This window comes from Apodemus sylvaticus, chromosome 12 (genome assembly GCF_947179515.1).
Source record: "Apodemus sylvaticus chromosome 12, mApoSyl1.1, whole genome shotgun sequence".
NCBI lineage: Eukaryota > Metazoa > Chordata > Mammalia > Rodentia > Muridae > Apodemus > Apodemus sylvaticus.
This window is the reverse complement of record NC_067483.1, coordinates 78,436,386-78,492,973: the sequence shown is the minus strand read 5'-3', so window position 1 is coordinate 78,492,973 and position 56,588 is coordinate 78,436,386. Positions and strand designations below refer to the sequence as shown.

General features: G+C 44.9%; 3 protein-coding genes across 3 annotated transcripts; 1 reads left to right on the top strand and 2 right to left on the bottom strand.

The window, feature by feature from the left end:
* Window positions 1–2,374: 2,374 nt before the first annotated feature.
* Mpz (myelin protein zero) lies at window positions 2,375–8,034 on the bottom strand. The gene is made up of 6 exons (XM_052200961.1): window positions 7,912–8,034; window positions 5,071–5,237; window positions 4,602–4,815; window positions 3,899–4,034; window positions 3,688–3,748; window positions 2,375–3,581 (listed from the first exon to the last, which is right to left on the bottom strand). The coding sequence occupies exons 1-6, from the start codon at window positions 7,976–7,978 to the stop codon at window positions 3,480–3,482; spliced, it is 747 nt and encodes a 248-aa protein (XP_052056921.1). The 5' UTR covers window positions 7,979–8,034; the 3' UTR covers window positions 2,375–3,479.
* A 5,153-nt stretch (window positions 8,035–13,187) lies between these two features.
* Sdhc (succinate dehydrogenase complex subunit C) lies at window positions 13,188–35,925 on the top strand. The gene is made up of 6 exons (XM_052200374.1): window positions 13,188–13,268; window positions 19,286–19,342; window positions 21,163–21,264; window positions 26,136–26,197; window positions 29,221–29,384; window positions 35,222–35,925. The coding sequence occupies exons 1-6, from the start codon at window positions 13,249–13,251 to the stop codon at window positions 35,324–35,326; spliced, it is 510 nt and encodes a 169-aa protein (XP_052056334.1). The 5' UTR covers window positions 13,188–13,248; the 3' UTR covers window positions 35,327–35,925.
* A 1,691-nt stretch (window positions 35,926–37,616) lies between these two features.
* On the bottom strand, window positions 37,617–41,706 carry Cfap126 (cilia and flagella associated protein 126). The gene is made up of 6 exons (XM_052200986.1): window positions 41,491–41,706; window positions 41,264–41,413; window positions 39,595–39,657; window positions 39,128–39,208; window positions 38,310–38,486; window positions 37,617–37,995 (listed from the first exon to the last, which is right to left on the bottom strand). The coding sequence occupies exons 2-6, from the start codon at window positions 41,288–41,290 to the stop codon at window positions 37,762–37,764; spliced, it is 582 nt and encodes a 193-aa protein (XP_052056946.1). The 5' UTR covers window positions 41,291–41,413; window positions 41,491–41,706; the 3' UTR covers window positions 37,617–37,761.
* Between the last annotated feature and the right edge of the window lie 14,882 nt (window positions 41,707–56,588).

Genomic DNA, 56,588 nt, shown 5'->3' with positions numbered 1-56,588 from the left:
TAAACCAAAGAGAATATTGCAGTCTCTGCTATAAAGTTAATTCATGCATTTCTCAAATTGATAAAAACAACAAAAAGCAGAGGAATCTATCTTGAGGAAGCCGAGTGGTAAACCAAAGAGAGAAAAAGGCAGAATATGCTGAACGCTGCTGAGAGGTGGCGCAGACTCAAACGTGACCGTTGACTTTTGACAACAGGGGTTAGTGCTGTGGCTCAGTGGTAGAGGGCTTGGCTCAAGTGCACAAGGCCCTAGGTTCAATCACCAATGATACACCCCACATACACTCAGTAGACACACACACAGTAGACACACACTCACAGTAAACACACACACACATACTCTATGCTATTCTACAAGCATATTTAGCATGGGCATCGCTGAGGCCTTTTGAGGAAGACAGTTTTAGTGGGGTGATGCACATGATTGTGGTGAGGCTGGAGGGAGACCGTGGCACATAGTGCAGATACTCTGTCAGACCAGACATGTTCAAATGGCTTTATCAGACAGGGAAACAGATAAACGAGGCTGTACATAGAGGTGGAAGTATGGGAGCTCTTAAAATGCATTATGATTTCTCCATCACTACCAATTAACTTTGGGATTTTGTTTATAGTATTTATTATAGTGTATTATAGTGTATTCTGCCAATAAAGAGGTTAAAATCGGAAGTATTTCCTGTGTGAGTTTTAGATTTCCTGTGTTGTTTAAAGGTCTTCTCCTTGTGGAGTTTAAGCAAATATTCCTTGTGCCCTCGCTTTCGGCTCCCAGACTGGCCTTGAGTTTAAGGCAATCCTCCTTCTTCATTCTCTGAAAAGTGATAAAATTGCGGACATCTGGAAACTTGCCAGACTTTTCATGATGACCTTTTCCTTAATTATTGGAGTGTGTGTGTGTGTGTGTGTGCATGTGTGTGCTCTTTCATGAATGTGTTGGTGTGTGATGTATAAACACAGCTGGCTGATTCCATTCAGTTCTACTCATGCGCACTGTTTAGGGCCGACTGCTTGGGACTGTAATTCTGTCTTGGGTTTAAACAGGGTCTTGCCCTGTAACCCGAACTAGCCTTGAACTCCTAGCAACCCCTTTACCTTCCAGCTTTCTGAAGGCCAGCATTATAGTAATGTGCCAACGCACCTTTTTACACTTTATTTCTTATATAGTGTGAAATAAAATCTTAGTTTTCCTCTAGACATCGTGCCTATGTCTTTTATTAAGAATCCTTTCGGGGAAGATGGAGAGATAGTCGGAAGTTTGTCTGTGTACTGCTCTCAAAAGTTCAGGTGCCAACACTCACATCAGGCAGTTTACAATGGCTAGTAATTACAGCTCCAGGAAATCTAATGCTCCCCTTCCCCCCAGGAGAAGCTGTTACATTTTCCCACAATCATCTAAAGATTTCAGGATACATCTAAATTGACATTATCAACAAACTGGCTAATCAGGTATTAATAATGTATCTAAAATAGAGAACAAAAGGAAGTTATTGTTTTTGAAACCCTGTCTCTTGTATCCCGGGCTGGCCTTAAACTTTAATTTGCTATTTAGTCAGAACTGCTCTTGAACTTCTGATCTTCCTGACTGTGTGTTCTAGGTGCTGGCATTACAGGTATGTACTGCCATGCTTGTGTATTTGTAAGTGTGAATGAGATTTGTACTAGTTTATAAAGTGCACTCTTTTTTTTTTTAACCTTAATTTTATTCGTATGAGTGATTCTCCTACACAGAAGTCTGTGTACCACATGTGTGTCTGTTGCCCACAGATGCCAGAAGAGGACATCAGATCCCCTGAAACTGAGTTACTGATAGTTGTGAGTCTCCATATGGCTGCTCTGACCCATCGCTCCATCCCCTAAAGTATACCCCCATAGGCAAGAAAAGCGATGCTTTTAAGGTTCTGATCCTTAATAAGTCAGTAGTATGTTATAATATGCCCAGCTAAGCTTATAGCGTATAAAGGTCTCCATGCACTGTCTCTTACTTGATTCTCACAGGTCAGGGTAGCTAAAATGGCTCCTTGTATTTATGAAGTGCAAACCAAGCTTACCAAAGGTAAGTAAGCATTCTGGAGCACAGAACCAAGTGGCTGGCATGCTTTAGAATCCAGGTCTCGGTAAAGAAAGCTATTGTGTTTCCACACATGTAAAAGCAGGGCCTGGCACCGATTAGGACCTAGTACAAGCTCACTGGATAGTTTTTAATACATAAATGTGTCTGTGCGCCTATTTCAGAGTTCTCCCTATGATGCTACAGGGGCCAATACTATAAAATCAAACCTGACAATGAAAAGCAGCTAATGAGGAAGAAGTGTGGACTGGGAATGAGAAGAGGAAGGGATTCCTATGAGGATTTGAAAATGCAAAACAGAGGCGGCAGCTTCTGGAAATGTCAGTGTTTATTAAACATTTAAGGACATTTGGAGATGGTAGAAGAAATATACAGAAAGTAGAAAAGTCCTAAGAGTCCCCTGTGCCTGGGGGGTGCAACAACTTCTGCTCCTTCCTATTCTCGTTGGCTTTTCCTGTTCCGATTATTTATTTTGAAGACATTTCTTAAAGCCCCCTACTGCACCCCTGATCTGTGAGAATCCATTTTTTTCTCTCTCTCCTTCCCCAAATCTCAGAGTCCCAACACTGTGCTCCCAAGTGTTCAGAGGGCATCGAGTCCGCTCTGCTTGCCTGGCTGTCTCTCCAGTAAAGACTTAATAGGAGTAGGGAACTGCAAAAACCACATGACGTCATTGGTCCTCGGTCATGGGGGGGTGGGCTCAGGTAAACAAACAAAAGAGTGGATGAACAAATAAAAAATACTCAGCAACCTAAATAAACCCTGATGGAGAGTCTGAACTGCCTGATGTGGATTTGAGCCCAAGGGTAGAGTGTGGGGCTGGGCCACCAGAAGGTAGGGACGGAGAGAGCAGAAAGGAGCCAGGGGTCAGCTGGGGGGCAGGGCGGGAGGGAATGGGGCTAGGCCAAGTGGCCTGGAGTTGGGCAGAGGCTATCAAGGTCCCTTTCTTCTCGGTGCCTGAGGGACAGGCACCAAACACACAGCCCTTGGGGGCAGGCGAGGAGTAGGTAAGGTTAGTCCCTGGGATCCCGGGAAAGCCGAGGGGGAGGGGTAAAGGCGAAGAAGTACAAGACTTGGAAAGGAAGGTTGGAATGAAACTTTACATCTCATTGGGAGGTAAAGGCAGGGCAGGGCGGGGCTGAGAAGCAAGAGCAAAGCACCTAGACTTGGGGAAAAGAGGAGCCTAGGTCCCCTGCTCTGGCAGGGCCTGGATGTGACGGTCACTTATCCGAGTCCAGGCCCATCATGTTCTTGAGGGCGTTCTTGAGGCTGGTTCTACTGGGGGACTTGACTGCAGGCCGGAGCTCCGAGCTCTGCTCATCTTTGCGAAGCTCCATCTCGATGACCACCACCTGAGAGCCTTTGGAGGGCTCCGCCGCCGCAGACCCCCGACCCCCCGCCCGGCCCGCTAACCGCTATTTCTTATCCTTGCGAGACTCCCCCAGCCCTTTAGATTTCTTCTCACTGGCAGCTTTGGTGCTTCGGCTGTGGTCCAGCATGGCATACAGCACTGGCGTCTGCGGGGATTGCACATGTCAGCCTTGGGTTTGATCAGGCCCACCCATCCCTCACTGCTCTCCCGGACCTCCCAGCGTTCTCCTCCCAGCCTCAAGTCCGGCTAACCTGCCGCCCGCGCTTCGAGGAGTCCTTCGAAGACTTATGAAATCTCCCCTTCTCCATGGCACTGCGGGAAGAGAGTTTGCAGCAGGGTTGGCCTCACTGGAACCCAGTACCCTCAACTTCCTCTTGCCTTTGGCCCTCCCACCACTGAAGCCGTCTAGGGGTGGGGGCGGGGATCCAGGATTAAGGTGGGGAGTCAGGCTCCGCCCCTTACCTGAGCCTTCTCTGCAGGGCAGCCTGCCTGCGCAGCCAGCAGTACCGAATCAGGTAGAAGAGCAACAGCAGCAGCAGCACCACCCCGAGGATGCCCCCGATCACGGCTCCCAACACCACCCCATACCTAGTGGGCACTAGGAGAGGAGGGAGAAGAGACACGCAGGTCGCGGGGCGAGGAAGAAACCTGGATCCATGCTGCTTCTCACTACACCTATTTCCAGTCATTGTGTCATTGGAAAAGTGAGAATTTTAGCCAGGATGCTTTCTCTTCTCGGCATCTTTGGTTATTACTATTGTTTTATGTTTGTTTGTTTGTTTCTTGGGGGTGGGGTGGTAGGAGTGGTCGTCTCATGTAGGCCAGGTTGGACTTTAAGTAGTCTTTGGCTACTTGGTATATAGCCAAATATGACCTTGAACTTCGGATCAATTTGCTTCCACCTTTGGAATATTGGGATTACAGCCAGACCTATCATGGTTATCCTCCTGTCTCTGTCAAATCCAGGTTTTACCATATATCCCAGGCTGGTCTTGAGTTCATTATTTGACCGAAGCAGTCACTTCCTTAGCCTCCCCAGCGCTGGCGTTAAAGGTTTGCACCGCCTGTTAGCTGAGGCTATTTGCCTATCTCACAGTGTGTTAGCCCTCCCTGACACCCTCCTTGAAGTGGCTCCCAGAACCCTGTCCCTTGTCCCTTCTCAAACCTTTTTCAAAGACATAGAGCGTGACCTGAGACGTCTTGCCCACTATGTCCGGTGGGTTTTTGACATCACATGTGAAAGTGCCGTTGTCACTGTAGTCTAGGTTGTGTATGACAATGGAGCCATCCTTCCAGCGAGGGTCCCCTACCCACTGGATGCGCTCTTTGAAGGTCCCCACCTCATCGATGTAAGGTTGTCCCTTGGCATAGTGGAAAATCTGTGAGGAAAGAATCCTAGTGTAAAAAGCCAAAACTTGGCTTCAGACTCAAGGTCCCAGATCCTGGCCTGTGAGAAGGAAGACAGGGCAGACGGGTCCTAGGCAAGGTAACAAAGACTGCTGCTTACCTTTCTACAGCTGAGTTTATGGCCCATAAAACATTTTCCCTTCTGTAGCCCAGGTTCTCTCTTCTGTTGTTTGAAGTACCTATCTGTTGTCTAAACCCAAGACATCCCCCACCACCAGGGAACTCACCGAAATGGCATCTCGGCCTCCTTCGGGCTGGTAGCGCCAGGTAAAAGAGATGTCATCTGAGACCCATTCACTGGACCAGAAGGAGCAGTGCAGAGTCACCTGGGAGCCCACAGCACCATAGACTTCCCTGTCCGTGTAAACCACAATGGCCAGGGCTGGAGACAGCACTGTTAAGCAAGAGGGGAATGAGAAGCACACAGGTGGCCCAGTCAGTTATAAAGAGGACAGGAGAACAACCAGCAGTCAGGGGCTAAGGCACAAAGGCCTACTCTGTCTGGACTAACTCAGTTGGTAAATGCAAATGCTCTATCTGCTCAAGGTCTCAGCATAAAGGTCTCAATTTCATAGCTTTACCACACTGGATATATCCAACCTTTTTATAACTCTTAAAGCTAAGCAGGGTCAACTCTGGTCAGTACTCGGATGGGAAATCTTCACTGTAGAGGAAATGAAATCTGCGCTTTTCTTTAGGATTCTAAAAGGTGAGTTACATCCAATCTCATTTTCTGCTTTAGTCTCTTTTTCTCTTTCTTTCTTTCTTTCTTTCTTTCTTTCTTTCTTTCTTTCTTTCTTTCTTTCTTTCTTTCTTTCTTTCTGTCCTTCTTTCTTTTGAGACAGTCTTCCATTGTAGCCCAAACTCTCCTAGAATTTATGGTCCTCCTGCCTCTGCCTTCTGAATGTTGGAATAACCACATGCACCAACAACTGATATCTAACGCTTAAGCAATTAATTACACGTAGAGTTTTGAATATTTTAAATAAATTTAGATATACTGATTTTGTTTGTCTGTCTGTTTGTTTGTTTTAAGACAGGGTCTTATTATGTAGTCCTCACTATCCTGGAACTCAATATGTAGACCAGGGTGGCCTGGGACTCGCAGAGATCCACCCGCTGCTTCTCTTGAGTGCTGGGATTAAAAACATGCTCCATCATCCCATGCATACATTCTCATAAAAAGTTCAAGTAGTGCAGACAAAGCTAACTTTGATCCTCACTCTAACAACCAATTTCTTTCCTAAAGTCTCTACCCTGATAGAACTACCATTACCAGTTTTCTCTATGTATCAAACTCACTATAAATGCAATAAACTCAAAATGTACCTGTTCTTACAACAAATGGCTAAATTTGTTTTGTGGAGCTCTTTAAAATATAATGTATATACAATATATTATATTAAATTCTCATTTTTTGGTTTTGGATTAAGAACATATGTATCTGAGATTGCTTTCCATGCTGACTCATAGATATCAATCATACTGTTAGCGGCTGTACAGTAACTTCAAATTCTTGCAAAAAAAGAAAAGAGGAAGAGGAGAAAGGAAGAGGAGGAGAAGGAGGAAGAAGAGGAAGAAGAAGAAGAAGAAGAAGAAGAAGAAGAAGAAGAAGAAGAAGAAGAAGAAGAAGAAGACAACTAGAGAATGAAGAATGAAAGTCCTTGTGCTGGACACATTTGTCAAGCCTGCTGTACCCCAGGTTACCATTCTTGGCTGGAGATCCAGGGGAGGAAGGACTTCATATCACTGTGAAGGAGAAGCTAGATATAGAAGAAAACCCCGAGTCCAGCACTCAGGTGACTCTGCATGTGGACCTCTGTGGTCCAACCATCCATCCTCACCCTCTTCTGGGTCATCTTGGCCTAGTGCCACCCCTATAAGCCACCCACGCAGGGAGAGTCATCCCAGGCAGTCTATGTGTGTGGGCTGGCTCTGGGTAGGAACAATTATAGACTTTTCTGTTCTTTAGGAGGAGGCAACCAAACAAAGTCTCATTGTCTAGCCAGTGCTGGGGGCTCATACCACACCCACTCTCCCTCATTGTCCTGAATCTCCCCTCTTAGCATGCAATATCTTTTACTTACCTCCTGGGAATTCTGTCTTAGAGCCTTCTTGGGAATCCCCAGTGTAACAAAGAGGGTTATTTATTTGTTCAGACTTCTATTCCTCCTATTATATTGTTAATCTTTGCTCTTCTCAACTCTGCTCAGTGCTTCTAGGATTGGGACAGAGTCCTTTTGCTCCCTAGACTCCCCAGCTACTTGGTTCCTTTACCAAGGCTTTCTCCAATCTCCTATCTTCAACATTGCTTTGGGACATCACAGAATAGTGCAATACAAACAAGAAACGTCTAAGTTTTGGGTTTACAACCCAAGGAGTTGAACCTGAGCAAGGAAAGAACCTTGGACTTCCTAACTTCCTCTCTCCTGCTGCTCACCCTCACCCTTACCCCACCATGCCTGCTGCTTACACAGGATGCAAGGCACTTCAGACCGCTCTACTTAACTAGCCTTGCTTTGATGTTCTCTTGCTCACTCAACATCCACCAAAGGTAAGGGAAAAGGCTGGCCACTTTAAAAGGATGCCTTGACTGGGACAAGACCCTAGGATTCACTCACAGTATAGATGCGAGGTCACAGAAATTTCATCTAAGAAGCTGAGACCACAGAGTGGAGTCATTCATTAATTCTATACTCGCTGACTTTTCCCTTGTGGGTAATCAAGGTTGGGTGCCTCTTGTGCCACCAGGGGATGAAAGGAGACCAGGGTTTGATCCTGCTCTTTCCATACTCCTTGCTTCCCGACTGGCTGTCAGCACGGATCTGAGAGTCACTGGGTTTCACCTTGGGCACTCAGGGAGCTCTCTGTGATCTCTTTTACTTTGTCTCTTTGGGAAATACCTTTCCCGCTTCCCTTGAATGATCTACACCTTCCCTCCCCACACCTCAACAGAGCATCATCTTCTTGTTCTCCCTTGCTGGCTCTTACTGAAGGGTATGAGGATGGGGGAAGTTGCCGAGAGACCACTGAATCTCAGGTTTCTGGGACTCGGTGGCTCCACTTACCCAAAGAAGAGAAGAGCAGGGTGGCCAGGAAAGGGCTGGGGCTGGAGGAGGGAGCCCCTGCAGCCATAGCTGGGGTAGGGGCAAAGGCCCAGAGTGTCTGTGAGGTGGAGAGAGCGGGGGACAAGGAACTGAGCGGTGTTTTCTGGAACCTGCTTAAAATCCCCTGGATCCCCGGCATGAGGGGGCTGTCCTGAGTCAGTGACCAATTACAGCCTGGCATGTGCAGTTGAGAGGTGGTGGAGAGGGTGGCAGGGGGCATGGAGCAGAAGGGGCATTGTATACTCTGGGTGGAGGGGTGGGGGGGACACATACCACCCCTTACACAGAGGGCTTTGTGTATACTGACCTCCCCCTACCCCAGGTTGGAATGTTGGGGTGGGGTGAGGCAGAGGGACAGAAAAGGAACATAGACATAGACAAGCTGAGAAACCTAAATCCAAAAGGCCATGGCAAAGGATTCCTTCTTGGTCTCCTTGTTTGAGAGCCCTGGGACCTAGAGGCCAGTTTCTTTCAGAGCATTCCCAAATTAGGGTTTCTGTTGTTGTTCCGATTGCTACGGTAACACTGTAGCCTATAAAGCCCTCTGGGAACAACTTTTTCCATCTCACTGCGTCTGGGAGATTCTACCCAGATAGAAGAATTTCTCTACCAGGAAACTTCCAGGAAGAAGCCCAGATTTCCACCCTTCTGTTAAGAAATCCTTTCATGCCTTATGCAATACGGTTTAAAAGACCAAGACTGCTTATTGTCCTTCAGGGTGGCTGCTTGGAACCTTTGTGAACGCTCGCTCGAATGCTCTTATTAGAATGGTAATTCAGTTTCTTTATACAAGCTCAAGATCTAGTTTGAGGGGGCAGAGGAGAGAAACAGAGGGCAAAGTCATCAAGTTTGCACAGAACGCTGGGAGTGCCATTTAATACAGGAAGTTCAGAGGAAAGAGGAATCAGGTCTAGGAAGCAATGTTCTCTAGAGACCTAGAAGGAGCGGCCATTTTGAAAAAGGGAATGGGAGGGATGATGGCTAGATGGACCAGGAAAGGTAAGAGTAGAGGTGAAACTGTGTGTGTGTGTGTGTGTGTGTGTGTGTGTGAGAGAGAGAGAGAGAGAGAGAGAGAGAGAGAGAGAGAGAGAGAGAGAGATTTGTGATGCTCCATGTTTGATTTGATGTGGGGACTCTTGAAAGGGCACAGTAGGAAAGAAGTCTAAACAGGAAGCCTGAAAGTCTCAAATGACAGACTAAATAGGGTGAAGTTAATCTAGTACGCCTTAAGCATCTCTTGAAGAAGTGTGGGGTAGAATTAGAGATGGGAAAGCCAACTGTGGCTTATACCTCTCTTCCTAGTGCTTGGGAGGTAGAAGCAAGACGCAGGAAGGTCAGGAGTTCAAAGTCAGCAGGAAAGTCAGGAGTTCAGAGACCATCTCAACCAACAAGAGGAGATGTTTGGAATGTCCAAATGACCAGAGTTGAGGTTTTTATTTTTTAATGGTTTATTTATTTTTATGTGTAATAAATGCTTGCTTGCATGTATATGTGTTTCATGTGTGTGCCTGGGAACTATAGAAGCCTGAAGAGGGGATCAGATCCCCTGGGACTGGAATGGTTGTGGACCCCCGCGAGTTTTAGGAGTGAGCCCAGAAGAACTGCAAGTGCTCTTACCTTCTGAGCCATCTTTCTAGGCCCCAGTTTTCTGTTTTTTCCCCTCCTCACACAAATTATGCAGATGAGCTGAGTTTTAAGATGAATCTAGCAAACAAAATCTCTTGGAAGAATCCAGTTTCCTGTCTCCTTTTCTTGCCTCCTTGGGATCATCTGAAATGACTGTGCTTTTCACTGAAAGTGCCACTCTGTCATCTCTGCTCCCTTGTTTCTTACTTTGGATCATAGACCTTGCTTTGTACTGCTTATTTTAAAAGAAACTGTTGATAAAGAGTTTAGCTCTCTGCGTATGGCAGTGCATGCCTTTAATCCCAGGACTCAGGAGAGAGAGAGAGAGAGAGAGAGAGAGAGAGAGAGAGAGGCTTACCCTAGGAGTTTGTGGCCAGCCTGGTCTACAGAGTGAGCTCCAGGACAGCCAGGGCTACACAGAGAGAGAGAGACCAGTCTCAAACAATAACATAAAAGAGTACAACTTAATGTTTGAAATCTGAATTTCTGTTTTCTTTCTATAGAGTTATTTATTTTGCTTTATTTGTTCTACTGTTTTACATGTATGTATGCATGTATGTATGTATTATGTATGTGTGTGTATGTATGCATGTGTATTTGATTCCCTCTGGTGCTGGAGTTATCTATAGTTATAAGTCACCATATGCATACTGGAAACTGGACCTGGGTCCTCTGCAAGAACAGCAAGTACTAAGCCACTGAGTCATCTCTCCAGCCCCCATGGTCTGAACTTCAATGTGATATATTTTCATCAACTATACTGTAGGTTATAGAAGTCCAGTGCAGTGACCATTGTTTGCTTAGGACAGGCTATCTCTCTCTTTCTCTCTCTCTCTCTCTCATGTATCTATCTATCTTTGTACACACACACACACACACACACACACACACACACACACAGTTTTCATGTTTGATCGGACTGGCCTGGAGCTTGAGGTTATCATTTTTTCTGCCTTCCGGGTGCTTGGATTTCATAGCATCAACTACCATGCCCAGCTCAGTCTTTCTTACGAGATGTTAACAGGCACATCTGTGTGAAGCTAACAGTCTCTCTCTCTCTCTCTTTCTCTCTCTCTCTCTCTCTCTCTCTCTCTCTCTCTTTCTCTCGTTTTTTTGTTTTTTGTTTTTGTTTTTGTTCTTTTTTTGTTTTTTCAAGACAGGGTTTCTCTGTGTAGCCCTGGCTGTCCTGGAACTCACTCTGTAGACCAGGCTGGCCTCAAACTCAGAAATCTGCCTGCCTCCACCTCCCAAGTGCTGGGATTACAGGCGTGCGCCACCACACCCGGCTCAACAGTCTCTACCTTCCATGCATCTCAGATCATAGTTCTTCTGAGTTTCATGGTTAACGCAGGCTCCACCTCCTTCCACTTCCTCTCTGTCCAGCCACTACTCTTACCTATCCCTTGTTTGGAGGCTTGCATCTTCTCTCCCCACCTCCCCAGTCCCTGCTGGCCGCCGACTTGCTAGGTAGGCAGGGAAGACCTTCAGCTTCTGATCTTTATGTAGCGCTGGGATTCCAGGTGTGCATTTACTATGTCTGATTCTGTGTAGTGCTGGGACTAGAACCCAAGGCTTCGTGTATAGGAGGCAAGCATCTTACCTGTCTTTATTAACATTGCAAAGGCCATAAAGTTCTTCAGGTGGACAGGTCAATGTGTTCTTGTATCTTTGAATCTCCTGTAGGGCTTTCACAGATTGGCAAAAAAGCCAATAGTACATATATGTGAAATCAAATCATTAAAAACCTAAGGGGTGGGGCTGGAGAGATGACTCAGCAGCTGAGAAGACTAACAGCTCTTCTAGAGCATGGAGATCGGTTCCCAGCATACAGATCCAAAACTCCAGTTCCAGGGGGAGACTGGGGTCCTCGACTGGCCTCTGGGAGCACCAAGCACACGTGCTGGGCATAGATATACAAGCAAGCAGAACACCCATTTAAATAAAAAGAGCTGAATTAGGAGGCACCTGTTACATTTTATTTTTATTTTTGAAACACTGTCTACGTAGTCCAGGTTCCCTGGAACTTGGTATGTTGCTGAGGAAGAGGCTGACCTTGAATACCTGATCCACTGAGTACTAGGATTGCAGGTGTGTCACCAAGCTGGGTTAGAGAGGGTTGGCGCAATGACTGGGGGGAGGTCAGGAGCAGAAAGCTGTATTTACTAGGACAAATTTCTATGGGTTGACCTGCCTACTAAACTTTTAAAACTTTTTCCCCCCTGTCTCTGGAGAGTGACTTCAAACTCACGATCCTCTCACCTCAGCCTCCTAAGTGCTACGACTATAGCACAGCCACTGCGACCAGCAAGAAACTTTTTGTTTTTTTAGGTAGCAGGCACTGAATTGTGTTACGTCTGTCTTGAAGATCAAGAAATGCTGCAAAAGAGATTCTTGCACTGAGTAGAGGGTTGGATGAGAGCACCTCTAAGGTCCCTAAAAGTCTACAAAGTGCTTTCTTTGTCTAACATTACAAAAATGCAAAATAATATTATTCATTTGGTGAAGGGGGGGGAGCGAATTTGTGCTATTTAAATCCTGAAAGGAAAAAAGGCAGGAGAGAGCTAGAGTGCTAAATATAAGTGGAATCTGAATATTAATACAATCAAAAGAGATTTGCTACAGAATAAGAGTTGCTCTGGGCTGCCCCCCTTTATTCTGCCTCCCTCTGCCTCGACACCCCTCAGCGCCCAGGGTCAGGAACTTTGACATTCTATTTCATTTCTTTCTCTCTTGCTCTCTTTCTTTCCTTGGTTGAGAGCACTCTGCAACTGATTTCTGTACTTGGATTCCTCAAAACCGTGGATATACAGTATATATAAATCAAAGTGGGTTCTTCTCCACACCCCTAGGTTCTTGTGACTGTGGGTGTCACCCACATATCGCTGAAAAAGAAACAAAGGAGCGTTGTCTTTGGCCAGTGGGAGTTTGGTTGTTGCTGCAGCTCAAGTCCTGGAATTGCCAGGCCTAAAGGAGGTGGTCAGAAAGGATCCCAACCTTGAAAATGATGGTGGAAGGTCCTCTGACAGTTCGCCCCACACTCCCTACTGCCCAAATTGGGGTACAGCGTGCTTATCTTGCTGGGGATACGGCTTAAAGGTATAGTGCTTGCCTATTTAGGGCTGAGAAGCCACAAGGAGGCACCAAGTTCAGAGAAAGGCCAAAGTAGCTTTTTCCTTGGTGTCAGCCAGCTAACTCGGGGATTTTTAGGACAACTTGGAAGGAGGGGGTTGAAGTGAGCCTCTGAAATCCTCAGGGAATAAACCGGCTAAGCTGCTGTCTGGTAGAGCGAGCCCTACAAAATAAACACTCAGGCAGGTAAATGCATTAATTTTGACCACTTGGAGATTTTGTCAAAACTTTGGCGAACGATGCTAGAAACTGGTTCGAGAGGAAAACCGAAGAACTGAAAACAAAAAACAGAAAAAACAAAAAACCCCAACCCTTCAAAAAAAAAAAAAAAAAAAAAAAAAAACAATAAGCACCATCCGCAGGGACGTAACTGAAGAACCCAGAGCAGGTTCCAGCCTAAAAATTCAGAGATGTCGCATGACTGTCCCCTAACCCCACCCCCACCCCCGCCTCCTGTCCCCGCCCCCCGCCGGCTCCTCCGCCAAAGGGCGGGCTACACGGGGGCGGAGCGATGCGTCACTTCCGTCCAGGCCGGAACTCAAGATGGCTGCGCTCTTGCTGAGGTGACTTTAGCCTGGGGCTGGGAGTCCACGCCCGCGACCCTTGGGGAACCTGAATTGATCCCTCAGGGGGTGACAGCGGCGTGTGCCGTGCGGGGGCTGGGAAAGGACCCGTGGGTGTGCAGGCCGCGCCCCTGGGATCTTAGCACCCCGTCTTCCTCGCGGAGAGGCTCGGAAGGGCTTAGAGGTCACTGTATGACCGAGTGGCGCGGCTGTCATTGTCTCTGCCTCGCCCACGTCTGAAGCCTCTTCGCAGACCACTCTTGTGGTCCCACTCAGGTCCGAGCCTCAAAAACCTGCTGTAACTTCGAGAGCAGCTGGCCCCTAGGCCTGCAATTTTTTTGGGGGGGAGACTTAGGGATTGTAGGGGGAGGGGCTCCTTGGGGCCCCTAGTCTGTGATTTTAACAACTGGCAATTCTGCTGCTGGAAACCATGGAGACTATAGGGTTTCCTAATGCATCCCTCCCAAGCCAAGGTCAATAATAGTATCCACAGTGGGTCTCTTAATGCTGCCCAGGAAATCCACGTTGTTTTGTTTTAATTCTGGTTTAGCAGGGCAATGGGGTGGATATCACCGCCTTTCTCTAAAGTGTTAATTTTCTGGCCAGAGAAATAGCTTAGATTTTCTTTTGTTTTGAATTTTGCACTCATTAGGTATCATTCCCAGAGCCTTTATATAGTTGTAAGGGCTAGTGACATTTCTGGTACAAATCCCAACACAGTTTTGTGCCAGTCCTATTTTTGGAAATTATTTGTTATGGAAAGTTAGCTTTAGTGCTGTTGAGATTCCAGACCCTGATTCTCCCAGATATGTTTTCATTTCTCTTTCCACTTCTGTCATGCAGTATAAAAATAGAGGGATTCTGTTTAGTTTTTCTTTGTAACAGTGAGTCTTTGGGAGTTTGGGTTGGTTATCTTTCTCCTTTATTTTTATCTTGCTGCATATTCTCATAGCCATAGGACAGGACCAGGTTTTCCAGAGCTGCATCTTTTGTTCATAATTTTGATCATAGTTGAATGCTTTCAGATTCTATGATGTACACATGTTTGTGAATGTTAGGGCATATTGGGTCAATGATTAGTACTTAGCTTAAAGTGATCATATTGGTTCCAGACATTTATTTTAGGAGTTTCAGGATGAGTGTGTAGCATCTTCATCTTTGGGTTCCTCCTGGGTCTAGCCAGTCTCAGGTGGAAAATATTTGAAAACCTACTTACCTAAGCAGTTTGAGTGTGCTACCTGCCAAGTATTAGCCGAGTCCATGGGAGTGGACCTGTAGGTGTGACCTTCTGTCATTCAGATGTTCTGTCATCCCGCACTTAGAGAATTGTTCTCGGCACCTTCTGTCCTCATGTTGGCATGTAGATTGGTTGTATCTACAAGTAAATTTTTTCCATATTCTTGTGTATGGATTGTACATAAGTAGCTCCTCCTATCCCGTTACCTTAGACCATAGAGTATAATATACAGAATATTTAAATTGTGGGTCTGGGGAGGTGGCTCAGCAGTTAAGACTGCTCTTCCAAAGGTCCTGAGTTCACATCCCAGCAGCCACATGGTGGCTCATAGCCATCTGTAACGAGATCTGCACTCTCTTCTGGAGTGCACTGAAGACAGCTACAGTGTACTTACATATAATGAATAAATAAATCTTAAAAAAAGAAAGAACTGGGCAGTGGTGGCGCATGCCTTTAATCCCAGCACTGGGGAGGCAGAAGCAGGCAGATTTGAGGCCAGACTGGTCTACAGAGTGAGTTCCAGAACAGCCAGGGCTGCACAGAGAAACCCTGTCTTGTAAAACCAAAAAAAAAAAACAACAACAAAAAAAAAAACCAAAAAAAAAAAAAAAAACCAAAAAAACAAAAAAGAATCCCCCCCCCAAAAGAATATTTAAATTGTAATGGCCATTATAAGTAATATAGAAATTACTAGAAGTATAAGAGAATGTGCACAGGGCATATGTAAATGCCACACCATAAATGACTTAATCAGCTGCTTATAGGCACACCCCACCTGTCTCAGCATTTAGGAGGCTGGCTGCTATAAGATCGAAGCCAGCCTGAGCTATATAGTGAGTTGCTGTCCAGCCTGGGCTGTAGAGCATGATACTGTCTCAAAACAAAAACTTGCTTCCAACTATAACCTTTTATGGGTTTTCCCCCCGCTTTTCTTTAGTATCAGTGTAGGAGGGTGCACACGTGCTATGGCTTGTGTATAGGGGTCAGAGGACAATTGTGAATCCCAAGGGTCCAGCTCAGGTTGTCCCGCTTGGTGGCAAGTGCCTCCTCTTTCTGAACGGCCTCATAGGCTCCTAGCTGTAACGTCTTAAACTCCATTCCCAGTGTGAAGAGTCTTTTCAGAGTTTCTGGTTTCACATGAAAGGCAAAGATAGATAACTACTCTCAACCAAGGTTGTCAAGTTTGAACAGCTTGTTTCTGTAGGGGCCTTGTGCAAAGCTTGCACTGGTATTTGGGGAACAATAGCAGCAGACAGAGCGTGCGATAGATTCCAACCCACATCTGCAAACTCTTGCTGGGTAGCTGAGTGACTGGGCCTAGCTTGGTGTGAGGAATGTACGCCCTGCAGCCTCAGAGACAATTCAGTCGATGTAAAGAGATTTGTTCCCACTTCTTTCTGAGAGCCCTGGGTACACAATGTCTGCATTCACCTCTCGCCTCAAAGGGAAGGAAAGGGAGAGAGCTGAAGAAGGGCTGGTTAGATTTCCCCTTCTACTGATGGGCCCCAGCGCTCTAGAGTAGCATATAAGGCTCTTGAAATGATTGTGTATCTAGTATCATGAACCCATTGAGAAGATGGCTGGATCTGTTGTTTCGTTGTTTTTTAAGACAGGGTTTCTCTGTGTAGCCCTGTCTGTACACCAGGCTGGCCTCAAACTCACAGAGATCCATTTGCCTCTGCCTCCGAGGGCTGGGATTAAACGTGTGTGCCACTGCCACGAGACTCAGTTTCTTAGATCTTAATGAGCTCTTGCATCTCCACAATGCCTTGTACATAGTGAATGACTAGTTACCTTGAATTAACATAGGGAAGAAGTTTTCACTTCTATAACTAACTGCATTCTGGTCACTTTCCTAAATGCTTTGAACATGTTGGCTAGAATGAGGAGATTAAAGAGTGTGTGTGTTTTGTTTTCCTTTTCTGCTTTTTGGACAGCGTATTGAATATAGCCCTGGCAAGCCTGGAGATTTCTGTTCAGATCAAGATGGCCTTGAATTTTACAGCAGTCTTCCTGTGGCTTACCTCTTGAGTGCTGGGGTTACAGGTTTACAAGCCTGATTACCTGAGTTTGATCCCTAGAATCCACACAGCGGAAGGAGAGAACCAAGTCCTTGCAAATCGCTGTCTGATCCCCAACTTGTGTTGTGGCATGCACCATCACATACAAAAGAAAATGTAATTTAATTGTTTCCTGTGTATGGGTGTTTTGCCGGCATGCATGTCCGTCCACGTATCAAATGCCTGGTACCTTCAGAGTCCAGAAAAGGGTCATGGATTTGCTGCAGCTGGTGTTAAAGATGCTTGTGAGCACCAGGTGGGTGCTGGGAAGCCATCCCTAGCCCTCTGGACAGCAAGGTGCTCTTAGCTACTGGGCCATCTCTCCATCCAGCCCCTGTAATTTTTTTTTTTTTTTGAGTTGGTTTTTTTGAGACAGGGTTTCTCTGTGTGGTCCTGGCTGTCCTGGAACTCACTCTGTAGACCAGGCTGGCCTTGAACTCAGAAATCCACCTGCCTCTGCCTCCCAGGGTGCTGGGATTACAGGCGTGTGCCACCATTGCCCGGCTGTAATTTTTTTTTTAAATAGCAACTTTTAGGTAGAAAATAGTTATCTTTTGTGTGGGAATGATAAAGAGTCTGTGCTTTTTCCTGTATTTTTTTTACTATTATATGAGAAGCTTTGTGCCTTGAAGTTTATCTCTGTTATCTGGAAGTTGATGGTAACTTTTTATTTAAAAAAAAAGTATTAATTATTATTACTGCGTGTGCTTATGTGTGTGTACCTGTGTGCACATGTGTCGGTCAGAGGAGGACTTTGTACAGTTGGTTCTCTTCCACCTTTTTTAAAGATATATTTACTTACTTAATGTATGTGAGTACACAGTAGCTGTCTTCAGACACACCAGAAGAGGGCATCAGATCCCGTTACAGATGGTTGTGAGCCACCATGTGGTTGCTGGGAATTGAACTCAGGACCTCTGGAAGACCAGACCTGCCCCCCTTCTTCTACCTTTAAGTGGGTTTTTCCGGATTGAATTCAGGTTGTTAAGTTTATATAAAGTGCTTTTATCCATTGAGCCATCTCCCCAGCTTCAAATTCAGGTGGTAGTTTTTAAAATTACCTGGTTAGGGCTGTCCATCCTCAAATCCCTTGTTCTTCACATTTTAATTCATCCATTGGATCAGTTCTCTGCTATACATAATCTATGTGCTTCTCATTACTTATCCTGGCTTTTTGTTTTTGCAGTGCTGGAAGTTAAACCCCAAGCCTTACCTTTTGAATGCTAGGTGGTCACTGTGCCACTGAACTATTAAAGCCTCCCCCCTCCCCAGTAAACATTTGTGTTTTATTTAACCACTTCCTGTAAGACCTAGCTTTAAAAAAACAACCAACCGCCCATCGGGCATGGTGGCGCACGCCTGTAATCCCAGCACTCTGGGAGACAGAGGCAGGTGGATTTCTGGGTTCCAGGCCAGCCTGGTCTACAGAGTGAGTTCCAGGACAGCCAGGACTACACAGAGAAACCCTGACTCGAAAGAACAAAACAAAACAAAAAAAACAAGCAACCACCATCACCAAACCCATGTTCTGAAGACAGACAGGGGAGGCAGACATAGTTTAGCTACATAGTAAGTGTGGGTCTGGCCTAAAACTACATGAGGCCTTGTCTCAAAACAGCAGATTTGTTTCTGTTTAATATTGTTGGCTCTCATCTTTTCACCTAGTAATCATTTAAAACTTTGCTTTGTTCCGGGTGCTTTAATCCCAGCACTTTATGAAGTGCAAGCAGGTGAATCTCTAAGTTCAAATCCAGTGTGGCCTACAGAGTGAGTTCCAGGACAGCCAGGACATAAAGAAGCCCTTAAAAACCAAAGAAGGTCTCAAAAAACTAAAAGAAAAAAAAGAAACAAAACAAAACCAAAAAACCCTTTATTTTGTATTTGTAGGCAGTATTTCTGGTTACCCTCTACTTGGAGTGTAACTGTACTTTTCTTTCTTTTATTTTTTTTTTAAATTAAGACAGGATCTTGTTTTGTAGCACATGCTGGTCTGAAACTTGTCATCCTCCTGTTTCAGCCTCACAACTTCTAGAATTATAATCTTATTGAAACATTCTACTGAGTTGTATGTAGTCCTTCCTTCCTTCCTTCCTTCCTTCCTTCCTTCCTTCCTTCCTTCCTTCCTTCCTTCCTTCCTTCCTTCTTTCCTTCCTTCCTTCCTTCCTTCCTTCCTTCCTTCCATTTTGAGATAGTCCGGTCCATGTAACTCAGACTAGCCTCAGACTCTTTATGTTGCTAATGCTGTTCTTAAACTTGTGACCCTTCTGTCTCTGCCACCAGTTGCTAGGTGGCAGGTGTGCCCACCCAAGCCTGGTCTTTAAGTTGCAGTTTGTCAGGTAGAAACTAGGGGCACTGTTTTATGGGTTTGATGCTGGAGCTTGACCCCAGGGTCTACGTGTATTAGGCGTACATTCTACACCAAGTTATACCCTCAGCCCTCATTTCATTTTCAGTCAGCCTTTCCACATCTGATAGAATACAAAGGAGCTGGGCATGGTGGTGCACGCCTTTAATCCCAGCAGGAGGGACACAGGCAGGTGGATCTCTGATTCTGGGCCAGCCTGGTCTGCAGAGTGAGTTCCAGGAGGCCAGGGCTACACAGAGAAACCCTGTCTCACTGGATGAAAATATAATTAACAACAACAGCAATCTCGGACAAAGGAGGGGAGGCTGAGGTGCTGCTGTTGACCTCTCAGTTTGTGTTCTTTAATCTCTTTCAGACACGTCGGCCGCCACTGCCTCCGAGCCCACCTTAATACTCAGCTTTGTCTCAGAAAGTAAGTTCCAATGTCTGTGCATATTTTATTAACTTTTGTTTTCTCCCACGAAAAGGCAGTAGAAGGCTGGGTGTGGTGGCACATGCCTGCAGAGGCAGGTGGATCTCTGGTAGTTTGAGGCTAGCTTGGTCTACATAGGGAATTCCAGGATAGCCAGGACTACATAGTAAAATCCTTTATCAAAACAACAAAAAGCCCTTAATTTCAAGTAGTTTCAGGTCTTAGTTCTTAAATATATTTTTTCCTACTAAATATTTGTTCCTTGTTGTTGATATCAGCAATTGCCTTCAACAATTTTTTAAAAGGTTTTATCTTGGAAATATATACTTTACACTTTCAGAAAATATATAAAAATGGTGCTTTTTTTTTGTTTGATTATTGTTGTTCTTTGGGTTTGTAGCCCTGGTTGTCCTAGAACTCACTCTGTAGACCAGGCTGGCCTCAAACTCAGAAATCTGCCTGCCTCTGCCTCCCAAGTGCTGGGATGAAAGGAGTGCACCACCGCTGCCAGGCCCATTTTTGTTTCTTTATGTTGGTTTCATTGTTCCGATTTCTGAGGTAAGTCTTGATATCTTGTCCAGCGTGCTGTTGATGATCTTAAGTGCTCCTTCTCTGTCAACCTCTGGTGCTGCCGTTACAGACATTCAGTGCCGTGTGTGGCGCTGTGTGCATTCTGTCCAGATCCATCAGTTACTAACGTTGTTTGCTTATGTAACAGTATAATTATAAAAGCATAATCATTAAGTTTAATAAATTAACTGATGGATGCTTATTTGATACTCAGTTGATTTTCAGTCTTTCTGTTTGTTCCAATAATGTACTTTATAGTGCTACAACCTTTTTTCCCTACAGCCAGAATCTAGTTAGGCTCATAAATGTACTTAGCTGTCATGTCTTGTTCTCGTTTATTTTTTTAGGGTTGGGTTTTATTTTGTTTTGTTGTATTTTGTTTTGAGACAGGGTTTCATGTAAGTTCAGGCTATCTTTGAACTTGCTATGTGGATGATAGAAAATTCCCTATCCTCCTCCTCCTATCTCCCAAGTGCTATGATAGGTTTTTACTGTCATGAGTTCTTTTGCTTTTTGAATTGGTTTTTCTATGTAGTCTATGCTGGCCCTGTACCTACTGTGTGGTCCAGGCTGGCCTTGAACTTCCAGTCTTCTTGCCTCCGCTAGTGGGTGCTACCTTATCTCTTTCTGATTTTTTTTAATGTTATGTGTATGAGTGTTCTGCCTGCGTACCACATTCACTCAGTGCCCAGGAGGCCAGTTGACTCCCAGGGACTAGAGTTACTGTTGTGAGCCACCACGTGGGTCCTGGGAATCAAACTCAGCTCCTTGGAAGAACAGCCTCTGTTCTTAACTTCTGAGCCAGTTATCCAGCCCTTGTCTTTTTTATTTGTTTGCTTGTTTTTAATATATTTATTAATGTGTGTTTGTTGGGGCTCATGGGTTTACAGGTAGAAGTCAGAAGACATTTTATGGGAGTTGGTTTTACCCACAGAGCAGTCTTGCAGATCCTGTAATATCTTTTTTAAAAAGGGCACTTTAGGCGGCTAGTGAATACAGTAGAAGAGCAGGTACTGTTTTTGCAGAGAACCCAAATCTGTTCCTAGCACCCATGCGGGGTAGCGAACAAGCGCTATTACTCCAGCTCTAGGGGCTGCAGTACCTCTTCAGGCCTCAGCACTAAGACACACACACCCATACACACCTACACATAGACACACACAACTAAGAATAAAATAAAACTTTAGAGTACACTGTCTGCTGTGTAAATCTGTGCTTTCGTCCCTTTTGACCCTTTTGTTTTATTTTAGTGCTGCTCCTTTGGGAACCACAGCTAAGGAAGAGATGGCGCGATTCTGGAATAAGAACACGAGTTCAAACCGTCCTCTCTCTCCCCATTTGACTATCTACAGGTAAGGGCCCTGGAGCCGCATGGTCTTACAGCATGGGAGCAGTGGGCTGGCCAGTAAAGATGGCGTTGCATACATTAGCCTCCAGCTGCTGCTGCTGCTGCTGCTGCTGCTGCTGCTGCTGCTGCTGCTGCTGCTGCTTCTTCTTCTTCTTCTTCTTCTTCTTCTTCTTCTTCTTCTTCTTCTTCTTCTTCTTCTCCTTCTCCTTCTCCTTCTCCTTCTCCTTCTCCTCCTCCTCCTCCTCCTCCTCCTCCTCCTCCTCCTCCTCCTCCTCCTCCTCCTCCTCTTCCTCCTCCTCCTCCTTTTTCTTTTTGGTTATAGAATAGTTTATTCAGGGCAGAGGATGGGAGTTAGGGAGGCAGAGAGAGTAGAGTAGAGAAATGGAGGCTGGCCATGACCACCACATGGAGAGAGGGGAGAGGGGAGGAGAGCCAAGAGGGGCAGAGAGGTGAGAGTGCCAAGAGGCGAGAGTGATGAGAGAGAGGATGAGAAAGCTAGCCTCCAGCTTCTTAACCTGGATTGTCCATGTGAGAGTCTTGAAAAAGCCGGCAACAGGTAAAGGACTTCAGAATGCACAGCTGCCAAGATGATCATTGAAAAGCGAGCAGGTCGTGCGTCCCGCATTGCTTGTCTGAGTACACAGCACGCACACTTTGTGGTGTACGTTACCATCACACTACACAACACTGAATGCTGTCTGCAACACCTCTGCCCAGATTTGAGTCTATGGTGTGTATTTTTTAATTGAGGTGTTTTCTACTCTTATAGAGGCCTAATGGTTTACTTGTTCTAAATTGACTTCTAGTACTTCTCTCCTGTGACTCCTTAGCTTATGAGTATCAAGATCTTTTAACATTAGAGTGTTTTGTTAGAATGTTTGATCTTAAAAATCACCATTTGAGGGCTGGAGAGATGGCTCAGTGGGTAAGAGTACCGACTGCTCTTCTAAAGGTCATGAGTTCAAATCCCAGCATCCACATGGTGGCTCACAACCATCCGTAAGACATCTGACACCCTATTCTGGTGTCTGAAGACAGCTACAGTGTATTTACATATAATAAATAAATAAAATATTAAAAAAAAATCACCATTTGAAGACCAGGTGATGGCGCATGCCCTTACTCCCAGCACTTGGGAGGCAGAGGCAGGCAGATCTCTGATTTCCGGCCAGCCTAGTCTACAGAGTGAGTTTCAGGACAGCCAGTGCAATGCACAGAAACCCTGTCTCAGGTGAAAAATTGTTGTTTGAGGCTGACCACAGTGGCAATTGTGTGCATACTTGTAATCATAGCACTTGCGGTGCTGAGGCAGGAGGATCAAGAGTTTAATTTCATTCTCAGTTTAATAGCAAAATCAAGGCCAGCCTGAGCTATAAGACAAACATGCAAATGTATATTTTTGCACTATTAGAGAAATGGCTCCTCACATTAATCTAAATTAAGTTACTAGACTGAGAAAATGGTTTAGTACGTTGAAGTTCTTGTCACTAAGAATGATGACTTAAGTTTGACCCTCTGGTGGAAAGAGAGAATTGACCTCTAAGGTTTGACCCCCAAGGTTCAACTCGGACTGTGGTACACTAAATTAATAAATGAAATATTTTAAAATAAATAGACATGTTATCCAAGGCTGCATTCTTTTCACTTGGCTGTAGGGAAACTCGTAGTTTCTAGCTTCTGGAGGCCACGGACACTGCTTGGCTTTGTGCCTCACTAGTATATTTTTTGGTGTTTTAGACAGGCCTTATGTAGTTCCGGCTGGCTTCAGACTCATTATGTAGCTGAGGATGGCCTTGGATTTCTTATCCAAGGGATGGCCCCTTCTACCTTTCAAATACCAAGATTAAAGGTTGAGCACCTTCATACTTGTCTTATTGAACGTGCTCTTTGGATCTCTCTCTCTCTCTCTCTCTCTCTCTCTCTCTCTCTCTCTCTCGCTCTCTCTCTCTCTCTCTCTGTATGGCAAACCTTGCTTTCTTTCAAGGATTCCTATTTTGCTATTTTGCACAAAAGTTATACTCTTTTACAGTCATTATTTATTCTGATGCTCAAATTGTAGCTGTGGCTACTAGGTGTTCTTTAGTGTGGCACCAGTGTTGGGGTGCTAGATGTGTTATTGCTGTGAGACCATCCTTAACTGTAGGTCCTTTCCTTAAAAGAGCTGTCTGTGATCACTTCACATGTATATATGGCTATGTATGGATTTGTATACTTCTAGAAATAAAAGTACTAGCTGATTTTGTTTTGTCTTCTAAGAAAATCTCTGCAGACCTCTTTAAAAATTAAAAGTAGATAAACACTGACTCAGCAAAGCATCTTGAGCCTTGCTACCCTCTCCGCTTGGCTTCCTGCCAGGGGATACTGGCCATTTTTTTAGCCACCTCCACAAATACCACAACCCTTTGGGGTTTTTTTCCCAACTCAGATTCCAGAAATAATTTTAATTGCAGAAATTGGACATTGTACCCTAACATAAAGAGGTTAATAAGCGATCTTAGTATTCTATAGTGAAATCTTTTACAAGATAATTGGTAAAACCCTGTCTCAAAAAATGAAGGAGAGAGAGAGAGAGAGAGAGAGAGAGAGATGGTTTGGGGAGGGTTAGGATAACAAACTGTATAGGCATATATTTTTTGCAACCTACTTTTTTTTTTTTTTTTTGGTGTTTTGGATTTGTTTTTTTGTTTTTTTGTTTTTTTGTTTTTTTTTTTTTTGAGACAAGGTTTCTCTGTATAGCCCTGGCTGTCCTGGAACTCACTCTGTAGACCAGGCTGGCCTCGAATTCAGAGATCCTCCTGCCTCTGCCTCCCAGAGTGCTGGGATTACAGGCGTGCGCCACTGCCGCCTGGCTCAACCTACTTTTAATAAGGATTCAGCCTCTCTTCTAGTTCACCAGCCAGCAGAGGTAGTGGAAGAGAAAAGTTATTAGGATACCGGGGAAGTGGACCTGCTCAGCAATAGTTCTTTGGGGCGAACTCAACCTTCTTTGACAGCAGCTCAGTCCTGTAGCAAACATCAGATATGATGCAGCAACTTGTAGACCAGTCCTCTCAGCAGGCAGACCCCAGGCAGCTGTAGTTCAGTCCTGAAGGAACCACCAGGCTCACCAGCCGGCCTGAGGCAAGACCACAGAAGGGGCAAGCTGCCCCAGGACCTCACGAGCAGTTCCTAGGCGAGTCTCTCAGTGTCAGTTATCACAAGTTGAGCTCAACAAGGCTATGTCAGGTGAACCAACACATGTTTGCTGTTAGCCAAGACTAGCGAGGCGGAGCAAACTGAAGCAAGGCTCAGTGCTGTCTCCCACTGTCCGTGGGTCGTCTTTATGCTCCTCCATCAAGCGCCCTTTCACGTGTCTGCTATAGCCAAACATCCTTTCCCCTGTGTCCGCTTCAGGAAAAGTCTTTCACGTGTCTGCTTTGGCAAAACATCATTTGATATAATAACTTTTCAAAGAACTGTAAGTTTCCACTTTAACAGTGATGGAGAAAATCCCGAATAAGCTTGGCCTTTCTTCACAGTTCATTTGAAGAAAATGACATTAGGTCTATTTATGGAAGTTTGCATGAAAAAAAGAAATGGCAGGAAACATGGAACTCTTTCCCAAGTCATCTATCAGTCAAAGATGTCTGCAGTAGCCACACGCTTTCCGAAAGAGTCCTCCTATTTGATCCAGACTGTTCTTGAACTCTTTAAAGATCTCTTTCTCGCCCTCTCTCGCTCCCTCCCTGTCTATCTATCACTGTGTAGCCCAGCGGTTACAGGTGTGAGTCATCACAACCAGTGTGATTGCTTTCTAGTTGTACCCCTCTAATTGATACCCAGATGGGGACCCGGGTGAAAGGATTTTGAATTGTGATGTTTTTATTACACATACAGAGTTTTCTGCTCTTGCAGAAGCTAATGGTTTAATCACAGTATGTGTTCTCTGTTCTTAACAGTAGCAGATACTTGGTTTGGTAAAGTCAGGGATAACTTATTTTATATGTGTAAGTGTTGTGTCTGTGTGTATATATGTACACCACCTGCACGCCTTCTGCCCACAGAGGCCAGAAGAGGGCGTGAGATCCCCTGGAGCTGGGCTACACCTTGTCATGGGTGCTTAGAACTGATCCTCTGACCTTTGCAGGGAAGCAAGTGTTCTTAACTGCTCAACAATTTCTGTAGCTCCAAGAGATATTTTATTTTTATTTATTTGTTTGTGTATTTACTTACTTCTGTTTTGTTTTTTCCAGACAGGGTTTCTCTATATAGCTCTGGATATCCTGGAACTCACTCTGTAGACCAGGCTGTCCTGGAACTCAAGAGATTCTCGTGCCTCTGTCTCCCAAGTGCTGGGATTAAAGGCATGTGCCACCAGTACCTGGCTTTGAGATACTTTTTAAATACTTTTTCTTCTTCTTTTTTGCAGTGGGGTGAGCCCAGGGCATCGTGCATGATATCGATCTCTGAGCTGTGTACTCAGCCAAAGTTTTTACTTTGAAATTAGAAAGTAAAAATAGGAATATGAAAGCTAGGTGAGGTTTTCTTGTTTTTGTTTTTAAAGATTTATTTTATGTATATGAGTGTTTTGCCTGCGTGAATTTGTATATGCCAAGTGTGTCCCTGTTCTCTCAGAGGTTAGAACAAGTGTGAGATCCCCAGAACTGCAGTGACAGATGGTTGTGAACCACCATACAGGTACTGGGAATCTAACCCAGGTCTTCTGCAAGAGTAACAAGTGTTCTTAGCCATGAAGCCATCTCTCTAGCCCCAGCTGGTTTTGTTTTTTGTTTTTGATTTTTGTTTTTAAATTAGGTCATCCTAAAACCAAAACAAAACCAGAAGAGCTTCATCATCCTTTCCTTGTTAAAACTGTCTTTGTGTGTTTCTTTGTAGATGGTCTCTTCCTATGGCATTGTCCGTTTGTCACCGTGGCTCTGGTATAGCCTTGAGTGGAGGTATGTATGTATATTGCACACACATGGACACGCACATGCATACACACACATCTCATGGAAGAACTGCTCTTACCCTGCCTTTCACCCCTGCCTCCTCCTCTGCACCTCTGCAGCTTGATTTAGAATGAGTGTGAATCCTAAAGCTTTACTTCTTTTCTTTTCTTTTTTTGGTTTTAATTTTATTGAGACAGGGTTTCTCTGTTTAGCCCTGGCTGTCCTGGAACTCACTCTGTAGACCAGGCTGGCCTCGAACTCAGAAATCCACCTGCCTCTGCCTCCCAAGTACTGGGACTAAAGGCGTGTGCCACCGCTACCTGGTTCCCTCTAAGCTTTTCATTAATTCATTCCTTGAATTGATTGAATCCCTACGTTATTACTAACCTCAGTCACACTTGCTACTCTTGTAGAGGACTGGGACTTGGTTTGGTTCCTAGGGTAGCGCACAACCATCTGCAATTCTAGGTCCAGGGGATCCACTACCGTCTTCTGGCTTCCATGGACACAAGGCACACAATTGGTACACATACACATATGTAGTTATAACCCCATACACATAAAACAAAATACAAACAAATCTTTTAAAGTATTAAAAAAAAAAGAGCTAAAAACAAGACCAGGTAGTACATGCTTTTTTTTTTTAATTTTTAATTTTTATTTTTATATATGTTGGTGTTATTCCTGGTGTTTCTGAGTGTCAGGTCCCCTGGAACTAGAGATACAGGAGCCGTGAGCTGCTGTGTGGGTGCTGGGAATCGAACCCAGGTCCTTTGGAAGAGCAGTCAGTATTTTTAACTGCTGAGCCGTCTATCTCTCCAGCCTGGTCATGCATCCTTTTAATCCCAGCACTCAGGAGGCAAAGGCAGGCCAGTCTCTGTGAGGTGGAGGCCAGCTTGGTCTACATAAACAGAGTTGCTGTTTCCTTTGAGATTCCCTAGATTATCATTCTTTTCACTTGTAATATCTTCTTATGACGGAGAATTTAATTAGCTATATATACTTCTGAATATACTTGCCGTTTATATTAGTAATTGGCGTGGGTAATTTCTGACATCTCAGAAAATAGCCATTCATTCATAGTTTAAGATCTTGTTCTTAGCCCTGTGCACATTGTGAGTACTTTGTTTTGGTGTCTGTGTTCCCAAGATAGAAATGCATGGGGATGTGGTCACTAGAAGAGGACGTGCTGGCAAGTACTTTACTGTACGTCAGGGCATGCGTACTCCTGGGTCTGATTGAAAGGAAGCAGGTGATCTGAGCACGTCACAGTGGTTAGTGTAACCACACTGGAGATAAAGATAACAGGGTGTTTCCAGGGTTTTGATGGTCTCTTGGATCACTTCCCCAGGGTTCTTTTAGATGTTTCATCTTGATTGGGGGGCTTTCTAGGAAGAAGTGTCTGAAAGAGTTTTTGGCAGCTACGAGAAGTAGCAGAACACTTACTGACAATCAGACAGCCCTACATAGCACTTTACAGACATACAGCCTGCAGGTCTGGTCCAGGCAGCCAGGCAAAGGCACTACCAGCGTTTTCTGGTGATCCAGTGGGGTAGCCTTGGTTGCTGTGTGTTGTTTTGCTACTCTGGCACCCAGGTTCTAAGGGGGTCAGAGGGGGTGTTCACTGACTAATATAGTGGATACCCACGGGAGAGTTAGGAAGTCTCAGATTAATTTCTTAGGTATTTTTCACATGGCCAGCTTGGGACTCACAGTCTAGGCTGACTGCAGACTTAGCAGCCTTCCAGATTCTGATAGAGCAGTAGGTGACTTCTGTCATATAAAGCTTGTTTTTATTCTGTTGTGAGGGATATTAAAAGAGGTTTTAATTAAAAGGGATAATTATAATATATTTATCCCTTAATTAAATATATCTATCCCTTAATTACAAGACACAATTATATTATAATATTATAATGCCTCATTCTGCAACCTCATATTACAGAGTCCTAGTGGCTTGCCCTTCACTATAAACCTTTTTTTCCTGGTGCTGGGGATTGGAGATTGAACCCAGAACCACATCCATGCTAGGCAGGCTGTCTCCTACTGAGCCAGATCTCTATGTCCTCTCACTGTAGCATGAGATACGGAAGTCGAGCATGAGTTTAGACTTTTCTATTTCTTTTTAAGACTTTTGTGTGTATCTCTGTATGTGTGCTTGTGTGTGCCAAATGTATAGATGCCTATAGATGCAGGGTCCCTTGAAGTGCACTGTGTAGTCCTGGAACACACTGTGTAGACTAGACTGGCCTCGAACTAACAGAAATCTGCCTGCCTCTGCCTCCTGAGTGCTGGAATCCAAGGCCTGCTCACCACATCCAGCAGAAATGAACTTCAGTTCCTCCTCCCTCTGTCTCTAATGTGCTGGGATGATAGACATGTATAACCACATGTGGTTTGTTTTGTTAACTACTTTTACATTTATAAGTGTTTTGCCTGCATGTGTATCTATGTACCATGTGCAAGCCTAGTCTCTGAAGGCCAGAGGGAGGCATTGGCTCCCCTAGAGATGGAGCTACAGGTGGTATGAACATTAGTTCCACTTGGGTGCTGGAAAATGAACCCCAGGTCTTCTGGAAGTGAAGGCAGGACCCTTGGCTATTGAGCCTACATGTTTTGTAAAGAATATGTTTATTTTTATTATTTTTGATTATGTGTGTAGATTTGTAGGGGAATGTACACATGAGTTCAGGTGCTCTCTAAGGCAGGAAGCGTGTGATTCCCCAGGAGTGGGAGTTACAGGTGGTGTGAGCTACTCAGTGTGGGTTTTTGGGAACCAAACTCAGGTTCTCTACAACACCAGTGTGCACCCGTCACTGCTGAGCCACCTCTGGTCCTTGTGCATGGTTGGTGTGGCACTAGATTTCAAACCCAAGCCTTATATATCTTGGCAAGTGCACTACATCTCCGACCTAAATTTTTTCTTATTTCAAAGTGGTTAAGGATTATATCAGGTGTCAAGAGCAGTCATAGAACCCAGTTTAATACATTCCGTTTTTTGTAACTGATAGCTTCGTGTTCTTTCTCAGGGGTCTCTCTTTTTAGCCTGTCAGCACTGCTGCTTCCTGGGAACTTTGAGTCGTATTTGATGTTTGTGAAGTCCCTGTGTTTGGGGCCAACACTGATCTACGCAGCTAAGTTTGTGCTGGTCTTCCCTCTCACGTACCACGCGCTGAATGGGGTTCGACACTTGGTAAGTTACTTGTGGGTCAAGAGCGGGCAGGCTGGGCGGGTGCACTCCCTTGGTTCTAAGCTTGTTGTTCTTGTACCCTTTCCTACCCTCCCATCCCCCTCTTTTTGATGCTAGGGTCACTGAACCAAGGTCTTCCCGATGCTGGACCTTAGAGCTAGTTTTTGTTTGCTTCTGAGACAGAGTCTCTCACTACGTAGCCCTGGTGGGCCAGGACCATTCTATATAGATCAGGATAGCCTTGAATTTGGGATTATCCTCCTGACTCTGCACCCAGATACTGGAATTATAAGCATGAACCACCACATATAGCCTAACCTTATTTGACTATCTGTTTTAATTTTATTTATGTCTTATTCTGTGTCTGTGTGTGTGTGTGTACCATGTACATAGTTGGTACCTGTGGAAGTCAGAAGAGGGTGTGGCTTGAGCCACCTTTGTGCTGGATCCTCTAGAACAGGTAGTGCCCTTAACACTGAGCTGTCTCCTCCAGCCCCAACCCTCCCCCCAAACCTCCGATGGTCTCATGTAGTCAAGACTGGCTTCAGATTCACTATTTAGACAAGAATGACCTTGAAATTCTTATTCTCCTGCCTCTAACTCAATTGCCAACTGCTGGGATAGTAAGTGACTGCTATCATTTTTGGCTTTTTGAGACAGGGTCTCATAAAACCTAGGTTGACCTTAAATTTGCTGTGTACCCAAGGCTGGCTCTGAACACGCCGGCATTACTGTTGTGTTTCAGACAGGGCTTTGCTGCATTGTCCAGGTTTGCCTGGTCCTCACACTGTAGCCAGGCAGGCCTTGCCCCCTCAGTATCTGCTATTACATTCATTCCTGAGCCTCCAGTCTTGACTAGGATCCCAAATTCAGATCTTGAAGTCAGGAATGTGGTAGTCAGCTGAAAACCATTCATGTTACCTCCTGCGTTGATCCTAACACTACATGGTGCTAGTTCAGATTGGGGCTAGGCCTTGGGACCTGTCCCCAGCATCACATAGTAATGGGGGAGACAGCATGCTGCCACATAATTTAAACTCAAACTCTCAAAGGTAGAGGCAGGCAAGTCTCTGATTTCAAAGCAGATTTCAGATTTGTCTTAAACACATCATTTCCAACAACAGCAACAAATGGAAATGAGCCCATGCCAGGCGGTGGTGGTGCACACCTTTAATCTCAGCGCTCAGGAGGCAGAGGCAGGCAGATTTGTGAGTTCAAGGCCAGCCTGGTCTACAGAGTGAGTTCCAGAACAGCCAGGGCTACACAGAGAAACCCTGTCTTGAAAAAGCCAAAAAAAAAAGAGAGAGAGAAAGAGAGAGAGAGAGAAAGAAAAGAAAGAAAGAAAGAAAGAAAGAAAGAAAGAAAGAAAGAAAGAAAGAAAGAAAGAAAGAAAGAAAGAAAGAAGCCCTCTCTTTGGTCTCATAATGAGTTTCAGGCTAGGCGTGGCTACGTGAAATTCAGTCTCAAAAAAACAAAATCTGATGTCTTAGATTCCATTTTTTTTTGTCTTTCCTTTTCTTTTCTTTTTTTTTAAGACAGTCTTTCATGGGGGGTTGGCCTTAAACTGGCTGTCTATAGAAGGATGGCCTTGTCTGTCTCCTGCGTCTGCCTCTGGAATTCTGTAGTCAACAACTTACGCCAGCACACCCGGCTTGTATCTTTAAGTACCTGTTTTTATTTTATGTACACTGAGGGTTTTGACTGCATGTGTGTTAGTGTATTGTATATGTGCCTGTGCCCACAGAGGCTAGGAGAGGAGGGTAGATCCCCTGGATTCGGGCTAGAAATGGTGGTAAGCCACCACGTGGGTGCCGGGAGTCAGCCAGCGCTCCTAACCACTGAACCATCTCTCCAGCACCAGCTCAAAAGGCATGAAAGTTTGGTCAGAGCTACCTTGGGGTCAGAGCATTTTAAGAGTTCATATTTGTGACCCCCTAGTCTTGTATGCTTCTTCAAGAAGTAATTAAAGTATATTTTTTCCAGTCTTCATTATTTCTGAACCCAAGCAAAATGTCAGTTGGATGCTTTTGCCTTAGTTTGACCTTTTATAGCCTCCACCTCAGAGCCAGCCTTAGAGACAGACATTCTCTGGATTCCAGTCTGGTCCAATAGACAGTTGAGTGAGGAAAAAAAAAAGCAAGAGCTAAGTGATGTATTAAATTAAGTGTATTTATCAAGTGTTCCCCGGAGCAGTGTTCAGTTTGATTTGAAGTGACTCCGATTCCTGAGGGAGACAGTGGAGAGAAAAGGCAGTTTCATTAATGGCTTTTGACTCCACAGAACACAGCTCTGTGAGGAGAATGAGCTGAGGCCTGCTCTCCTGGCTCGGGCCTGCTCTTCTTTCTGTTGTGTTTGTCCTAGACTGAGTTGGACTTGGGGTCATTTGGCAGTCATAGGACTCAGGCTTGCTGCCTGGTTCCCGCCCGTCCTGGCAGTCTCTGCTGAGATAAAGTAGGCACCTAAAGGCTTTACTTAAGCTGCACATCTGCTTTTATGTTTTCCTTCTGACAAGCACTAGCATGGGTGTAGGTCATGTTTTAATGAAATTGTATTCTTAGCAGTTGTCTGGCTGGAAGATGTAATAGGTAAAGGGAAATGGTATGGTTGATTATAAAGAAGATGGAGGGTCTCCCCACCATGACCTCCCTCCTCCCTCCCCGGAGACTGGGGTTCTTTTGTAGCTTTGACTGTCCTGGAACTCACTCTGTAGACCAGGCTGGCTTCAAACTCACAGAGATTCATCTGCCTCGGCTTCCCAAGTGCTGAGAGAGGTAGGTAGGGCCTTTGACCTCCCTATGGAGGCTTCTCCTGTCACTGCTACCCAGAGGACTCAGTGTCTCACAAGCACTGAGCGAAGGAGCTCTTTGTGCAGTCTGCACAAAGATGCCATCTGGGTAGAGACTGACGAGGGTCTCTTGATTTTTTTTTTCTGGATTCCCCCTAAATTTCTCTGCAGTGATTCTTAATTCAGTCCATTTTCTAGTTAGATTGTGGAGGTTTGTGTGTTAATATATGCTGAGGCCACTGTGTGTGCAAGTACAAAATCTGCACACTGCTTTTTACCCTAAAGCCGAGGTTCCCAACTTTCCTAATGCTGCAGCCCCTTAGTACGTGGGGTTCCTCATGTGTTGTGACCCCCAATCATAATACTATTTTTCCTGCTACTTCAAAGCTTTACTTTTGCTACTGTTATGAATCATAATATCTGGTGCACAGGACATAGAACATGCAACCCCAAAGGGGTCACAGCCCACGAGGTGGGACCTGCCCTTGAGCATGCGTATCCTTAGAGAGTCAGAGAGTCTAGTGTTTGGTTTGGTTTGGTTGGCTTTCAATGCTGAGGTCTGACTTGGTAAATACAAGGCAAGTTTTTACAACTTAGTATATACAAGTCCCCAGTTCTTGTGTTTTAAAAAATGTGCCCTTTGACCCAGTGGGTAGATAGTCCACGTATTGAAAAGGAATTTAATAGAACAGAAAATACATAGCATAGCATGTATTAGTAATGGTAAATATTTTTTAATGTTTCATAAACATATATACATTTCTACTCGGTTGCAGTTGAGCTAGTCGTGGTTGTAAATGCCTGGAGTCCCAGCTGTTTAGGAGCCTGAGATGGGAGGACCCTGAGCTTAGGAGTTTGAGTGTCTCCTAGGTCAGTACAGTGAAGTCCTGGTTGGGAGAAGATAAAAGAGCAAAGAAAGAGAAAAACATGGAGGGTTAGAGTCTGAGTTCTTAGGAGGCAGAGGCAGGGGAATCTCTGTGAGTTTGAGGCCAGCCTGGTCTACAAAGCAGGTTCCAGGACAGCTAGGGCTACATAGGGAAACCCTGTCTCAAGAAAACAGAGCTCAGTAGCTCAGCAGTTGAGAGCACTGGCTCTTCTCCTAGAGGACCCAAGTCCCAGCACCTACATGGCAGCTTAAAACTGTGACTCCAGTTCCAGGGAACCTGACACCCTCAAACATACATACAAGTAAAACACCAATGCACATAAAATATTTTTTTTTAGTATAGAATAGAGTTTATTCAGGCATGGATGGGAGTTAAAGGGGTAGTGGAGGCAGAGAAAGGCAGAGAGAGAGAGAGAGTAGACAGGCAGAGGCCGGCCATGACCACGTGGAGAGAGGGGGAGGGGAGGGGAGCCCAAGAGGGGGCAAGAGAGGAGCTGAGAGTGAGAGAATAAGAAATGCAAGAGCGCACATAAAATAATTTAAAAATGATTACAAACAAAAAAGCCAGGTGTGGTGGTGCACACCTTTATTCTCAGCACTTGGAAGGCAGAGGCAGGTGAATCTCTATGAGTTCAAAGCCAGCCCTGTCTACAAAGCACGTTCCAGGATACTGCATAGAGAAACCCTGTCTCAAAAAACCAAACAAATAAACAAAAAGAGATCGTAGGGGGAGTTAGAGCTCAGTTGGTAGAACACTTGCCTAGCATTTACAAGGCCTGGGTTTGATCCCCAGCGCCACATGGACTGAGGTTTGTAATCCCAGTGCTCAGAAGCTGGAGTAGGAGGGTCACGAGTTCAAGGGTTTTCTTGGCTACAGGATGAGTTCAAAACCTGCCTGGGATCTACAAGATCCTGTCTCCAAAGTGGAGAGAAGGAATTAGTGCTAGGTCCCAGGAATATTCTCCAATATGTCAGAGACCTCAAGGACGACCTCACCAAAGAAGAATTCTGTGACTGGCTCTACTGTGCATACATATTCCCTTTTGGAGAATCACAGGCTATGTGAGTAAATTGCTTAAGAATCTTGCAGTTATAGCCGCAGAACTTAAACCACATCCACATAATGCCTACACGATGCAGAAATATGTTTGGTCCAGATATGGTGAGCACCTGTAATCCCAGCACTTAGGAAATTTAGGCAGGAGGATCTTGAGTTGAGTCCATCCTGGATACACAATGAATTCTACGCTAATCGGGATCATGTAACACGATCCTCCCACCCCAGCTGAGAACTGAATGTACAGAGCCATATTGGGGCAGTCATGCACTGGGTCAGAGTTTGACTTTGGTCAAGGTTAACTTCTCCCAGATAGCCAGGATCCTGCTCCACCTAGGGCCGAGTGCTGGAAGTAAAGGTTAAGTTCATTGTTCCTCCAGGTCTAGGAATTCCTGAATTAAACAGGTGACCCACCCAGCTGCCGGAGCAGTCAAGACGAAGACCTCCAAGAGAAGCTAGACAACTTCCACCGGAACTCAGCCTAGAGTCTGGGGGGAAGGGTTTGCCCAAACTGTTAAAAGGTCTGGCGCCATTAAAGTTTCTGGCTTTGATCAGTGAATATTGTCTTAGCCATACTTCTTTTCGCCCCTCTTCCCTATTTATTCCTCAGCTTCTGTTCCAGAAACCCACTTCGTAATAGCTGCAGGCAGCTATGGAACCCTACAACTGAACCCGAGGCCTTGGGCTTACTAGGCCAGTGCTCTACCAGGTTAAATCCCCAACCCATATAACAAAATTCTAGCTCAGAAAACAAAAGTATGTTTTGAAGGAATACCTTTCCAGAAACCCTGATCTAGATGTGCTGTCGAGTAAGGAGAGGAGATTATATCTGTACAGTATGGAAGCTTTTATGTGGAGGGCCTTTGGCACTCTGGAGAATATTCAGCCATCACTGCCACACAAGAGGACTTGTCAGTCACTTGTTAGGCACCATGTTGTGACTTTCAGAAGTGTGAAACTGGGGCATAGGGATATGGTGCTTTTCCCTGGAACCCACCAAAAGAGAGGTACCTGTGCCGTAGGTAGAACATTCTGAGACAGGAGTTGTAAGCGTGACTGGAGTTCTAATTGCTGAAAATAAACATAAAAACCTTCCCCTCTTTTTTCTACAGGTGTGGGACCTAGGAAAGGGCCTGGCGATGCCCCAGGTCTGGATGTCCGGAATGGCGGTCGTGGTTCTCACTGTGCTGTGCTCTGCGGGGCTGGCGGCCCTGTGAAGAGCTGGGGTTTCCAGCACCGTCCTGTACATTATCACACTGATTTATAGTCCTCTTTGTCACCCTTCCAGCCACCAAGGTTCCCTTGATTTGTTTAGATGCCACACACAGTTGAGAAGCTTAAAGAGCCGGAGGAGGAGGTCGTTGTCCTGGGCCCTGCAGCCCTCAGTCCCGCTCCACATTTGACTCTGATTCGTGCTGAGGGTCAGCTGTCCGCTGCTTCTTGCTGAGACAGTGGAAACAATGCCAGTTCTGTGGCCGCCCTGAGTGCCACTGCCTGTGGGCTGCTGGCTTAAAGGACACTTCTGTCCATTGGTCAGCTCAGGGCCTTTAGCACCCACGCAGCATGACTGAGAGAAGAGGTGGAGGGGAGGGGTTGTCCTGCCCAACTAGAGGGAGATAAAGAGCAACTTGGATCCTGGGAGCTCATTGTTGGGGAAAAGAGACACAGCTTTGGATGTATGAGAAAGATCAAAAAAATTGTATTAAGTTTCTGTTCTGTTTTTCATTTCTAGGAAAATGTACCTTTACTGTCATATTTTCTAATCTAAATTCATGTACGCCTTTCTTTGGATATGATTAAAGTACTACTCATTTTATGTCTGACTCTTTGGAATCTAGTGACAGTCTAAAGAAAGGGTCTAATTTCTGCCCCTTCCTTTGGATCTTGGGCATTTACACAACACCCCTCCTTCCACTATGAAATTTCCCAGCAGGGAAATAGTTTGCCCTACCAGCTGGAAAAAAATTGAGGTGATCACATCCAAGTAGTCAAAAGATTTTGGTAGAGAACAGTAAGAAGGCTGAGAGCTTTGGGCTGTTACAGGGCCGCATCCACCCCTGTGGGTGACTGGCAAATACTACAACAGTGATTTGGTTGTGACACCTAGCTCCAGTGGAGGAGGCGGCTAAGGGCTAGATAGATTTGGGGGGTGGGGGGAGTAGAAGAGAATCTTAAAGCAGGACAGGTTTTCAGAATTATAGAAAACATATACAATGGGAAAACTTGCTATCTTACCCCTACTGAGACCCTGAATCCTTAGCAAGGGTGCTTGGTTTTTGGTGCTAGTGGTCAAAGCCAGGTCCTCGTGCGTTAGCAAGCACTGTACCACTAGACAAGTTCCCGAGCCAGCAGTGCTATTTTGATAGATTTTTGCCAACTCTGGAGTAAACGCTCCATTTTGGGACTAGAGATTTGGTTCCATGATGGTTGTATGCACAAGGCCTGTGGGTCAGTCCCCACCACCAAGAAAAACACTGCTCCAAGAGACTGGTCAAAGCACTGGACTGAAGAACGAGTGCTTGATGGCAGTTAAACAAGACAACATGAACTCAAATCCATGGCAGCAGAGGCGGGGCGGGCCCGGGGCGGGGTGGGGTGGGGGCTGTTTCATTAGTCTCTTGAAATCTTTGGAGAAAGGGATTCACCATGTATCCACAACTGGCCCGGAACTCTTCCTCAGACTGCCCTCCAGTTGGTTACTTTCCACTTTACTCGACAGGCCCGGGAAGTTTCGCAGTGCTAGAAATTGAGCCTAGGGTCCCACTCGTGCTAGGCAAGCACTGAGACAGGCCTCATCAAGTACCCAAAGTGGCCCAGACGGGCCTTGAACTGATGACTCAACTGCTTCAGCCTCTCAAGCAGCTGGAATTACAGGACCCTGCTACCACATCTGACTATGCTGGGAGGCCATGTGGAGTTCCTCCAGCCTCAATCAGCTGTCCGGAATCAGGCTGTCCTTTGTGTAGGGTCAGAGTTCATGGGGAAACACTTTGGCTTTATAGACTTGGTAAGGGCATTAAATTTAACAACCAGTGCCAGAAAGATGTACAGCTGGGACAATAGTCAGCAGATCGGCAGGCTGGGAAATTAATGAGGACATTTTTACTTTTTTTAATTTTAATTTTAATGGCTTCTTAACCATCCAGTGCTTGAAGGGAAGTAGATTACCTGGCTTCTTTATTTTTCTATTTGTAAGCTGGTCTGTAGGTTTATGTTATTTAAAACCTAGTATTTAAAGGCTTTAACCGCCCTTCTAGTCCACCACCCAGCAGAGGTAGTGGAAAGGAGAGGTTAGTAACCAGAAAGTTTTACTTCACTGGTCTGTCAAGATACCTCACTGGGTCCAGGCTCTAGCCACCAAGCCTGAGGACCCGTGTTTGATCTCCAGGATCCACGTGTCAGAAGGGTCCATACTCCCCTAAATTGTCCTTTTCCCTACCCTCTTCCCCAGCCTTCCTTGTAATTTCAGATTACAAAAGACAGTCATAAATACAGAAAAAGCCCAGGTCAGTGAAAGATTTAACAAACAATGTGTATTTCCTCCAATTTGCCTTTGCCCCCCATTTCTCTGTTCCACATTTCTGAATCCAGGGTCGTACCCATTACAATCATCTGTAAAATGTCACCCCAGCTTCACTCGTCTGGATCTCAGCTAGACTTGGGCCTGCTTGGTGCTCTCACACGGGCTCGGAGGTGGGTTCTTGGGAGAGTTGGCTGGGGTCAGGGGACCTGGGGTGTGACCTGCAGAGGGGTGTGAACTTTGCGGTTCATCTGGGTTGTCTCCTTGGATAACCGGCGAGCTGGGGATTATGGTGGGATTCGGTGCTTGCTGTACAGTCTTTGTGGCACATTTCTTCTGTTTCTTCTGACTGTCGGAATCAAAGGGCTGTTGGGAAAAGGTAGGCATTTCTCATTAGGCCTAGATTGTTCCCAGTCGGCCGGCAGGAGGAGGTCAGGGTTTGAATCAGAACCGTTAAATTTAACCTCCCCTTGGGGATCTTTTCTACTGGGGTTAGAGGTGGGGAACAAGGGGGCTTCTTCATTTTGTTCCTTCAGACCTTAGTGATTAGGGACTGGGCAGCCTGAGACATATTTGGTTAGAGGTCCCCTCCCCTTGCTGGAACAGTGATTGGCAGAAGTTTTGAGGCTGGAAAGCAATGGAGTCGGTGGGGGCTTTGGTTAAACAGGAAGGGTAGATACCTTGCCTGAGATTTCAGGACGCAGCCCATTACAGGCATTGAGCAGGTCAGGATTCTTTTGGATCCATTTGGTGATGGAGTCGGCGGCAGCACTTGTACGGGCAGTCAAACTCACCCGAGCAGGTGGTATCTTCAGGGGCATCTGCCACGTACCCATGAAGGAACCCCAGGGACTTGCCTAAAGGAAAAGGGGATCGCTCACCAGGTCTTCATGGATGGTAAGTGTCTGATTGGCAGGGCTGGCGGGATTCACGGCCATTCTGCTGTTTTGCCAAATGCTTCGTAAGGAAGCGCTTGAGAAAGCGTCTAAGGCCATGGGTTCCCAAGTAAAAGGGAGGCAGGCGTCTCTGCCGCCAGTTTCTTCTGTTCAGCTGTTTTTCAGCTCCTTTCCTTCCAACTTAAAATTTTCTATTCTTACGCTAAGTGTGATACAGGAGTCCTGTGCATAAATATTGTCATCTGGAAACATTGTTTATTATTATTATTGTTTATATATTTTCAGGACTTCCATGTGCTAAGCACAGCTCCATCATGGTGGATGGAGGGTCGGGGCATCACAGATTAGACTTGAGTTTTCTGTGTGACGGTAGCTCTGCTGTTAAGCCTCAGCTCTTTCTGTTGGTTTTGAGACAGCATCTCTCTCTCTACTCCTTGGCTGTCCTGGAATTCGCTGTGTAGACTAGGCTGGCCTCAAACTCACAGGGATCCTCCTGTCTCTGCCTATTAAGTATTAAATCGACCCTGGGATTAAAGGTGTATGCCACCACCACTAGCTAGCGCCTCCTTTTTTGGGGTATGAATGGGGGTGGGGAATCTCACCTTGGAACGGGGCACTGAAGGCAAGAGATGACCTCGATCATTGGCGATGATCTGAGTGTAACCTTCATGGGCAGCGATTTTCTGTATTTTGGGGCGGAAAGAGAAGTGCCTGAAGTGAAAAGAGGGACTTGCACCGGGCGGTGGTGGCGCACGCCTGTAATCCCAGCACTCTGGGAGACAGAAGCAGGCGGATTTCCGAGTTCGAGGCCAGCCTGGTCTACAGAGTGGGTTCCAGGACAGCCAGGGCTACACAGAGAAACCCTGTCTCGGAGAAGAAAGAAAGAAAGAAAGGAAGGAAGAAAGGAAGAAAGGAAGAAAGAAAGAAAGGAAGAAAGAAAGAAAGAAAAGAAAAGAAAAGAGGGACTACTGTTCAAGGGGTAAGGGACTTGGGGTAAGGGACTTAGGTGACAGGAACGTGAGGCCAGTCACCATAAACTGGCCTTGGAGGGGCACTGAGCTCAGAATACCTCTTTTGTTGGCTTGGCAGGAGACCAATTCTGCAGGTACGTGGGTAAGTAAGCTTTTTCATACTGTGGAGAGAAAAGAGGAGAGAGTTCCTGTGAGACTCAGAGGCTCACCCGTGAGATGGTGATGCTGTTCTCTACAGTTATGTGAACTCTCACTCACTGTGACAAGGGTCTATAGGTATGCCAACGTACACACAACACAGAAAGGAGAGAGCTAATGCAGAGAGAGAGAAGAGGTTGTGTCTGGTTTTGTCATCCTGCAAAGTGAACCCAGGATCTTGTGCATGCTAGGCAAGTATGAGATTATAATCTGTTTGCTCAAGATGTGTACTGGGGGTGTAGCTCTGACTTACAGTGCTTATCTAGCACTTACAGAACCCCTGGTTTGCTCCTCAGCACTAGAGGGGAAAAAATGAATTTTAAAGAGCTGGTATAAGATAGGTGTGTGTGTTGGGGGGGTGTTTAGACTATTTTGGTTTTTTTTTTAATGCAATTAAATGTTAACGTTTGAGGTTTATTGTGTTCTACTGAGCATTACAAAATTTTAATTTTAATTTTCACATAGCTGCTAAAACCTTTAAAATTATGTTTGTGACTCACTCTGCTGGGGACTGCTAGATTAGACTGAGGGCTGGTAACCAAATCCATATTGCTGCCTGCTTTTGGAAGGCCAAGGGGCAGAAAACACCACTTGTATTATTTATTCATTCATTCATTCATTCGAGGCTGGGCTCCACCCTTCTGTCCCTGCCTCCCAGGCAAGAATGGTGTTTATTGGTAAAAATGAAGCAACCATTTGTGTTGCTTTGACAGAAGTAGTTGGCCAAGATGGCACAGTTCTGTAAGCCTAACACTTAGCAGAGTGAGGCGGGAAGGTTGTGACTTTGTGGGCCAGTCTGGAGAGGTAGGTAGTAGTAATACCTTACCCACCCACCCACACACACATACATAATACATAATCGAAGAAAAAAAGAACACTAGACTTGGCATACTAAATAAGGAAAATATTTTCTCCAAAAGAATTCCTAAAATGTGTAGACAACACTTTGGTTTGTTTGTTTGTTTGTTTGTTTGTTTGTTTTTCTTTTTCTTCAAACAGTATCTTACTACAATATTCTGGCTGGCCTGGATCTGTAGACTAGGCTGGCCTCGAACTATCAGTGATTATTTTGTCTCCTTGTTCTAATTACTGCAATTACAGGCATGTACTACCATTCCCAGGTTCGTGTATATTTATATTTTCATATTTTCTCTCTCTCTCTCTCTCTCTCTCTCTCTCTCTCTCTCTCTCTCTCTCTCTCAGAGGGGGCAGGAAGGGGTTCTTTGAAGCTCAGGCTAGCCTTGAACTCGGTATGTAGCCCAGAATGCCTTGAATACCGATCCTCCCCACTCAGGGATCACTGGGAAGTATCTCTACACCGATTTTTTGAATTTTTCCAAAACAAATTAGTGATAACTTTCATGTAAATAGATATGACTTTGTTACTTGACTTCAAAGCCTGAACTGTTTACGCTGGCCTATAAAAGTAAAATCACTACTTTCTGGCTTGTGTTCTACTAATTTAACTCAGATTCTTCTGGCTTGTTCCTGGACCCTCCCATCCACGAGATAAAGCACCACCTCAACCCAGTCATAACCCGATGGGAAGGGGTGAAGAGGGAGACCTACCTGGTTGGCGCTGTAGTTAGTGGCCATGATCAGGCGCTGTTTACACGTGTTGCCTGGCAACTGCAGGACAGCCTTCTGGGAGTAACTCCCGTCAGCAGGGGTTTGGCTCCCTTATGTGGTTCACACTACCGGCTTCCTTTCTCTCTGGAACTTAAGTTCATTTTCATTTTAGAATATAGAAGCCCAAACAAACATAAGAAAATGAATTGAGAAGTAGCCGTGGATACCTTGAGCACCCGATCCTCCTGCCTCTGCTTCCAAAATCCCGGGACCACTGGGGAGGACGGCTGGACTTGCCTCAGTTACTATACTTTGAATTTTTCCAAAACAAATTAGGGATAACTTTTTCTTTCTTTCTTTCTTTTTTTTTTTTAAGGGATAACTTTTGTGTAAATAACTCTTTCCCCAACATAAGTTAACTGCGCTTCAGAATTTCCAGGTTGTCTCTGAATGACATCTTCAACTATTTAAACAAACTTTGGGGCCCCCCTCCCCCGCCCCCAGAGCTGAGGGTGTGAGGTGCTGTGGTACAATGAACTAAGCCATTGGCTCCCTTCACTGAGGCCTCTCAACCGTCACTTCCTGTAGTGATGGCCTGCTTTGTACACGGAAGGATAAGGCGAATGAAACGTCTAGACGCTGTAAACTCGCGGTGGGAACTGGACGCTGCCAAGATGCTGCTCAGAGAGCAACAAAGGCACAGTGTGTAGGAAGAAGACGACTGGTTGTTCCCAGAAGGAAATATGTCTTATCCTTGGTCCTTAAGTGATGACTCCTGTCTCCTCCATCGCTCTACAGTCAGTCACAGGACCAAGATCTATAGCTTCAGAGTGTTGGATAGGATATGGCAAACAGGACCTGGGGGGGCAGGGAGGAGGGAGGGGGAAACTGAGTAGGAATCAGGGCCCAAGCCTATTAGCTATAAAACCAAGAAACCCTGAGAGACTCATCTAAACTTCTGTTAAGTCCATCTACTCGTCTCTTGGGGTGTTAGACCTAAAGAGGGCTTGTCAATTACATAGTCTTGTTTTAAAAATAAAAAAATTAAAAACCCGAGTTGTCCAAAGATACTTAAGAGTCAGATATGGCTATGCACACCTGTAATCCAGTATTCAGGAAGTGGAGGCAGGAGGATCTCAAGTTTGAGATCAGCTTTAGCTACATAGTAGGACCCTGTCTCAAAAAAAAAAAAATAGAAAAAGGACTCCTGAGGCCCCTTCCTTCCTGGGGCTGTACAGGCAGTTAACTGTTGCTGGGGGAGGGGCTCACAAGGCCACACCCTTTATGCTAATGTTTCTGGAGAGGGCAAGATCTTTTCAGTGTTGTAGCCAGGTGGTCCGTGTTCCTGAAAATAACCTCCCACTTGTGCAAGCACCTCTGAACTCAGCGAGGCGCACACACTCACTTACACTCAAGAGTATGGTGAAGCCTTTAACCTCAGAACTTAGAGGAGTCAGACCCCTTATCTCAACAACCAAACAACAAGAACAGAAGTCCACATAAACGTGGGCAGGAGGGCATGGTGGGAAGCAGATGGGAATCCATTGGGAGGGGGAGGGGCACAAGAGGGTGAACGAAATCAGAATCCTCTGTGTATGAAAGTGTCACAGTGAAACCCATTATTATATAGATCATAGATGCTGGTTAAAGGGCATGGGTGGGGGGTGGGGAGCTGGAGAGATGGCTCAGTGATTAAGAGTGCTCTCTTCCAGTGCAGCCAAGTTTACCGTCCCGGCACCCATGGCTCTCAACCTCTCTAACTACATCTCTGGAATCTCACGCCCTCTTCTGAAACAGCAACCCCAACTCACACATATGATTTAAAAATTTTTATCAAGAAAGCAAGCTGCAATGTGGTAGTTTATACCTGCAATCCCAGCCTGTGGGATGCTGAAGCAGGAGGATTGCTGCAAGTTTGGGTTACCTGAGACTGCCTCCAAAATTCAGTAGGGAGATAATTGTTAGTTCTTCCCCTAAAATCTTTCTCCTATCCAACACACCCAGCATAGCGATACTCCTGACCCTTCCAGATAATGGGGTAAGAACCGCTCTTATTATAGGCTCTGATATTTCACAGTTGGGCCATGTGACAGAGGCCAGTAGCACTGGCTGCGCTCTGTCCCCGTGCTTCTCATTACTCTCGAGTGATGGAGGACACAGGAGTTATTTTCGGATCAAGGACTATCTCTGCTCTCAACATCCATTTTGCCCACAAGAGGCAAAGTGACAGCTGTGTTCCCATGGCTTTTCTGGGAATTGCTGTCTTCATTACCAGCTATGAAGGTGGTTTTTCCTTGGCTCTGTGGGTAGTGTATGAACTCAGACCTAAGTGAGGACAACCGTTAATGTCCATCCTGGAGCCAGTTATCTGGGTGAAATTCTGTGCTTAGACTACGAGGCCTTAGAAAATTCATCTGCCCAGGGTTTTTGAGACCTTGCATGAGAGATGAAGACTGTCTGACGTCAGAGCATTATCTATGTGTAACATACCCTGGTAGGCACTTCATGCAAACAGGGCTCAAGAATTTTAACATTGTTATTGGCTTAAGAGCGCCCGGGGTGGGGGTGGGGGTGGGGGTGGGAGGTGAAGGTGATGGTGCACACCTTTAATCCCAAATTTTGGGAGCCAGAGCTGGTAGATCTCTGTGAGTTTGAGGTCAGCCTGGTCTACATAGTGAGTTCCAGGCTAGCTGTGGCTACACAGTGTTATGTGTCTCAAAACAACAACAACAACAACAACAACAGTATCCAGAGGTGACCAGCAAGATGGCTCAGTGGGTAAAAAAAACCACTTGCCTGAGAAGCCTGATGACATGAGTGTTGTCGCAGAACCCAAGTGGAAAAGCCAGCTGTACCTGTGGCCACGTGCCTCTCTACCTAGACAGGCGTGCAAGACAATGCCCACCCCAGGATGGCGCAGTGGTTAAAAACACTGACTGCTCTTCCAGAGGTAGGTCCTGAGTTCAATTCCCAGCAACCATCTGGTGGCTCACAACCATCTGTAATGGGATCCAATGTCCTCTTCTGGTGTGTCAGGAAACACTGATAGTGTACTTACACGCACATATATACATATACATATACACATAGCAAATAAAAATAAGATAGCCTCCACCCCTTGCCTGGAGTGCAAAGCAGGCAGAAACAAGAAGATCTACAGGAGAGGTTTTCTCCAATTGTCTTAGCGCGCGCGAGTACGAACATACACACACACACACACACACACACACACACACCACTCACACTCAGACCTCTTCAGTTTATCTTAAACAGGCTAAGCTACAGGTGTATTTAAACTACTCCAAGGTAAGAAGCAAAGCCTTGGGCTGGAAGTCCAGAGGACTGGAGGGTAGAGTGTGGTCACAGGAGGGATTTCACTGGAGTGTAGAGTGTGGTCACAGGAGGGATTTCACTGGGGGGTAGAGTGTGGTCACAGGAGGGATTTCACTGGAGGGTAGAGTGTGGTCACAGGAGGGATTTCACTGGAGGGTAGAGTGTGGTCACAGGAGGATTTCACTGGAGGGTAGAGTGTGGTCACAGGAGGATTTCACTGGAGGGTAGAGTAAGGTCACAGGAGGATTTCACTGGAGGTAGAGTAAGGTCACAGGAGGATTTCACTGGAGGTAGAGTGTGGTCACAGGAGGATTTCACTGGAGGTAGAGTGTGGTCACAGGAGGATTTCACTGGAGGTAGAGTGTGGTCACAGGAGGATTTCACTGGAGGGTAGAGTAAGGTCACAGGAGGATTTCACTGGTGGTAGAGTGTGGTCACAGGAGGATTTCACTGGAGGGTAGAGTATGGTCACAGGAGGGATTTCACTGGAGGGTAGAGTATGGTCACAGGAGGGATTTCACTGGAGGGTAGAGTATGGTCACAGGAGGATTTCACTGGCGGGTAGAGTGTGGTCACAGGAGGGATTTCACTGGAGGGTAGAGTGTGGTCACAGGAGGATTTCACTGGCGGGTAGAGTGTGGTCACAGGAGGATTTCACTGGAGGGTAGAGTAAGGTCACAGGAGGATTTCACTGGAGGGTAGAGTGTGGTCACAGGAGGATTTCACTGGAGGGTAGAGTAAGGTCACAGGAGGATTTCACTGGAGGTAGAGTATGGTCACAGGAGGATTTCACTGGAGGTAGAGTATGGTCACAGGAGGATTTCACTGGAGGGTAGAGTAAGGTCACAGGAGGATTTCACTGGAGGTAGAGTGTGGTCACAGGAGGATTTCACTGGAGGGTAGAGTATGATCACAGGAGGATTTCACTGGAGGGTAGAGTGTGGTCACAGGAGGATTTCACTGGAGGGTAGAGTGTGGTCACAGGAGGGATTTCACTGGAGGGTAGAGTGTGGTCACAGGAGGATTTCACTGGAGGTAGAGTGTGGTCACAGGAGGATTTCACTGGAGGGTAGAGTATGATCACAGGAGGATTTCACTGGAGGGTAGAGTGTGGTCACAGGAGGATTTCACTGGAGGGTAGAGTGTGGTCACAGGAGGATTTCACTGGAGGGTAGAGTGTGGTCACAGGAGGATTTCACTGGAGGGTAGACTGTGGTCACAGGAGGATTTCACTGGAGGGTAGAGTGTGGTCACAGGAGGATTTCACTGGAGGGTAGAGTGTGGGCCAATGAAAGGGCTGGGATGTGGCTCACGTTGGTAGAGAGCCCGCCTCACAAACAGGAAGCCGTGGGGTCGATCAGGTGGTGTCCAACTCTTCTAATCCCAGTGTTTGGGATGTGAGGCAGGAGGATCAGAAGTTCAAGGCCATCCTCAGTGAGGAAAGGTGTTTGGCACGCAGGTCTGACAACCCGAATTCTATCCCCAGAACCCACCTAAGACAGAAGAGAGGAGCCACCCCCATGAGTTCTCTGGCCACACAGCATGCACACACATGACAATGATAGATGATATTGATAAATGAAAGGTTGAAAATAAAATAATAGAAATATAGCAAGAGAAGACTAGAGACTTGCTTTACTTTGAACTAATGGATCTTTTACAAAAATGTCTTAAATGTCCTTAGTTTTTGTATAGATTTCCAAAGACAAGATCTGGATGTAGTTCAAGATAAGGCAGGAAGAACCCTAAGGTCAAGGTCATCGTGTACCGAACTATACAGTAAGAACCTTTTCCCCCTAAAGAAACCAAGCCGGGCGGTGGTGGCGCACACCTGTAATCCCAGCACTCTGGGAGGCAGAGGCAGGTGGATTTCTGAGTTTGAGGCCAGCCTGGTCTACAGAGTGAGTTCCAGGACAGCCAGGGCTACATAGAGAAACCCTGTCTCGGAAAAAACAAATCCAAAAACCCAAAAATAAATAAATAAATAAATAAATAAATAAATAAATAAATAAATAAATAAAATAAAAAACTGTAGCCGCCAGCAGCTACATGTAAACCGGGTTACCTGTTGAGAGAATTTTGGGGTCATAGGGAAGAGAAGCGAAAAGAACGTACGGCCAAGTCAATGTTCACTGATCAAAGCCGTAAACTTTAATGGCGCCGGACCTTTTAACAGTTTGGGCAAACCCTCCCCCCAGACTCCAGGCTGAGTTCCGGTGGAAGTTGTCTAGCTTCTCTTGGAGGTCTTCGTCTTGACTGCTCCGGCAGCTGGGTGGGTCACCTGTTTAATTCAGGAATCCCTATACCAGGAAGAACAATGAACTTAACCTTTACTACGTGCACTCCACCCTAGGTGGAGCAGGATCCTGGCTAACTGGGAGAAGTTAACCTTGACCAAAGTCAAACTCTGACCAAGTGCAAGACTGCCCCAATATGGCTCTGTACATGTCCTCCCTTTTTTTATTAATTTGAACACGAGGAGGTAGAAAACAAGTGGATAAATATCCTTCATAAGAAGGCGGGCCTTAACCAGGAGGGGAAGCATTGACCGTAATTCCTCTTAAATATTGTATAACGTCTTTTTCAGAGGAGGGGTAATAGGCTCCCTTATTATTTTAAGGACAGCCTCTCGACGTTAACCCCTATGCAATTAGGTGTACTTCCTGGGGACTCAGAAGCAGAAATTCACCTCCCCATGCAGTGCTTTGCCTCGCACGTCTCGCTGGTACCCATGTTTGTTCATAAACAAACACACATAGATCTGAGTTCTATGTGGCTCCCTCTTTGGAGATCCACTTGTGTAAGTTTTGAAGCCAGGGGGGTCTGCAAGTGTCTTTAACAGACATGTAATCTCTCCATCCAGGTGAGCCTGGGTGGAGACAGCCAGTCTGCTTAACAGACAAGGTCAAGAGTTAAAGGTGGAATAGGATTAACTTGTCCCAGAAGTATCCAATTCAGTTGTAAATTAACAACTTTAAGGACACAAAGCTTGGCCTCTGAGGTGGGAGAGGTAGCCTTGTGAATCAAGAGATATGCTGTTACTTCTCAGGAAAAGTGGAGACTATATGTTAAATTAACACAGCTGGCTGAAGATTGTTAGCCATCTTCAAAATTGGAATCTTCAAAATTGGAATTATTTCTAGACCAGTCTATGGTTGAGTCAGCTGAGCACAATAAGGAGAAGAGTCATTTTAACTCTTCTTTAGATTAATTTTTCCTAAGCTAGCTTAACAGTCTCTATTTTCTGTCCCACAAAGTCTAAAAGCTTGAAGCTAGGCAATTTATCTAACCTGGGACATTTAACAATTGAGGTAAGTCAAGAACATATATCCAATATAGCTCTTATGTTACCATGGTCTGGGCATTCAGCAAGCACACAGTCAGCATATCTTCTGCAGCATTCTGTGGAAAAAACAGAGGACATGCCTTCTCCCCCAATATTAAATCAGGATCATGGCATATGTTAGTAAGTGAATTCCTTCATTTCACCTAGACATCAATATGCCTAATTACAAGATGTCATATACATTTAGCAAGGAGTTTCTTGGCATCCAATTTTAAAATTTTAAAATTTTCTTAAAAACATGTAAGCATAATTTAAATTATATGCACAGGGACACAATTTCCCCTCTCTTCTTTCTTCCAAGAAGATATTGTTTTATTAATTTAAGTTGGAACACAAAGTATAAACCATAACATAGGCAATAACTATGTAATTATATAAAATATAGTTGCTTTTTCTGTTAGAGCAGTTGTAACTAGACAGCCTAAAAATGAATCATTAGTCACATGTACATATTTTTTTAATCTTTTAAATTAGAAATATGAATATCATTTATCTGTAATAACTAAGTCCTCTAGGATTAACACCATTACGTGGTAGAGGTAGAAATTGAGGACATCAAGAACAAATCTTTATAATTTGATGTGCACAAAATATAAAATTATTTCAAATACCTAAAGGACAGTCATTTAGAGAATATATCCTTTGTTCTTAGAAATTTGAATCACATTTGTATAAACTGTAGAAATTAAGAATTAGCAGTATTAAAAATGGACCAATTTTAAGCAATTATAAACCATGAGCTATGTATATCTACTATTATTAAAAGCTTGACCTTTAACATCTTAAAAATAGCTGCTATAGCACCCAATTCAGGTATCTGTGTTGAAGCAGGGAGAAACTTAAAGGAATAAACATGTGATCTGATAGTACAATTATCTTTTGGATAACAATTATTAATTTTGCCTAAAAATGCTTGTCATGTAATAGACCAACCATTAATAATAAATTTGATTGTTGCTTGAAGCAAGGAACAAACGTTTCCTACCTTGAAAACAGAGGTTTAAGACCTTCTGTGGCAAGCTTAAAATGAGGTAAATATAAGATAAAGCCAATTAATATATCCTAACAACTTTTGAAAGCCATTTACCTAAAAATTCTAAAAGTCTATAGGAGCAAGGGCCTGTAACAAACATTCTATGAACATTATACACTGAAAATTTTAAGATCTTAACTTCTAGTATTGAAACAGAGACAAAACACTTTTTCTCACAAGACATAAGGCTGTTAGCCATTCCTTGAGGCAAAACTTTCTAATGAAATTGTTTTGTTGTCTCTTTAAAATTAGAAGCAAATGCTTTTATAATTATCAGAATGTAAAGCAAAAAACCAACCCTTTAAATTTACAATAATTTTATAGGGAGTAGACAGGCCAAATGTTAATGCTTTTATAGCCTCCTTGACCTTTCATAGATTTGAACTGCATTTTAACCCACACCTGGATAAGTCAAAAACTTTTTTTTTTCTTTTTTTTTTTTTTTTTTTTTTTTTAAAACCAAACACTCCCTAGGTGGGGCCTGTAAGGCAGAAACAATTTCTCAAAACTTCCTCACTAGCTTCCCCTGAGGCAGCTCTAAGCTTTGCATTAACTCAAATGTAAATTTTTTTATCTGCCCTAGGATCCACCTTGAGTCCTTGGCAAGGACATTGTATGAGATTCCTCAAATGTAAATATCTTCTAATCTGAGCCTTTTAACTAAGACAGGATTAAACAAAAGAAACCTGTAATTTCATGGTCAAAGGAACCTACTTGATATCAAATACATTTCTACAGAGATCTCCTTTTTAATCTTGGAGGGTTAAATTTTGCTCCTACCATTGTAGCCTATAAACTTGTGGAAAAGAGGCAATGGGCCTCTAAAACCCATAGCTGCATCACTCTCAAAATTATCTTAATTACAAAATGTTAACAATTACGAGCCTGCAAACTGAAAACTGTAGCCAATGACACACTGATTTTTATTGTAACTCAATGTTTTCTTGCAATATTAGAGCACAATTGTAATTTTGGAAGCAAATCTCAATTTTAAACAATCTATTTTCTTTAAAATTAATGGCAAACACATATTTACAGCACAAGGTTTGTATGCCAGTTCTTATGTTCAAGTGTATAACAGTGTAACTTATTAAAGAGACAATATTTTAAATCTTAATCTTCATTAAGTCTAATCTCCAGGCCAAGATTCACATGAAACACCATGCCAATTTAGGAGCGTCCCAAAGGCCTGTATTTCCTGGATTGCGTCATGCCACGTGGTGTTCAAAATGGCGACTACCCTAAACTACCAGCCTTAATCGTCATGCCACGTGTTCAAAATGGCGACTACCCTAAACTACCAGCCTTAACCATCATGCCACGTGTTCAAAATGGCGACTACCCTAAACTACCAGCCTTAACCTAACTTTTGTTAATAACATTATACCTTTTAAATCATGTGCAGTGACTTAAGCCAATACTCTATAGTCAAGACATGCAAAATATACCTTTAAATCCAATTATAAACAAGAACAAGGCATGAGTGGCGTTAGGCCACGTGTAGTTAGTTAAGATAGCTCTAACACTGAATCACCAGTTTTAAACTAACCTTTTCTTAATAACACTATACCTTTTACATAATAACCAATTAATTTATAACTCTTTAGTCAAGAAATGTAAAGCCTTATATCATTAAAACCAATTAGAAACAAGTATAAAGCGACTACATGAATTTCACAAGCCAAACCAAGGTCTTCCCAAATCTTGAGGTTTCTGGGCTTTAAGAGCGGCTTTTTCCCCAGCCATGTTTCTGTCTTGGGTGAGTGAGCTACGCTGCTGCAGCGTGGCTTTGAATCAATCCCCACACAAACTGTGGCTAGCTCAAGAGGTTACCAGCAGATGTAATCTTTACCAATTTTTTCTTTTTAACATGAAACAGTCATTCACACAAAGACACAGAGAGGACATAAACATACACATAGACAATCGGTGCACCGGGACAAACACGGAAAGATACACAGAAAGTTAAGCGTGCTTGTTAAGCAATTGCATCCATTTTCCTCTTTAAACAGCTCTTAGAAGCTGTGGACATATGCCTATTTTTAAAAACCCCTTTCTTTTCGCCGAAATCAGCTCTTACGAGCTTTGGGCAAATGCCTACCAAATTCCTTCCCCATATTTCCCTATCTTATCAACCCAAGCAGTCCTGCGCTGGGTCCACGCAGTATGCTTGAAAAACTGTATCCATTCCTTGCACTCACAACCATAGACACGAATTCACTAGCGCTAGTTTTGCCCTCTATGTTGCTTACCGTGCGGACACCATTAATTTTCACCTTTTTCTGCGAAGCTTCGCTGGATAGGGCTACCTCAAGAAATTCTCTCGTGCCAGGTCGCCCCACGTTGGGCGCCACTATGTAGCCGCCAGCAGCTACATGTAAACCGGGTTACCTGTTGAGAGAATTTTGGGGTCATAGGGAAGAGAAGCGAAAAGAACGTACGGCCAAGTCAATGTTCACTGATCAAAGCCGTAAACTTTAATGGCGCCGGACCTTTTAACAGTTTGGGCAAACCCTCCCCCCAGACTCCAGGCTGAGTTCCGGTGGAAGTTGTCTAGCTTCTCTTGGAGGTCTTCGTCTTGACTGCTCCGGCAGCTGGGTGGGTCACCTGTTTAATTCAGGAATCCCTATACCAGGAAGAACAATGAACTTAACCTTTACTACGTGCACTCCACCCTAGGTGGAGCAGGATCCTGGCTAACTGGGAGAAGTTAACCTTGACCAAAGTCAAACTCTGACCAAGTGCAAGACTGCCCCAATATGGCTCTGTACAAAAAACTAATTGAGCAGATAAAGTGAGGTGGTTGTGATGGCGCACACCTTTAATCCCAGCACTCAGGAGACAGAGAAAGGTCCTCTGATTTCAAGACCAGCATGGTCTGCAGAGCAAGGTTCAGGACACCCGGGACTATACAGAGAAACCCTGTCTTGGGGGTGGGAGGGTGGGATCAATACTGTTAGAACCAGTTACCAGTTTTGATATAATTTTTTAAAGATTTTATGTATGTACATGAAAGAGAACAACACACACATACACACACACACACACACACAAATAAATGAATAAAAACTTAAAAAACAAAAATCAAGCTAGGTTTGGAGGTTTAAGAGGATTGCCATGGGTTTGAGGCTAGCTTGTGTGGGGTAAAGTGAGCACTGCCACCTGCTGATCAGGCCTGGAGCAAGAATGAGGCCTAGATGTGTTTGAACCCTGAAAATCTCATCTTGGGACTTACAGGAGAGAGGATTTCTCCCTCCCTTTTCTGGGCCTGACTCCTTGAGGTAGTCAGGTAGTCTGTCTGTCTGTCTCTCTGTCTCTGTGTGTGTGTCTCTGTCTCTCTCTCTCAGAATGTGTCCAGCAAACACCTGGATTTCCAATTTCCTTTTCATGTAAATGAAGCATGTCCAGCACCTCAGTCCTAGCCAATAATGTACACTGGGGATTTTGGAAGTGTACAACACACACACACACACACAGAGACACACAAAGCCCTCAAGACAACCGAGTTCCTGTGAACCCAGTCGGGGCCTGAAGCTTGGACCACAGAGAAAGATTCTGTCTCAAAACAACCATGAAAAACCATGTATGATGTATGTATGTGTGCTATTACATGCTCTGGTGTAGAGGACCTCATTTCACAGCCATGTGCGACCACTGAAGGTGCCCAGCTCATCGGCTTTGCATGCTGAACACGGAGGCTTCTCCTGAGACTAAGGCAGCAATCCCTCTGCACACGTGTAGCTTTGCATATGCGCATGTCTGGAGCATACCTTAGGAAACGAGGTTGTGGGCCAGGTGTTGGTGGTGCACACCTTTAATTCCAGCACTTGGGAGGCAGAGGCAGGAGGATTTCTGAGTTCGAGCCCAGCCTGATCTACAGAGTGAGTTCCAGGACAGCCAGGGCTACACAGAGAAACCCTGTCTCGACAAAACCAAAACAACAAAAACAAAAGGAAACGAGGTTGTGGAAGCAGAGTCAGATTTGGCAAACTGTTTTTCAGACATTCATTTCATCCTTGAACCGATTCTGAAAGTCACCTATCAGGTCTGGGGATGGAACTTAGTAAAGTAGTTGTGTAGTGTGTTTCTGTGGAACCCTGGTTTCAATCCCCAGCACCTTAGAAAACAAAGAAAACAGAGCCCACACACACAAATGAGTCGTTTGAGGCAGACCTCAAAAGCTTAGCTCTCAAAAAACCACAAACATTATGTGCTGTGGTGTATCTAATTCACAATAGCACAAACTGAGAAACTTAGACCTCCGCTACAAGACAGGGTCTCTAGATAGACCACGCTGGCTCAATTGCCTGTGACCTTCAACTTTTGATCCTCCTGCCTCCACTTCCTGAGCTCTGGAGACACAGATGCACATCACTATACCACACTTGAAACACGAACTTTTTAAAATCTAAGGCTTGTGCTTGGTGTGGCAATTCTGCACAGGGGCTGCCCTGATCACTGTATGTTCTGACTGTAACTGCGTGCTGTGCCTCACACCTGTGAGCTTAGCACTTAGAGAAGCTCTCGCAGGAGCACACAGCTTGAGCTTTTGAGGTAGCACTCCCCACCCCTGTGGCAAAGGTGATAAGCTTTAAAAAAATAATGTGTAAGAGACTTATTACTAAAAACTTAGGCATCTATTTCCTGTCTCGGGCGGTTTGGCCACCAGAACCGTAAGCTCTGATGATGTTGTCAAGCCTCCAGGATTTTTCTCCCAAGTAGCATCAAGTAGCCCTGCATGTCACCTCGCTGGTCCAGGTGGTAGCTAGGTGCTGGAGTGGAGACCTGGACTTTGTAGATTTCCCCATACCAAGCTGAAAGCAGTTTGGTGTGCAAGAAGGCCATGGACGCAGAAACGGTCCATGGCTACAAAGGTAAATAAAAAGCTATGTTAATTTTCTTTTCTGAGACTACAGCACCCCCTAATGGAAATTGTTATTATTGCTCCCTTTACTGTGTGTGTGTGTGTGTGTGTGTGTGTGTGTGTGTGTGTAAACAAGTGGTGTGCGTGTGTATGTGTATAAAAACAATAACAAAACTAAACTGGTAGATTTTCTTGCCAACTTCTCAAGAACAAGGAGTAAATCAGAATTACTGAAGAGGCAAAAAGCAGTGTGTCTTTGACAGGGCTTCCCGGAGCTCAGAGTGGCCTTCAGCTGCTTGTGTGGCAACCTGGCCTTTTCCTATCTCCTCCTGCTTCCATTGCCCGAGCAACGGGGTTGGATTTCGAGTGTAAGTGGTGACGCTTCAGTTTGAGCAGAAGAACTGCTTTAAAATAGAACCCCCCCCCCCAAAAAAAAGAAAAAAGAAAAAGAAAAACCTCAATTAAGTAGATTTAAAAAAAAAAATAGAAAATCAGCTTAATAAAACTGGTCTGTCCGTCCACTGTGACCAGGTGAATGAGCGTATAAGAATTCAGACACTGAGCCAGGTGGTGTAAAGCACTCTGGGAGGCAGAGGCAGGGGGATTTATGAGTTCGAGGCCAGCCTGGTCTAGAGAGTGAGTTCCAGGACAGCCAGGGCTACACAGAGAAACTCTGTCTCGAAAAACCAAATTTAAAAAAAAAAAAAAAAAAAAAGCAGAAACTGGCTTTTGAGCCCAGGCCTCTCATGATCCTCACTTACTTCCATTCTTGGGCACACCTTTCTCTTTTCTATCTCCATAAGCTATTTAAACAAATTATAGAAAATGCTGTTACATGCCTTTAATTCCACCCAGCATTCAGGAGGCAGAGGCAAGAAGATCTCTAGGAGTTCAAGGCCAGCCTTCTCTACATAGTGACTTGCAGGACAGCCAGGGTTATGTAAAGAGACCCTGTCTGAAAAAAATTAAAAACTCAAACCAAAACAATTACAGAAACTAAAATGTTGCACTGGGCACAGTGGTTACAGGAACACAGTTGCAACTGCTCCAGAGGCTGAGGCAGGAAGATCACAAGGTCAAGGCCATACTAGGCCACTTGGCCCTTGGAAACTTTGTCTCATAATTTAAAATATTAAAACAAAAGAGCCTGTGCATGTAGCGAGGCCCTTGCCTGGCATAGAAACAAGGCCTGGTTTTCCACTGATGATACCAAAGTTAGAAGAAGAAGAAACTAGAATTTTTTTCTTCAAAACAAAACTGGCCTAGATAGTTTTGCAGAGGATTCCATTAAACCTTCTTTTTATTTATTCTGTAACTAACAGTGCTGGAACCCGGGTGTATATGCCAGACAGCACTCTATCACTGAGAGACAGTCCCTATCCATTCACATTTGTTTTAGAAATTGCTTTTCCCGGACTAACGGGATGGCTACCGGAGTAAAGGCACTCGCCACCAAGCCTGACAACCTGAGTTTGGACCCCAAATGCTTACAATGGCAGTCTAACTGGGTAAGTGTGTGTGTGTGTGTGTGTGAGCATGAGCGTGTGTGTGCAGGATAACTCCCTGTTTGTTGGCTAATCTTCACTGTCAACTTGACTAAATTTAAAATCACTGAGGAGACACACTCCAGGTGTCGGTTACAGCACTGTGAGATTTAACTGAGCAGAGCAGCCCTTCCGTGGATGTGGGTCACATGGACTGGATCCTGAATACAGCAGAGAGCACTGCCTGCCTGCCTGTCTGTGTTCTCCTCCACTTCCTGACTGCGGATTCAGTGTGATTGGCTGCCGTGTACTCCCAAGACCATAACTCCCTCAGCACAGCAGACTGTACTCTTGAACTGTGACCCAAAATAAATTCTTCACTCCATAAGTTGCATTTGTCTGGTACTTTGTCACAGCAATGAGAAAAGTAACTAAGACACAAGCCTGAGTTTGTGAAGGACGGTGACAGCAAGGAGGCCATCTAACCTTACAAAATAAATATAAAGCCAACCTGGTCCTCACATTGAGTTCCAGAACAACCAGGACTACAGAGAGAGACCATAAAAAAACTCTAAATAAACAAACAAATGGCATTTTAAGAACCCCAAAAGTGGGAGTTGGAAGTGGGAGGCCATCTTGTTCCAGGCTATGTACTGGGCTATGTAGCAACACCCTGTAGGGATAGCTGGTCTCTACCCCAAAATCAGAATCACTAACACTTGAGTTAGGAAGACATGGAGACTCAAGATTGAGGGTAGCTCGAGGTGCTGGAATCATGTGGAAATTACACTGCTTGTAATGTATACTACTCTGGCAAATTGTCACGGATTGTTTGAGATCACTAGGAACTGATTCTGGAACTGAGCTTACCCCTTTCCCCTATTTCAGACTCCAGTATGCCCGTAAGAGTGTCCCCCAAAACCCCTTATCTAGGAATGGGCTGCCCCACCCTGACTCTGTGACGGGAAAACGGGGCGTTGGCTGCACCTGAGCCGAGGTTGCAAGCAGGAGCATGCGAATGTGGCCTCTCAGAAGACAGCATTTTAAAAATGAATTATATTTAGTTATTTTGCTATCAGGGCATTTTATTTCTCACGTCCGGGATGGCGGGTTCTAAATGCATCCCAAGAGAATGAAGAGGAAGATGTGTCACTTTGTCTAATGACACTGATGTCATTTCCTCTTTAGTCAGTTTCTCCCAAGAAGGAGATATAGTCGACATTGCTCATGTGAGTACAGAAATAGCTTAATAAAGGGTAATGATT

Excerpts from the sequence above, each read along its gene's own strand:
- Mpz (XM_052200961.1), bottom strand. The coding sequence starts at position 7,978 with ATGGCTGCAGGGGCTCCCTCCTCCAGCCCCAGCCCTTTCCTGGCCACC. Across the intron at positions 5,238-7,911 it reads CCTGCTCTTCTCTTCTTTGG|TGCTGTCTCCAGCCCTGGCC; the intron begins GTAAGTGGAGCC and ends CTTGCTTAACAG. Across the intron at positions 3,582-3,687 it reads CCTCGAAGCGCGGGCGGCAG|ACGCCAGTGCTGTATGCCAT; the intron begins GTTAGCCGGACT and ends CAATCCCCGCAG.
- Sdhc (XM_052200374.1), top strand. The coding sequence starts at position 13,249 with ATGGCTGCGCTCTTGCTGAG. Across the intron at positions 13,269-19,285 it reads ATGGCTGCGCTCTTGCTGAG|ACACGTCGGCCGCCACTGCC; the intron begins GTGACTTTAGCC and ends AATCTCTTTCAG. Across the intron at positions 21,265-26,135 it reads CCCCATTTGACTATCTACAG|ATGGTCTCTTCCTATGGCAT; the intron begins GTAAGGGCCCTG and ends GTTTCTTTGTAG.
- Cfap126 (XM_052200986.1), bottom strand. The coding sequence starts at position 41,290 with ATGGCCACTAACTACAGCGCCAACCAG. Across the intron at positions 39,209-39,594 it reads CTGCCAAGCCAACAAAAGAG|AAAATCGCTGCCCATGAAGG; the intron begins GTATTCTGAGCT and ends CCCAAAATACAG. Across the intron at positions 38,487-39,127 it reads CTTCAGTGCCCCGTTCCAAG|GCAAGTCCCTGGGGTTCCTT; the intron begins GTGAGATTCCCC and ends CTTTTCCTTTAG.